The sequence below is a fragment of the Heloderma suspectum genome, chromosome 3, assembly GCF_057233095.1.
Source record: "Heloderma suspectum isolate Gila_16-S chromosome 3, 16-S_ref, whole genome shotgun sequence".
In the NCBI taxonomy this organism is placed as follows: domain Eukaryota; kingdom Metazoa; phylum Chordata; class Lepidosauria; order Squamata; family Helodermatidae; genus Heloderma; species Heloderma suspectum.
Genome location: NC_139460.1, coordinates 323,969,971 through 324,042,059, shown reverse-complemented (window position 1 = coordinate 324,042,059; position 72,089 = coordinate 323,969,971). Strand labels below are relative to the sequence as shown.

Sequence of the window (72,089 nt, the reverse complement as noted above, 5' to 3'; positions counted from 1 at the left end):
GACCATCAGTGGTCAGGGGAAAGGGTATGGGGCCAGGGGTAGAGGCTTTTGGTGGCCCCCATAGTGCTGGATTTGGCCCCCAGGCCCAAGGTTCTGCGCCTTTGCTCTAGGATAACAACTTCCAGAGGGGTGGCTGTGTTGATCTTCAGAGCAAAAACAACTAAGAGTCATTTGGCACTTTAAAGACTAACAAATTTATCCTGACATAAACTTTTGGGGACACTGTTGTTTTTGCTCTATAATGTTGTTTTTGCTCATAATGCATGGGTATTATGACTGTGTTGAAAATGCTACATGCCATGTACTACTTGCACTCAGCAGGCTCTCCTTTTTTGTTATTTTTGAATTCCATAACATATATTATATACATATATATATATATATATATATACACACACACACACACACACACACACACGAAAACAAAAACATACATTTTTCTCTCCTGGCACAAGCTCAGGGCAGGGGGCAGCTTTTCAGCATAATTTCAGTGTGACCGACATGAAAAGCTGCTTGTCTTGGCGCCTATTGGCCGGCGCCTATAACATCACCAACATACTCATTCACAATCTCCAGAGCAGTTTTGCAACTATGTTTAAAAGGATGGTGAGTGACGGGATGTTGCAAAGTTCCTTTGGTAAGCTGAAGGATGAAAGCAAATAAGCACACATGCATCACTTTAATTATTCTTTTTTAAAGGCTGGCAGTCTGCTTAATGCACGATGGGTGAGGCAAATCGAATGACTGGCCCACCTCCTTGGCATGAAAAGCAGCTCAATGACTCAGCATTGGACTTGCCCCTTAGGAAGATCTTCCTACACATCTTAGGAAGATGTGACTCAGCTAGACCTGTTCGTTCAGCCTAGCTGAGACCAATCCCCACATCCCCTGCAGGGACCATCCCATCTGGTCATGCTGCAATGTCATCATGTAACAATATGGCAATTTGGCTACCTGAATCTGCTTATTGTCCTCTTCCCTCTGCATTCATTTTTCCTCACATGTATGATATGGCTTCTTCACACAGAACTTTCATCCTGCAATTGAGATTGCTCACTCACTGAAGTTTGTGGGCCCTTTAGATGATGCTGTTAACCTCCAGGGCATCTCCCACACTAAATGACCTTTATTCCATTTTTAAATAGATTGGAGATAACGAGCTATCAAATTACCCCGCTTGTGTTCCAATTGAGTTCCCTCCATGAAAAAGGAAAAGCTACAAGAAGAGGAGCAAGATCAATGAAACGTATAGAAGACTCAGATAAGGGGGAGAAGGAGGTTGAAACAGGAGGGGGAAACGGGAGAGGGAAAGGAAACGTGTGTAAAGGGAGTCCATGGTGATCCTGCATTTAAAATGGAAGCAGAAAGCCCCGTTTTACAGGTGGGATTTTAGGCTGGTGTAGAGATGCTCTTAGACTGGAAGCCACTACTAAACTGAAAGCTGCTTTGCATGCTTTACCAAAAAGGCAACTGTAGTAAACAAGTAAGCAAACTAGTAGTAGCCATTCTTAAGAAACATTTGTCTTCCCTTGAAGCGCAGGGTGGGGTCCTAAAGACCGGGGAGGGGCCCTAGAAAGCTTGATAAAGCCTTTGTGATAGAAGACTGACATCCTAGTGCCATATACCCTTCTCCACATCACCAGGTGGTTCCCCCCCCATCATTTTCTGGTGTCCCAGCTTTTGTGTATTTTCCACCCCATTCAAAAAAGGTTGAAATACCTCTCCTAAGCCTGGCAGGAAGAGCTTTAAGCTAAAATATGCTGGTATGTTGGCCCCACCCCTTTTGCCTCCAGCCCTGCCCACTACTGGAATGCGGCCCCTGAGAGCTTTTCTGAAATTGGATTCGGCCCTTGGGCTGAAAGAGGTTCTGCAGCCCTGCTTTAGGGGACTGTATCTGATTGCTTTGTGAAACATGGTAACCCTTGGCAGAGCATGATTGTCCACATGGCCTACTTGGGGTCTTCCTGGAGGCATCTGGTTGGCCACTGTGGGAAATAGAATGCTGGACTAGAAGGCTTTTGGTCTGATCCAGCATGGCTCTTCGTATGATCCACTGGTCAGTATTGCAATACCTGCCAAGGAGGGTTTTCTACAGGAGGAGGAAGTACTGGCAAATGCAGAACATGTCCAATCTGAAGCATCCATCCCCTAGAATGGAACCTGCTCCACCAACACCACCAGAAAAGTGGCCTTCACGAGGATGAACTAACAGAAGTCTTGGAGGGAAGGTTACAACAGCTCAGATTATATAGCCTGGACAAAAGGTGAGTAAGGGGAGACATGATAGAGAGGTACAGAATTTTGCATGGTGTGGAGAAAAGGGAGACATTTTTCTCCATCTCTCATAATGCTAGAACCCAACGGGGTCATCACATGAAGCTGATCGGTCAGAGATTCATGGCTCTTCTTATGTTCTTAAGTCATAAGAACATAAGAAGAGCCCTGCTGCATCAGACCAAGGGTCCATCTAGTCCAGCATTCTGTTCACACAGTGGCCAACCAGCTGTCAACCAGAAACCCACAAGCAGGACATGAGTGCAACAGCACCCTCCTGCCCATGTTCCCCAGCAACTAGTGTGCATAGGCTCACTGCCTCTGATACTGGAGGTAGCATGTAGCCATCAGGACTAGTAGCCACAGATAGCCTTCTCCTCCAGGAATGTATCCAATCTCCTTTTAAAGCCATCCAAATAATATGCCATCACTATATCTTGTGGTAGCAAATCCTATAGTTTAATGATGTGCTGTGTGAAAGAGTACTTCCTTTTATCTGTCCTGAATCTCTCACCAATCAGCTTCATCGGATGACCCCATTGTGTTCTAGTATTCTGAGGGAGGGAGAAAAAGGTCTCCCTATCCACTTTCTCCACAACAGGCACAATTTTGTACACCTCTGTCATGTAGCCCCTCACTAGACTCTTCTCTAAGCGAAACAGTCCCAGATATCGTAACCTTTCCTTGTAGGGGAGTTGCTCCAGCCTGTGGCCCTTTTCCGCACAATATCCTTTTTTAGGTGTGGTGACCAGAACTGTACACAGTATTCCAAGTGTGGTCACACCATAGATTTATATAAGGGGAATACGATCTTGGCAGTTTTATTTTCAGTTCCTTTCCTAATTATGCCTAACATGGAATTTGCCTTTTTCACAGCAGCCACACATTGGGTTGACATTTTCAGCGAGAGTTGAAAGTTTGGTGGGGGCAGGGAAGCTTTGTGCATTTGTGGCTCTTGCAATGTGTTCATCTCTGGCAGGTGAATTATGTGGGCGAATGCAAACAAGGGCACAAAGCTGCTAGTTCTCCTGGACCTCTCAGCGGCTTTCAGGACCATCAGCCATGGTATCCTTCTAGACCATCTCTCCAAGATGGGACTTGAAGGAACAGTTATGGGGACTTCCGTTGGCTATTGACGTGGCTCAAGGTTTTATCTTGTCCCCATGCTCTTTAACGTCTACATGAAATCACTGGGAGAAATCATACAAATGATTGGGCTAAAGAATCATCAGTATGGCACATACCTTTACCTCTCCTTTCCACTTGCTAGCCCCAGGGAGGACATGAAAATCCTGAGCAGGTATCTGGAGGCAATTTGGAGAAGGATGAGGATAAACAAGCTGAAGCTTAATCCACAGTCAAAACTTTTCTACAACAGGCTGTTAATTGTTAATCTGTTGCATCTGCTTTTGATTTTGTTGCAGAATTGAGATCAGAACACTACATGCGGAGCGTTTCCTGATTTTTCTGCTGCTTAACCTCTAGGTAGCACTGTGGTATAGTGGAATAGCACAAATACACGAGAAGAAATCACTCTCTTTCACAATTAAATACTGCATTTTCTCTGCTCTAAAAAAACTCTCTAAAAGTGCTGGTTAGACACAGAAGCAAAACTGGATGGTCGCCATTTCATCTAAAGAACCTGTAAACAATTGTGAGTAGGGAATGATGAGCACACAATAAATGCCTCACGTAGAAAAGCCCTAAGACAGAACTACTGTGGCCTGGGATATCTGCTGATCTGGATGGAGAATGGCAGCCTGTTTTGAATGGCGCTACAGTCCCCCTGAAAGGCCGAGTACAGTTTGGGGATTCTCCTAGACTTGGCACTGTTTCTGGAGGTACAGGTGATGTTGGTGGCTAGCAGTGCCTTTGGTTTGCCAGCTACAATTGTATCTGGAGGGGGAAAAACCTTGCATTTGGTGCACATGCTCTGGTTACATCCAGACTAGACTATTGCAATTCAGCGGGGCTGCCCTTAAGGGCCGTTTAGAAACCTCAACCACTTGGATGCTTGTAGGAGTCAGGCATTCAGAACATACTACATGGATACTGTATCAATTATATTGACTGCTGATTCGTTTCTGAATTCAGTTTCAAGTGCTGGTTTTGACCTTTAAAGCCATAAATGGTTTGGGACAACGTGTACCCATACAAACCCGCCAGGGTTGTTTGCCCCCAGATTGATGCTGCCTTGTTCGCAAGGCAGCATCAAGGTCTACCAGACTGGCAGGCACTAGTGAGATGGTCTGGAACTCTCTCCCAAACGAAGAACATATGGTCCCATCTTCATTAGCTTTTAAATTGCCCTTTTATTTCAATCCGCATTTTACTGCTGGTTTTAGTTTTGTCATTGGACTTGGTTGTATGTATCTTAATAAATGTTTTATATTGTTTTAATTATGTTTTTAACCTGCACTGGAGGGGTTTGCCCTGAAAGGCAGCATATAAATTTCTTAAATAACTATGTGTAAACATGTACAGGTTTTTCAACAGATTATTTTGTTTAAGATGAATGAATTAGAACATTCAAATTTACAAGCAAAGTAAAAATAGGTTTGAATTTTAGCTCCATTGATCTTGCTCCAGTGAGCTAGCAGTGGTAACCAGAAAGGACCAGAGTTAGAAAATAAATTTGAAATATTTCTTTAATGATAAATTATTTAAAAATATGCAGGCTCATCAATGAGATATGAGAGCAGTATATAAATGCAAAAGTAGATAAATAATTGATTGCGGGGATAGAGAAACAATATGCAATTAATCTAAGGGGAAATGGAGGATATAAAGATAGCAGCAATTTGCACAAAAAAATAACTAAAAGAAATAACTGAGCAGCAACCAATAAAGCACTTATTACTATGCCCTAAATTGCATCCTCCTAAAACAGGGGTGTACAACCTTTTCTTACACGCATACATCCCAGTGATCCTGACACTCAGCACTCTTTCCTTGCTGCTAGTATCAGAAGTCTGTATGCTCATTTCCTCTTTTTTTGGTGATTCAGAAGTCGACATCCTATCCTTATATCCCCAAATAAGGAGCTGAGTAACACAGAGTTGGAGGGCCAGGGAGATGGCATGGTTAGAGTGTTGAAATCCTAGTTTGAAATCCCCACTTAGCCATGATACTCACTGGGGCCCTGTTTACATGGCACCACTTTCATCCTTCACTCCATCACAACTGCACAGCATTTCAGCTTCGAATTAGCTTCTGCTGGGATACACTCGCGATTTACTGCGGGCTTCCCTAACAGACTCGGCCGTGCCCTTTTTTTTGCCATTATACTTTAATGCATAGCTGTACAGTCCCGTAAGCATGGGGGTGCAACACTTCAGTGGTTGTTTTCTATTTTAGGGGTTCTGTTGTGTCTTTCTGTCCCTCGTTAGGTAAAAAGTGGGTGTTTTGTGCTCATTCATTTCCATGCCATCTGTTTGTCAGTTCCCCAGGCTGAGACTCTCCCAATGGTTCGTACTCACAAGCATGAGCGGTATGTGCCTACCCATCACTCTGAAATGGTGGCCAGAGTGAAGTTGGTCCTCCCCCAAGACCCCCCCATCCCTTGGGCACTGAATTCAAAAGCAATCATTGAGAAGATACGAAGCTGCAAAAATGTGCGAAAGTGTGATGAAATAAATGAAAACGCCTCTCTGTGCCTCTGTAACTGTGCAGCTGTGAAGGGACAGGGGGAGTAAAAGGGCATCACAGAGTGATGCAAGCACTACGCACACCTACAACATGCCCACTGCAAAATGCGAAGTTGGTTTGGGGAAGGGACAGTGGCTCACAACCATGGGGAAACCCGCAACAAACAAAAAACATCGCAGCAAAACATCTCCTTGGAAATCCACATTTTCCAGGAGAAAACCATGGATGGCTGTGAAGTGGCGACTATGTTATCTGTCCTGAGGGACTTTGACTGGCAGCCACCCCGGAGTAAAAGGCTCAAGTAGATGAGGTCCAGGTGACTCTGTGCCAGGTATTCTCCCTCTCAGTCCAATCCACCTCACAGGGTTGTTGTGAGACTAAAAAGGGGGGGGGTGAGGTGAGAACATACGTCGTCCTGAGCTCCTTAGAGCAGCCTTCTGCAACCTGGCCCCCTCCAGATGCATTGACTACAAGTCCCATCATCCCCAGCTAGTGCTTATGTTCTGACTGTGCTTGAATACTTACTTAGCTGCTTTCACTTATGGTTAAACATACACAGGATTTCACTCAGCAGCTTAAAATACAGCTCAGAAGAGGCTGATTGTCAGAGTCAAACGTTTTGAATGTACATTACCAGCATATATTTTATTAAATACCGATAGAGCTGTAGCCACAGCTTCAGTGTTGCCCCCACTTGCTGAGTAGGGGGGCTGGGAGGCCAAGATAAAGGGTGGGTACATGGAGGCTGAGTTATAAGTAAGACCAAAACGTATTTCCAGTTTCCATGACGCAGAAGTGAAAAAGGAGCACGTTAACTTACTATGTTTGCGCTTGGTGCATGAGTGAATTTGTGGATGCCTTAACTCTAACTGAAGGGTTTAAAAAAAAACCTCTTAGAATATAAAAAAGGGTTGTAAACTTTGATCATTTCAAATCACACATTGAACAAAAAAAGAAAAAGAAAAAAGCTCCAGTTAATTTGTGGTGGAACATTCTAATCATTGACCATTTTTAATGCAGGGTGCCTAGAAGCAAGAGCACCCCAGAGGGAATCTTTGGAGGTCTGGGGACACCAGAGATCCCTGCGAGTGAACAAAATCTTCCTAGAAAAATGGCCCTTTGGAGGCTACAGTCTGCCTCCAAAGGGCCAGTGGAGGAGACTCTTTCCTGAACTTCGAAGACCACAAAAGTACCATTTGTGACACGTCTGCTGTGACCATCTGAAGACTCACTCCGGCTTGGCATGATCTTTCAGGAACTCTCCAGAGAAGTACCTGCCTCCCTATTCCTTCCACCTCATGCCTTTTCCCTATGAGCATGCATAAAATGCCCCAGTTTGGGGTACGAGATCCAGAAAAGCAGCAGCACCATTGGCCTCTGGGCTGGCAGGAGTGGAGAGTCCGACAGTGCCTGCTGGCCTTTCCCTCAAAAGTGCTTCTCCATCTGAGTATCAGAGGGCAATCCCAAGGTGACTGGCTCAGAGGAAGGACAAGCTGGAATCGACTGGCCATGCAGCATTTGTGGAAGTGTGCCTCATGCATACACACAGTGAGCTGGGCGCCTGCCCAGCCATGCGGTCTCCCCAACTGCTGGGACCTTGAGGTCTTAACCCGCTTACGATGTGCAGAGAGAAATGACACTGCAAAGCACTGCACAGTGCACTACCGGACACAGTGGTTAGCCATGCATTCCACAGCGGATAAACCACAGTATGTGCCACATAACATTATAGCATTCAGCCACTGCAGATGATGAACCAGTCTGGGGCGGTGACTGTCCTTCCAAGCAACGCAATTAATGCTCAGGGCTTAACTGGAGCCTCTGCTTCCGAGGCTGTTTTTCATGCTATGGCTCCACAGAAAAGGGGAAGAGGGCCTGCCCACAGCTAATTAATGCAGCTGAACATACCAAGCTACCTTGGTATACGGTCAGATCTCAGGTCCTTCCAGTATTCACTCCTCTGACTGGCAGGAGAGTATTAGCTCCTCCGATATCACAGGCAGAGGTTTTCCCCATCACCTTTTGATTCAAGGGTGGGGAACCTCAGGGCCAGAGGCCAAATCTGGCCCTCCTGAAGTTCCTATCCGGCCCTCCAGGGTTCCCCAGCTGCCCACGCCCCCCTTCCCCATACCACTATCATTGGGTGGTTTCCCGGCTCTTATGCAGCTGTTTCCCCATTCTGAAAGGCTGAAATGCCTCTCCTGAGGCTTCGTTACTGGCAGGAAGAGCTTGAAGCTGCAATATGCGGGTAATTTTTGTGGGTTTTCTTGGCCCTATCCCTTTTGCCTTTAGCCCTGCCCACCACCAAAATTCAGCCCCAAGAGCTTCTCCAAATCTTATTCACCACTCGGGCTGAAAGAGGACCTCCACCCCTGTTTTAATCAGAGAGAGCAGGGATCAAACCTAGGGCCTTCTCCAGGCAAAGCATGTGCTCCGCCACTGTACTGTGGCTAGTGCTCAGTGCTGCAACAGTGGCTTAGATGTGGGAAGCGGCACGGTGCTGAGCACCAGCCTCCAGTACGGAGCATGAATTGTGGGATGCTGGGAGCGGGCTGGGCAGCTGAAGGCCGGGAAGCTTGGAGATGGAAGGAATCTGCTCTCGGGGAGATCTATCTCCCATTCATAACCTGACTGTACCAGTTGCACTCAGGCTGGCTGTCAACAACCAGCCAGGTGATTGTTGACAGGGACTCTTTTTCCTATGGGTGAAAGAAGCCCTGCCCCCTACAATTAAAGGGTCCGGAAGGTGCTAGAGACAGCTATCTCAGCACAACAATACATGAAAATACTCTTGACGGAATCAAGTGCACCAAGACGTCAAGATTCCTTCCTGGCTGTGTTTTGTACACGAGGGGAGAAAAAGACACGATGAACTGAATGCTGCATAGCAAACAGCACAGTGCGCCCAGTGCTCTGTACAGAAGCTGGATTTTTTTTTTAAAAAATGGAATGATGCAACCTTTCCCAATCTGGTGCCCTCCGATGGCCCTGCTGGCTGGGGATGATTGGTGTTGTAGTCCAACACATCTGGAGGGCACCGGGTCAGGGAAGGCTGCCTGTATTGGTTGCACTTCAGAAACAAAAGCTGCTTACGTTGTTCTATGGATCGCACCCATCGTGCTAGAGAAATATAGTCTTCCAGTATATACCACTCCCCACACCCCAAATCCCCATTGGCGCTACCTCAGAAGTGCCTCTGTTAGCGCAAGCCTCTGTCGCTCCTGCTCATAATCAGGTTTTGTGGAGACTCCCATAAAAAAAGGGAGGGGGGAAGCACCCAACCCCTTTGCTCCATGGCTCCAATTTAATACAAAGCCAGAGCTGCCTGGGGGCCCCTTTGCCTTGCATGAGGGGGCAGGAACAGTGAGCTCATTACTTACACGCAGCTGCACCCCCCCGCCCCCCAATTGGCGCTGAATGCCTGGGCAGATCCATGGTGGATTTGCTGTGCCTTAAACCAGTTTGACTAGCTGAGCTGGGTGAGCTGCTGGCTGGGCCAACGGGCCTGGAACAGACATGTCAAATGTGCTGCCCGAGACAACGATGCCAAGGCCTTGTTTGCCAGCCAGGCTGCCAAGGCTCTGTCCCCAGCAGAGGAGGAGTCAGGAGAAGGCCCACGAGCCAGGGCGTTGAGAGAGGGAAGAGGGTTACAAGCCAGTGTTCTCAGAAGAAGCCTCCCCCAAGCAAGACGGAAAATGGGTTTGCCCTCCCCCACACGGCTGGCAGAACTCCAAGGGGCCAGGGATGAAATGATGGGAAGGGAAGGAGGAGGGCAGGGCCACACGGACCCGAGGTATGCCTTAAGCTGGGGCCATCCATAAAGAATGTTGCACATCAAAGGGAAGAGGGTCAGTGATGGTGGGTCAGTGATGGCTCCTCGGTTTTTTGTCTCTAACAAAATGCCCTCAGTGGGCCCCCTGACCGTCTGCCAGCCTTCTCCAACCTGGTGCCCTCCAGATGTGCTGGACTGCAATTCCCATTGGTCATGCTGGCTGCAGTGGAGGCTGGTGGCTCTGATGTGAGTGGGGCAGTGAATCTGCTCCAGATTTCAGTCAGAACTCCAAAGGAGTTATCCAAGGTGCAAGTTCTGACTGGTTCTGCCAGAAACCTGGAAAGGATTTACCACTCCCCTGACATCGAAGCCTCCACTGGCTGGCTGGAATTATGGGAGTTGAAGTCCAACACATCTGGAGGTCTCCAAGTTGGGGAAGGCTGGATTAAGCAATTGGTCAGAGAACTGCAGTATAAGGAAAAGATACTTGGGATCTCTATTGGAAAATTCTTAGCAACCCCACTGAACTACCCAGGATTCTCTGGGGGAAGGGGGAACCATGACAGTTAAATACCAGAAATTTACTTCAGGCCGGAAAGAAAAGTTACCTGTCTTGGGTGGAGTGCAAGGGAAGCTCCCATATCAGCCACTTGGCCCATTTGTGCATTGTTAGCCTGAGACATTTTCCTGCCTGAAATGGAAGCCACATGGCGCCCCCAGCCCTTGCTAGCGTGACCACATGTCCTCAATCACACATGCACCTGTACACTTAAGTGTACACATTTACTCAATCAGCATGTGAAATCCTAGATCTAGAGTCAAGGTATGCCATGGGGAGATTATACTTTACACTTATATCAAGGGGAAATTACCAAATGAATACAGACCAAGGCTTAAATCAGAAGAATTTTTTTTTCATTACAGAATATAAGAAATTAATTAAAGTGTGACGTTGATACAGAATGGAAAAGTTGGTCAGATAAATACAATTAAATCAATACAAATACACACTGTGAGCCAGTGTGGTGTAGTGGACAGAGTGTTGGACTGGGAGTTGGGAGATCCAGGTTCTAGTCCCCACTTGGTCATGTAACAAAATTCAAAGTGATCTTGATAGGCTAGAGTGCTTGGCTGAAAACAACAGAATGAAATTTAATAGGGATAAATGCCAAGTTCTGCACCTAGGGGAAAAAAACCCAAAAGCACAGTTACAAGATGAGGGATACATGGCTCAACAATACTACAAGCAAGAAGGATCTTGTGTAGATCACAAGCTGAATATGAGCCAGCAAGGTGATATAGCTGCAAAAAAGGCAAATGCTATTTTGGGCTGCATTAATAGAAATATAACTTCTAAATCATTGGAAGTACTAGTTCCCCTCTACTCAGCGCTGGTTAAGCCTCATCTGGAGTACTGTGTCCAGTTCTGGGCACCACACTTTCAGAAGGATGCAGACAAACTGGAGGGGGTTCAGAGGAGGGCAACGAAGATTATCAGGGAACTGGAAACAAAGCCCTATGAGGAGAGACTGAAAGAACTGGGCATGTTTAGCCTTGAGAAGAGAAGACTGAGGGGAGATATGATAGCATTCTTCAAGTACTTGAGAGGTTGTCACAGAGAAGAAGGCCAGGATCTCTTCTCCATGATCCCAGAATGCAGGACACGGAATAATGAGCTAAAGTTCCAGGAAGCCAGATTCCAGAAAAAGCTTCCTGACTGTTAGAGCAATGCGACAATGGAACCAATTAGCTAGGGAGGTAGTGGGCTGTCCCACACTGGGGGCATTCAAGATGAAGCTGGACAGCCATCTGTCAGGGATGCTCTGACTTGGATTCCTGCATTGAGCAGGGGGCTGGTCTTATAGGCCTGTTCCAACCCTACTATTCTATGATTCTATGATTTTATGGAAGGTCACTGGGTGACTTTAGGCCAGTCACAGACTCTCAACCCAACCTACCTCACAGGGTTGTTGTTGTTGTGAGGATAAAATGGAGAGGAGGATTATGTACGCTGCCTTGAGTTCCTTATGGAGGAAAAAAAAGGAGGGATATAAATGTAATAAAATAAAAAAATAAAAAGCTTGGATCAGCAGCTACAGTACTAGGGGCTTTTCTACACAAGCCAATTATCGTGTGCTTGTTCGGTTGTTTACGGGTTCTTTAGATGACATCATTACCCTCCAGTTTTGCTTCTGTGTCTAAAGAGCACTTTCGAGTGAGCTTTTTTAGAACAGGGAAATGTGGCATTTAATTGTGAAAGTGAAAGCACCCACTTTTTTCACTTGTGTAGTTTGTGCTATTCTGCTATATCATAGTGCCACCTACAGGTCATGTAGCAGAAAAGCATGAAAGGAAACACTTTTTGTGTAGTGCTTAGTTCTCAATTCTGCGATGAAACCGAAACTAGATACAGAGGATTAACAGCTGATTAACAGACTCTTGTAGAAAAGCTCAAGAACTCTAGAACAAGGAAGTCAAGACACACACATACACACACACACACACACACACACACACACAGAATGAGGCAGGGGAATTATTGATGCCAAATAAGGCGAAGAGGAGGGTACCAGGCATCTGGCAGGCTCTGCTGGAGGCTTAGACACAACAGAATTGCGCACCATGAGGGATAGAATGGAAAGATGGGATGAAGGAATTGGGGAAAATGGAAGGAAGGAAGGAAGGAAGGAAGGAAAGAAGGAAAGAAAGAAAGAAAGAAAAGGTTAGAGCAAGAGCATTAACCTATTCTAAAGTGCTTCAGAGGGCTCTTTCCCAAGGGACTTCATCAAATGGACTGGATAGCAGGGCTATTGCGGTTGCTGTTCATGGATTAATGGTGGGGTAAACCACCTGCTTCCACGAAAACAAAGCATTATTTTCATTCCCCTGCAGGCAAAAGCTGCGATGGGGGACCAAAAGCAGGTACGCCTTGTTAGACCACCTTGAACCCTAGACAGTGTAGCAATTAAAACCAGGTGGTGCAGGGGAACCCAACTTGGGTTCTCCTTGGACTCTCCTAACTGGTTTAAAGGGAGAAGTGACTGGCTCCTTGGCTGAAGAATGAACTGGATAGGCTAATCAGGGTAGCCTCAGGCAACTAACCCTCTCGCTTCCTACTGGGCAGCTTTTTTGCAAAGCTTGGGCTTTTGGGGAGGAGTTCTGTCTCCTGAGGAAAAAAGAAGAAAATGGCCTATAGGCTGATCTTGACCTTCACCATGAGTTTCACCTACACACACTGGTTCCAGTCCTTAATGGATGTTGATGACGGGTAACGTGTTTACCGGTGGCGATGGTGACACTTTATGAATGGAGTGTTTTTCCCACCAGGTCTCTGGATTGGCCCATTCAGGATGTACCTCGGAGAGTTTGGTTAGAACAGTGTCTCAGCAATCCGTGGGCTTTTCTACACGAGACTGGTAATCTGCTGCATGTACTTTTGGCTTCATTGCAGAATTGAGATCCAAGCACTACATAAAGAGCATTTCCATTCCTGCTTTTCTGCTGCTTAGCCTCTAGGCGGCACTGTGCTATAGCAGAATAGCACAAATACACAAGAGGAAGCAACATTTTCTTTCTGCCGTCAGAAATAATGCCCCATTTTCCCTGCTCTAAAAAACTCGCGAAAAGGGCTATTTGCAAATAGAACCAAAACCGGAGGGTCATGACGTCGTCTAAAGAACCTGTAAACAACTGTGACTAGGGAACGACGAGCACACGATGAATGCCTTGTGTAGAAAATCTCAGAGAGACATTTGAAGGTTCCAGAGATCCCACGCTTTGTATACGAGCAAGGGTTGCTCCTGGTGATGTAATTACATTAGAAGTCAACAAGTGCACACTGCAACTACTTTACCCCGACTGATTCATCAGCCTTCCAGAACAAAATGGGGATTCCAGAGTCAAGGTCTGGGTGACATATTTAAAAAACAACAGTGAAGCTGAATGCCTCGGTCACATGAGGTCGGATAATTTAAAAATCTATGCTGCCCCATTCAGCCATGATGTGTGGCAGAAAAATTTCCAAGAGGAAAGATTTTCCAGTGCTTTATTTTTTTGTGGAAAATTTCTCCATTTCTTGCATTCATTAGTAACAAGGAATGGATGCCAACTCCAAATACAATATTAGGCTAGCTTGGCAGTTTCAAAGTCGTAGATGAGTTGTCAGCATATCATGCACAGTTCTTCCAGTTGCCAACATTTATTAGGGTGTCAGCCGTTTGCAGTACTTTTTGTTCTTTTCTTAAATGTAAACTATGCAAGGGAAGTACATGTATTATCTTTAAATTTTTACAAGTATCCCAATAAAAATTCTACATAATACAGCATTTAAATCAAATTAAGTGTGATTTCCCCCACCTCAAATATTTCAGGTCAAATACTTGTGGTGTATTAGGTCAAGAAATTAAGATGGGGTACTTTTTAAAGCTTTATGGTTTACTAAATACAAGTAAAATAAATAAGCCCTAGTGCATCAGGAATTTTTTTTGGATGCAAACTGAATTTTTTTCTATGCAAATGACCCTAATTCACATATGAACCTTTTCTGGAAAAATTTCCAGTTCGATATTTTCCAGTTCAGCTTTGTCCCCCAGGGTTTTCTGTAGAACAGCAGGTTAGACCTGGGGGGCGGAGTTGCAGTGGTCTATTGTGATACTATCCCCCTCACCAGGTGCCCTGGCCCACAGTCTACTGGGTTTGAGTGTGTATACTTAAAAATGGGTGCTCGGGACATAATAGGGATTCTGTTGGTGTACCACCCACCCCGCTGCTCAACAGTCTCCCTTCCTGAGCTAGCCGGGGTGATCTCGGCAGCGGTGATGGAGTCCCCTCGGCTTGTTCTGCTGGGAGACGTCAACATCCATGCTGAGGCTGCCCTGTCGGGAGTGGCTCAGGACTTCATGTCCTCCATGACAACCATGGGTCTGTCCCAAGTGGTTTCTGGCCCCACTCATACAGCAGGTCACACTCTAGACCTAGTTTTCTGTGCTGAGCAGGATGACGGTGATCTGGGTGTAGAGGAACTTTCTGTTGTTCCATTGTCATGGACAGATCACTACCTGGTGGGGTTTAGACTCACTGGAACTCAGTGCCTCTGCAGGGGTGGGGGACCGATTAAGCTGATCCGCCCCAGGAGGCTGATGGATCCGGATGGTTTCCTGACGGCTCTTGGGGATTTTCCTGCTGCCTCGGCAGGAGATCCTGTCGAAGCCCTGGCGGATCTCTGCAATAGGGAAATAGCCAGGACGGTGGGCACAATCGCACCTGAGCGTCCCCTCTCACGGAGTGGAGCCAAATCAGCACCCTGGTTCTCTAGGGAACTGGCGGCAATGAAGTGAATGAGACGGAGACTACAGCGACATTGGAGGAAAACCTGAAACGAGTCCGATCGAACATGGGCTAGAGCTTATTTGAAAGTCTACTCCATGGCAGTGAGGGCAACAAAGAAGTCTTTCTTTTCTGCCACCATTGCATCTGCAGGGAGCCGGCCAGCGGAGCTTTTCAAGTGGCCAGGGGCCTTCTACATCCTGGCCCATGTGATAAAAATTCTGACCACTCGACAACCCTCTGTGAACAATTTGCTCAGCACTTTGCTGATAAAATTGCTCGGATCCGTTCTGACTTGGGTGCTGTAGTTGATGCAGATCCTGTGGATGTCACTTTGGCTCCTGCTTGTTCAGTGTTGATGGATTCTTTTCAATTTGTGCAGCCCGAGGATGTGGACAGGATCTTTGGAGCAGTGAGAGCCACCACATGTATGCTGGATCCTTGCCCCTCCTGGCTTATTAAAAAGGCCAGAGGAGGACTGCCTGAGTGGACAACGGGAGTGATTAATGCCTCTTTGGAACAAGGTATTGTTCCATTATGCTTAAAAGAGGCAGTTGTGAAGAAGCCTTCCCTGAATCCCACCATAACTATTGTCCTGTCTCTAACATACCATTTTGGGGTAAGGTATTAGAGCATGTGGTGTCCTCCCAGCTCCAGGGGTTCCTGGATGATTATCTTGATCCATTTCAATCTGGTTTCAGGCCTGGGTATGGGATGGAGACAGCTTTGGTCATCTTGGTGGATGACCTACGCCGGGAACTGGACAGGGGAAGTGTGTCCCTGTTAGTTCTGCTGGACCTCTCAGTGGCATTTGATACCATCAACCATGGTATTCTTCTAGGACGCCTCGCTGGGATGGGACTTGGGGGTACTGTTTTACAGTGGCTCCATTCCTTCCTAGCGGGGCGAACTCAGACGGTGGTGTTGGGGGATGCCTATTCAACTCTGTGGCCATTAGCTTGTGAGGTCCCTCAGGGTTCTGTTCTGTCCACCATGCTATTTAATATCTACATGAAACTGCTGGGAGCGGTTGTCCTGAGTTTTGGAGTTCGGTGCCACCAATATGCTGATGACGCCCAGCTCTACTTCTCCTTTCCACCAGATTCCAAGGAAGCTGTTTCTGTCCTTAACCAGTGTTTGGCATCAGTAACGGACTGGATGAGGGAGAACAAATTGAAACTTAATCCAGACAAGGCAGAGGTGCTCCTGGTCAGTCAAAAGGCAGATCAGGGAACAGAGATTCAGCCTGGTATCACTGTAACACCATGCCTCCAAGTCTCATCCCAGAGAGTCAGTCCAGAAGGACAGAATGAAATCCACTGAAAGGTCCAGGAGAACCAATAGGATCACATTCCTCCTACCCCCATCCATTCCCCAGCATAAGCCATCCACCAGGATGCCCAAGGCAGTTTATGTCTTGGACCTAGGCTGGAAGCCAGACCGAAATGGATCTCAATAATCAGTGTCATCCAAGACTGCCTCGAGTTGACAAAATACCACCCATTCCAAGACCTTTTGAATTTGAAACTGGGCGATAATTCTCCAAGGACAAGGGATACAGAGCTGGCTTCTTCAGCTGTGGTTTCACTATTCCCTCCTTCAGAACCACCAGAACTTCCCCGTCCCTTAATGAGGCATTGACCACTTTTGATATTATTTATTTATTATTTATTAATCAGATTTATATGCCACTTTCCACAAAGTTTCAAAGTGGTGAACATACAGTAGTTTACCATCAATACATCAATAAAATATAAGAATGAAACTACACAATAATAGCAATACTAACCAGCGATAAAACTGCACACTCTGCTGTGTGCTACAGACCATATTATACGCTGTCACTGCATGTTCTTATTCACATGCATATGAGAATTTGGATGTGTAGAGACACTAACAATGAATGTGGGACTAAATGGACATTTACCAGAGGTGCGGTGCACACAAATTTATGCCCTGAGCTTCAACAAAACAGGGAATAGCTACTTCTAAACTGAGGGAAAGTAGCTTATTCATTCAAGTCCAAGATTACAGGCATTATTTTTAAAGACCTTGTTCTTAACACATACATACACATGATACAAAAGAGAAAAATGGCTTGATTAGTGTACCAAACCTCTAGAACATGGACCAGAACGCTAGTTCTAGTAGTCCTAACAGAGAGATCAAAAACAGAAGTAGGGTGCTCACAGATTATGCGGCATTATGTATGGGACTCAGCTTTGGACCCAACAGGCACTTTATCAAGGGGATGAAGGTTTCCCTCTGGGTGTACAAGGCAAACAGATCCCTCTAGGATGGCAAATGAAGCAACAACGTGGTTCTAGGCAAGAAACAAGGAAATGACACTGGAAACACGAGACAGACAGCAAAGTGGAGCAAGGGGTTGTGTTACGAAAGGATCATGAAGAACAATCTTGGAAGATAATTTGAACCCCGTGTTAATCTTAGAGCCTAGTTGAAAACCACGAGCATCCTGGGCAAAAAGAAAGAACTGGTGCCCAAACTCAAGGGTAGTTACAGTTTCAGGACAAAGATTCAGTGGCACTGAGAATGAAGCCAGGAAAGGGCAGGCCAAAGTGTAGAGCTGAAATTATCAGATGAATACAGCAGGGGGTGGGGGAAGGGAGGGTGTCGTTGTTGTTTTTTAATTAGTTTATCTTCTGTAACAATGTACTGTGGACAGAAGTTCGCAACATTGTTCAGGAGGCAGCAACAAAAAACGTCCCAAAGAAAAAGAAAACCAAGAAGGCAAGATGGCTGTCTGCTGAGACACTGGAAGCAGCCCAAGAAAGAAGGAAAGCAAAAGGCAACAGTGATAGGGGGAGATATGCCCAATTAAATGCAAAATTCCAGAGGTTAGCCAGAAGAGATAAGGAATTATTTTTAAACAAGCAATGCGCGGAAGCGGAAGAAGATAATAGAACAGGAAGGACAAGACACCTCTTCCAGAACATTAGAAACATCGGAGGTAAATTCCAGGCAAAAATGGGTATGATCCAAAACAAAGATGGCAAGGACCTAACGGAAGCAGAAGAAATCAAGAAAAGGTGGCAAGAATATACGGAAGATCTGTATAGGAAGGATAACAACATCGGGGATAGATTTGACGGTGTGGTCAGTGAGCTAGAGCCAGACATCCTGAAGAGTGAGGTTGAATGGGCCTTAAGAAGCATTGCTAATAACAAGGCAGCAGGAGACGACGGTATCCCAGCTGAACTGTTTCAGATCTTGCAAGATGATGCTGTCAAGGTGATGCATGCCATATGCCAGCAAATTTGGAAAACACAAGAATGGCCAGCAGATTGGAAAAAAACAACTTATATCCCCATACCAAAAAAGGGAAGCACCAAAGAATGTTCAAACTTTCAACAGTGGCACTGATTTCACATGCCAGTAAGGTAATGCTCAAGATCTTGCAAGGTAGACTCCAGCAATTCATGGAACGAGAATTGCCAGATGTACAAGCTGGGTTTAGAAAAGGCAGAGGAACTAGAGGCCAAATTGCCAATATCCGCTGGATAATGGAGAAAGCCAGGGAGTTTCAGAAAAACATCTATTTCTGTTTTATTGACTATTCTAAAGCCTTTGACTGTGTGGATCATAACAAACCGTGGCAAGTTCTTGGTGGTATGGGGATACCAAGTCATCTTGTCTGCCTCCTGAGGAATCTGTATAACGACCAAGTAGCAACGGTAAGAACAGACCACGGAACAACGGACTGGTTTAAGATTGGGAAAGGAGTACAGCAGGGCTGTATACTCTCACCCCTACCTATTCAACCTGTACGCAGAACACATCATGCAGCGTGCTGGGCTTAATGAAGCCAAGGCTGGAGTTAAAATCGCTGGAAGAAACATTAACAATCTCAGATATGCAGATGATACCACTTTGATGGCTGAAAGCGAGGAGCTGAGGAACCTGATGACAAAGGTGAAAGAAGAAAGTGCAAAAGCTGGGTTGCAGTTAAACCTCAAAAAAACCAAGATTATGGCAACCAGCTTGATTGATAACAGGCAAATAGAGGGAGAAAACATGGAGGCAGTGACAGACTTTGTATTTCTAGGCGCAAAGATTACTGCAGACGCTGACTGCAGCCAGGAAATCAGAAGACGTTTACTTCTTGGGAGGAGAGCAATGACAAATCTCGATAAAATAGTGAAGAGCAGAGACATCACAGTGACAACAAAGGTCCGCATAGTTAAAGCAATGGTATTCCCCATAGTAACCTATGGCTGCGAGAGCTGGACCATAAGGAAAGCTGAGCGAAGGAAGATAGACGCTTTTGAACTGTGGTGCTGGAGGAAAATTCTGAGAGTGCCTTGGACTGCAAGAAGATCAAACCAGTCCATCCTCCAGGAAATAAAGCCAGACTGCTCACTTGAGGGAATGATCTTAAAGGCAAAACTGAAGTACTTTGGCCACATAATGAGAAGACAGGAGACCCTGGAGAAGATGGTGATACTAGGGAAAGTGGAAGGCAAAAGGAAGAGGGGCCTACCAAGGGCAAGATGGATGGATGACATTCTGGAGGTGACGGACTCGACCTTGGGGGAGCTGGGGGTGGCTACAGCCGACAGGAAGCTCTGGCGTGGGCTGGTCCATGAAGTCACAAAGAGTCGGAAGCGACTGACCGAATAAACAACAACAACAACAATGTACTATAAAGTTTTATTTTTAATATCAAAAATGTCAAGTATAATTAAACAAGCGTAATTAATTGCAAACTGGAGCAAAATAAAATATGAACACACACACAAATTTATAAAGGTGTACAAACTCAGGTGCAGGCCAGAGTACAAGGATATAAAAGTAACATATGGCCTGTAAACAAATCATGAAGGGATTAAGAGACACCTACAGTTAAAAGTAACCCAAAGTTTAGTTATTGCTCAGAAAGGAAGTCTCTAGCTATTAAATCCATGCATTACTAACGTGCCTAGATGTCAAACATTTACCAGTAATAGTAACTGGCAGGCAAACCGTGAGTCTAGGCTACGCTAATTCTACCCCTCCAGCCCCTAGAGAAGAAGCTTTGCACCCCCACATGGATACTGCCATGCCCACCTTGGCAAGCCTGCGTAAGCAGGCAATCCATCAGCCTTGTGATGACTGTGAAGCTCTGGCTGGTCTTGCATTGGGCAGTATCTCAAACCAGCCCAGGTGTAGGAGGCAGACATTGCCTGTTGGCATGTGTCCTGCAAGCATATCAGCAACCGTGTCAAGGTTTGTGAACACTGCAATGCCTTGCTTTTCAGTAGCGAATCGTCAACTCTTTGCTGCCACAGTGAAAAGGTTTCACTACCACTGCTCACAGTTCCAGACTTCATCCACAACATTGTTACTGACGACTCCGCTTTTGGCAAGCAATTTCTGAAGTACATTCACATGTACAACAGTTGCCTAGGCTTTGCTTCCTTCTATGCACCAGCTGCAAGGTCCTGGTCCGTTCATGTTCAAGGTGCAAGGCTCAGTTTACCATCTGATGGGCATGTTGCACTCGGACGAGACTCCAAGCTATGGCCAGCTGTACATTCTTGACACTGAACAGGCCACAGCGGCTTGCCTCGAGTGAGCAGAGAACAGCACACTGGACCACACCTTGCTGGAGTCACTCACTAACCTGCTACTTAATGTTAACCCATATGCTGATGAGTACCAGCATGTCAGTGAAATCCTTGAGCATGAGAACGCTGCTGCTGGATGGGGTCCTAGCTTGTTGCAGCCAGGCAACCAAGTTGGGACCTATCTGCTTACATCTGTCTTCTGCATGGACGACTCTGTGTTGGACAACATGAGTCGTGTGCGCTCATTGACAAACCTCAAGATTCAAATCATCGATGGACCAGAACAAGGACATTACAGTGACCGCCCTGGAGTATACACCAAGAACATTGCATTTAAGGAAGTTTTGTAAAGATAAAAGATGTAACAGTTTGAATGTTTCAATAAACACAGTTATCAAGTTAAACCTTTCGTTAGATTTGAGTCTTCTCCATAAATTGTGTTTGCGGGTAACCAACTTGTAAAACAGTACATTAACCAGAAAAACAGCACCGGAATGCTGATGCTTTGTCATGTTGACCTAATTCATGGAAATTAGAGTTATCCAATGGTGGCCTCCCCTTCATGGATCACTGCCTTGTTGTGGCGAAGGGGCTTGCATAACTCAGTGAAGCCATAAGCTATGCCGTGCAGGGCCACCCAAGATGGACAGGTCATGGCAGAGAGTTCTGACAAAATGTGGTCCACTGGAGAAGGAAATGGCAACCCACTCCAGTATTCTTGCCAAGAAAACCCCATGGAACGTATCACAAGGCTAAAAGAGATGACGCTGGAAGATGAGCCCCTCAGGTCAGAAGGTGTCCAATATACTACTGGGGAAGAGCAGAGGGTATTTCCAAGTAGTGCCAGAAAGTGTGAAGCGGCTGGGCCAAAGCCGAAAGGACACTCAGCTGTGGATGTGTCTGGTGGTGAAAAGAAAATCCGATGCTGTAAAGAACAATATTGTTTAGGAACCTGGAATGTCAGATCAATGAATCAAGGTAAGCTGGAGGTGGTCAAACTTGAGATGGCAAGATTGAACACTGACATCTTGGGAATCAGCGAACTAAAATGGACAAGCATGGGCGAATTTAATTCAGGTGACCATCATATCTACTACTTTGGGCAAGAATCCCTTAGAAGAAATTAAGTAGCACTCATAGTCAACAAAAGGGTGGGAAAAGCAGTATTGGGGTACAATCTTAAAAACGATAGAATGATCTCAGTACGAATCCAAGGCAAACCATTCAACATCACAGTAATTCAAGTCTATGTCCCAACCACTGATGCCGAAGAAGCTGAGGTTGATTGGTTCTATGAAGACCTACAACACCTTCTAGAACTAACACCAAAAAAAGATGTCCTCTTCATCATAGGGGATTGGAATGCCAAAGTAGGAAGTCAAGAAATCACCGGGATAACAGGCAAGCATGGCCTTGGTGTACAAAATGAAGCAGGACAAAGCCTAATAGAGTTTTGCCAAGAGAACACACTGATCATAGCAAACACTCTTTTCCAACAGCACAAGAGGCAACTCTACACATGGACATCACCAGATGGTCAATATTGAAATCAGATTGATTATGTCTTTTGCAGCCAAAGATGGAGAAGCTCTGTACAGTCGGTCAAAACAGGACCTGGAGCTGACTGTGGCTCAGATCATGAGCTTCTTCTTGCAAAATTTTGACTTAAATTGAAGAACATAGGGAAAACCACTAAACCATTCAGGAATGACCTACATCATATCCCTTATGAATATACAGTGGAGGTGAGGAATAGATTTAAGGGATTAGACCTGATAGACAGAGTGCCTGAGGAACTATGGACGGAGGTCCGTAACATTGTTCAGGAGGCAGCAACTCAATCCATCCCAAAGAAAAAGAAATGCAAGAAAGCAAAGAGGCTGTCTGAGGAGGCTTTACAAGTAGCTGAGGAAAGAAGGGAAGCGAAAAGCAAGGGAGAAAGGGGAAAATATCTCCAACTGAATGCAGATTTCCAGAGAATAGCAAGGAGAGACAAGAAGGCCTTTTTAAATGAACAGTGCAAAGAAATTGAAGAAAACAACAGAATGGGAAAGACTAGAGATCTCTTCAAGAAAATCGGAGATCTCAAGGGAACGTTTTGTGCAAACACGGGCATGATAAAAGACAAAGAAGGCAGGGACCTAACAGAAGCAGATGAGATTAAGAAGAGGTGGAAAGAATACACAGAAGAACTATACAGGAAAGATCTTAATGTCCCTGATAGCCATGATAGTGCAGTCACTGAACTTGAGCCAGACATCCTAGAGAGTGAAGTCAAGTGGGCCTTAGCAAGTATTACTAACAACAAAGCTAGCGGAGGTGACAGTATTCCAGCTGAGCTATTTAAGATCCTAAAAGATGATGCTGTTAAAGTGCTGCACTCAATATGCCAAGAAATTTGGAACACTCAACAGTGGCCACAAGACTGGAAAAGGTCAGTTTACATTCCAATTCCAAAGAAGGGCAATGCCAAAGAGTGTTAAAACTACCGCACAGTTGTGCTCATTTCACATGCCAGCAAGGTTATGCTCAAAATCCTACAACCTAGGCTTCAGCAGTATGCGAACCGAGAACTACCGGAAGTACAAGCTGGGTTTCGAAGAGGCAGAGGAACTAGAGATCAAATCGCCAACTTTCGCTGGATCATGGAGAAAGCAAGAGAATTCCAGAAAACGTCTATTTCTGCTTCATTGACTACGCTAAAGCCTTTGATTGTGTGGATCACAACAAACTGTGGCAAATTCTTAAAGTGATGGGGGTACCAGACCACCTTACCTATCTCCTAAGAAACCTGTACGAGGGCCAAGAAGCAACAGTAAGAACCAGACATGGAACAACCGATTGGTTCAAAATTGGGAAAGGACTACGACAAGGCTGTATATTGTTGCCCTGCTTATTTAACTTATATGCAGAGTACATCATGAGAAACACCGGGTTGGGTGAATCACAGAGGTCGGAATTAAGATTGCCGGGAGAATGATCAACAACTTCAGATACGCTGACGATAATCCACCCTAATGGCAGAAAGCGAAGAGGATCTAAAGAGCCTCTTATTGAGGGTGAAAGTGGCGAGTGCAAAAGCTGGTTTGAAACTCAACATTAACAAAACGAAGATCATGGCATCTGGCCCCATCACTTCCTGGCATATGGAAGGCCAGAGGAAGAAATGGAAGCAGTGACAGATTTTATTTTCTTGGGCTCAAAGATCACCGCAGACGGTGACTGTAGCCATGAAATTAAAAGATGCTTGTTCCTTGGGAGGAAAGCTATGGCAAACCTAGACAGCATAGTAAGAAGCAGAGATATCACCTTGCCAACAAAGGTCCATCTAATCAAAGCTATGGTTTTCCCAGTAGTAACGTATGGCTGTGAGAGCTGGACTATAAGGAAAGCTGAGTGCCGAAGAATTGATGCTTTCGAACTGTGGTGCTGGAGAAGACTCTTACGAGTCCCCTGGACTGCAAGGAGGTCAAATCAGTCAGTCTTAAAGGAAATCAACCCTGACTGCTCATTGGAAGGACAGATACTGAAGCTGAAGCTCCAATATTTTGGCCACCTAATGCAAAGAGGAAACTCCCTGGAAAAGACCCTGATGCTGGGAAAGACTGAAGGCAAAAGGAGACGGGGATGGCAGAGGATAGCATCACCGATGCAATGAATATGGACTTGAGCACACTCTGGGAGAGAGCGCAGGACAGGAAGGCCTGGCGTGCTATGGTCCATGGGGTCACAAAGAGTCAGACATGACTGAACAACTGAACAACAACAACAACAGTGGCCTAGATAATGTGAAGCATACGCAGCAAGTTAAGGTCAGAGTGAATTGGCAGCAAAGCCAGCAGACTGAACCAGAAATTAGAAAATTTACCAATTGGAAGACAGAAGGGTGCAAGGATTTTCCTGAGGAATGCCAACATCATCCTCACCTTAAAAAGTATCAGTCTGGTTGGGCTGAAATGATCTTGAAGGAGGGGATACTAGTATGTAGACTACCGAATACTGGGGGAAAGCCTGAACTATTTCAAGTGGTGGTCCCAGGAAAGGAGGTTTCTAGGGTTCTGGAAGCTTTGCATGATTCCAACACAGGAGGTCATCTAGGAGTGGAGAAGGTCACTCATAAAGTACGGTCTTGTTATTTCTGGCTGGAATTGAGATCCATAAAAGACTGGTGCAAGTCCTGCAAAGTTTGTGGCTCACAAAAGCAGCTAGCACATAGACCTCGGGCCCCAATGATCTCTACCCCTGCTTGTTGGCCTTTAGGAAGGATAGCTATGGATATTTTAGGCCCATTGCCTATTACTCCTCACGGAAATAAATATGTTCTTGTAGTAGCTGACTATTTCTCAAAATGGGCTAAAGCTTATGCCCTTCTGGATCAGGAGGCTGAAACAGTGGCAAAGGTGCTTGTGGAAAGATTTGTATGTTACCATGGAGTTCCCCAGTCACTACACACAGGTTAAGGGAATAATTTGAATCCCGATTATTTCAACAAGTGTGCGAGCTCTTAGAAATTCACAGAACTAGGACAACACCCTATCATCCACAATCAGATGTATTGGTAAAACATTTTAACTGAACCCTTGTTAACATGTTGCCCTCACTGATATGAGATAATCAAAAAGAGTGGGATGAAATACTGCCTTACGATATGATGGTATATCGCAGTAGTGTTCAGTTATCTACAGGATATACACCCTATATGGTCTTATTTGGAAGGGAGATTTGCCTTCCTATTGATCTTATTTCTGGAATTGATATGACAGAGGAATTCATTAATCCATCAGAATATGTAACCTGGATAGTGGGATATCTAAATTCAGTAAGCCAACCTGTTAAGAAACATCAATCTGCAGCCACACAAAAACAGAAGGAATACTATGATCTTAAACTGACTGGACAATTATAACCAACCAGGAGAGGTAATATGGGTAAGAACTCAAGCCAGAAAAAGAGCCGATATCAGAAATTTCAGAGGAAATATATTGGGCCATATACCATCCATAGAAAGCTTTCTGAAGTGCTACATGAATTGAAGGCTGAGTCTGGGGGACAAACCTTTGTAATACATTATAACCGGCCGAAACCCTATACTTGTACTCATCAAACGGAAAGGATTACAGGACAGGCATCTACAGAGACTTTTCAGTCCCAGGGCAGTCATATTGGAAAACTCAAAGACACCATCTCTAACGGTTTTAGAACAGAACCAGTTAAGAATGCTGTCATCAGGGCAAATGGGGTGGTCACCATGGCCAGATGGAGCTAGTGAAAGTGATGAAGATCAATCAACTCAGACAGCAGATATTCAACCTACAAATCTGCAAGTGCAAAATCATACTCCTTCTTTAAAATCTGCAGGTAAACCACAGTGGGTATATAGGTGTCCCAAATGGTTGCATGAATATTCTGTTGAGGGTGCAAATGAATGTGAAGGCGCATCCCAATAAGGGGAGGGGGGTAATGTAGAAGGAGCTGAAATTATCAGATGCAACAGCAGGGGACGGGGATAGGAGCGAGTTGCCCAGGTACTGGAAGAAGAATGCTGGCAGTTGATGTGGTGGGAGGGGGAAAGAGGAAGAGCAGAAAGGAGGGAGCCATGGCTGACCGAGAGGGAGGCTCAAGACTGTCTTCAGGGGAGGAAGAAGAAAACAGATGAAGAAACTGAGAATAAGCTCCTGAGAACCAAAGACCAAGAGTAAAAGATCTGACAGAGAAAGAAGCAGTTACTGTTAACAGAAGAAGCGTCTGTTACTGAGAGAGCGAAGGATCTGTGCTGTATGACAGGCCTGACTGAAGTGGAAAGTGGGACTTTTAGGGGCTTGTGTTTTCTGAAGGGACACCTCCAGAGGCTGGGGGAAGGAGAGACAAAACTGCAACAGACTCACTGTGGTATAAGCGTTACTAATTGTTGAAATCGTATTTATTTAAATGCTGGAAGCATTTGTTTATTCTGGCACCATTGTTATATGTATTGACTTCCCTTTTTTCGTTATCTGACTTCTGTACTTGCCCTTTCCTTTATTTTATAGTTAATTTTAAGTTAATTTTGCCTTGTTGTTTAGATCTAATTACATATCTAGGAAGTTGGGGTCCGCTACAAAAGGAAATGATAGCTTCACTCTGGGCAATGAAAGGAAGCCTCAAGGAGGGTCCTTGCTATTTAATTAAGGCTAGCTGGCTGTTCCTTGCAGGAGCTGTAGTGTGGAAGATAATTAGCAACTGGTCTGCAAAACAAAAGGTGTCTGTAGGTGTGGCCAGGTGGTATCTAAACCTGCTGACCTGTCTGGTGGGTGGGAATGCTTCGGGATTAGGTCATATTTCCCACCAAGTCTCTGTACCATTTACAGGTACTCTCATGGGTTAGCTGGCTGGGCCGTGACTTGGCAGTCTGGCAGGCATTTTCATGTTTCCGGAGTTCCATGGGAGCAGCTCCCTTGAATCTAGTCAGTGGAGGAAGCACCTACACAATTACTCTTGCCCACCTGCAACCTTCCAGTTCCTGGCAGCTTTCCGTGCGTATGTCTCTGTTGCTTCTTCTTCCGAAACAGAAAGGTGTCAGGGGTACGAAAATGCAAAGCACAACTACACCTGTACAGAGAGCCAGCATATCTGACCACCTCTGTCACAAAGCCCAGCCAGGGCAGATCTCTCCAGCCAAGAGAAGCAAGGCTCTAAAGGGCAGGCGGCAGGTAGCAGTCCTCAAAGCAGCTTGTCAACATCCTCAAGCGGCACAAGCTGAAAAGTAACCAGACAGTGCCATGACGACATTCATCTCCACTTCTGTCAAGAACTACGCTGTCCAAGTCAGACTAGATATGAACACTTTTATCTGCAAAATGTAATGCAAATTAATCACAACAGGCCTGTGAGGGTTCCAATTGCTTACTCATTGGGCTTGTACCAACTAGGCCTCTAGCCACTCAAGAAAGCTTCATCGGCCAACATTGTGCAGAGGCAATGACAGCAGAGAAATACGTTTTTTCCTGACACCATCACTGCCACAGAGTAGGCCCTAAAATAGACTCTAATCTGTGTTTGGTTGTATCCACTTCAGTGCTTCTACCATCTGTGTTCCAGTCATTGACCTTTCTGTTTCATCACTCTCAGCTCCGCAGAATACCAAGGAATGGATATGACTCTCTGTTTTGTCTGAGAATATTTAGGAGCAATCGTATTGATAGCCCGGGTCACCCCATGTTTCCAGTAGCTGACCTGGACTTTGCCAGAACCGCCAGCCAATTCTGCGGGAAATTCCCCCAGGGATATTACAATACCATCTGGATCCATAATCTGCTGAGGGTAGACCTTTAACTTGACCCTCTGCCCTGGATGTTAAAGTTCCCCAAGACTATAAGTGTCAGGGTCCTCAACAGCACCTCTGAAACCTCTTCGATCAGCTCAGCTGGGGAGATTGTTAGGCAGCAGGGAAGACAGTACACCAACAGAACTGATATCCAACATCAGGTATAAAACTGGACAACTGCTGGATGGTACCTGATCAAGGAGCTGGAATCCTTATGGACTACAGTTACTACAGCTAAGATCCTTCCCCACCACTCAAGCTGTGACTGGTGCTACACCCCATGCCCTGGAGGACACAGTTGGGAGAGGTTTAACTGCAGCTCATTGCATTCAGAAACTCCCAAGTTCAACCCCTAGTTAAAGGATGTCAAGTAGAAGAAAGGGAACAACCTCTGCCTGCTGACCTTGGAGACCTGCTGCTAGTCAAAGAAGATAACACTGGGCCAGAGCGACCAGTGATTTGACTCCATATAAGGTAGCTTCCTATGGTAACTGGAGGGGCCATGGATTGCCCCGCAATTGTGGGTGGCTCCTGAACACCATCTCCTCTGTACAAACTGCTCAGCCTACATTTCCCCAATTGGTGCAGCCTGCGCAAGAATGCCATGTGGTTTGGAGTACAATGAGTAAACCCATCTGAAAACCAAAGAATGTCTGCAAGGAAGGAGACTTCCGTGTCGACAAGCAATGGTTGTGTTTCCGCCGGGAAAAGGTGTATTTTGTGGGTCTAAATTGGGTTTGACTACACCTTTGGCTGTGTCTGCGCCTTCCTGCACTCCTGAATATGATGTGGTTTCTTTCCCTCATCTTGCTGGATTTATGAGACTAGATGTGCTTTTCCTAGGGATGGGTTAAGATTTAATCTAGGGAAAACCACTAAACCATTCAGGTATGACCTAAATCATGTCCCTTATGAATATACAGTGGAGGTGAGGAATAGATTTAAGGGATTAGACCTGATGGACAGAGTGCCTGAGGAACTATGGATGGAGGTCCGTAACATTGTTCAGGAGGCAGCAACTAAATCCATCCCAAAGAAAAAGAAATGCAAGAAAGCCAAGTGGCTGTCTGATGAGGCTTTACAAGTAGCTGAGGAAAGAAGGGAAGCGAAAAGCAAGGGAGAAAGGGGAAGATATACCCAACTGAATGCAGAGTTCCAGAGAATAGCAAGGAGAGACAAGAAGGCCTTCTTAAATGAACAATGCAAAAAAATCAAGGAAAACAATAGAACGGGAAAGACTAGAGATCTTTTCAAGAAAATCGGAGATATCAAGGGAACATTTTGTGCAAAGACGGGCATGATAAAGGACAAAGAAGGCAGGGGCCTAACAGAAGCAGATGAGATTAAGAAGAGGTGGAAAGAATACACAGAAGAACTATACAGGGAGGATCTTAATGTCCCTGATAGCCATGATAGTGCGGTCACTGAACTTGAGCCGGACATCCTAGAGAGTGAAGTCAAGTGGGCCTTAGCAAGCATTACTAACAACAAAGCTGGTGGAGATGACATTATTCCAGCTGAGCTATTTAAAATCCTAAAAGATGATGCTGTTAAAGTGCTGCACTCAATATGCCAACAAATTTGGAACACTCAACAGTGGCCACAAGGCTGGAAAAGGTCAGTTTACATTCCAGTTCCAAAGAAGGGCAATGCCAAAGACTGTTCAAACTACTGTAGAATTGCGCTCATTTCACATGCCAGCAAGGTTATGCTCAAAATCCTACAACCTAGGCTTCAGCAGTATGTGAACTGAGAACTACCGGAAGTACAAGCTGGGTTTCAAAGAGGCAGAGGAACTAGAGATCAAATCGCCAACATTCGCTGTATCATGGAGAAAGAAGAGAATTCCAGAAAAAACGACTATTTCTGCTTCACTGACTACACTAAAGCCTTTGATTGTGTGGATCACAACAAACTGTGGCAAATTCTTAAAGAGATGGGAGTACCAGACCACCTTACCATCTCCTGAGAAACCTGTACGAGGGTCAAGAAGCAACAGTAAGAAGCGGACATGGAACAACCAATTGGTTCAAAATTGGGAAAGGACTACGACAAGGCTGTATATTGTCGTCCTGCTTATTTAACTTATATGCAGAGTACATCATGAGAAACGCCGGGTTGGATGAATCACAGGTCGGAATTAAGATTGCCGGGAGAATGATCAACAACCACAGATATGCAGACGATACCACCCTAATGGCAGAAAGTGAAGAGGATCTAAAGAGCCTCTTGTTGAGGGTGAAAGTGGTGAGTGCAAAAGCTGGTTTGAAACTCAACATTAAAAAAACTAAGATCATGCAATAATAAATAAATAAAATAATAAGCAGTGACAGATTTTATTTTCTTGGGCTCCAAGATCACAGCAGACGATGACTGTAGCCATGAAATTAAAAGACGCTCGCTCCTTGGGAGGAAAGCTATGGCAAACCTAGACAGCGTAGTAGGAAGCAAAGACATCACCTTGCCGACAAAGGTTCGTATCATCAAAGCTATGGTTTTCCCAGTAGTAACATATGGCTGTGAGAGCTGGACTATAAGGAAGGCTGAGCGCCGAAGAATTGATGCTTTCGAACTGTGGTGCTGGAGAAGACTCTTACGAGTCCCCTGCACTGCAAGGAGGTCAAATCAGTCAATCCTCAAGGAAATCAACCCTGACTGCTCATTGGAAGGACAGATACTGAAGCTGAAGCTCAAATATTTTGGCTACCTAATGCGAAAAGTCACTGGAAAAGACCCTGATGCTGGGAAAGATTGAACGCAAAAGGAGAAGGGGACAGCAGAGGACGAGATGGCTAGATAGCATCACCGATGCAGTGAATATGAAGTTGAGCACACTCCAGGAGAGAGCGGACTCGGAGGACAGGAAGGCCTGGCGTGCTATGGTCCATGGGGTCACAAAGAGTCGGATATGACTTAACGACTGAACAAAAGCCTCCTCCTAGATCAGCCTTCATATTCATTTTAACTAAGCCCCTCATAAAGGGACACTAGCATACAAACACCAGATAATTGGGACAGGACAATGGTGCCAAAAACATGCGAGAGGAAATTAAAATTGCCAAGGACACCATCCACAGCACCACCCAAAAAGTATGGCACAGCTCCATTTTCAGAGTAAGCTGAAGTTGAGGGGGGATTGTCCCACTTCAAACGGGGATAATTTTCAACATACTAGCCCCACAAGTACACAGATTCCCTGATATTTTCATTGCAGAGAGAGTTATGATGCTTCCAGTTCAGACTTATAATTCCTAGATCTCCTTGGAAGAGGGAATGACTATTAGAACAGTTTAAGGCTGTAATGTAGATAGACACATGCAGGAGACAGCTTGACCCAGGAAAAAAATACAGCCTGCTCCCAAATATGGTGGGGTTTTAGAACCCAAGTCTGAACCAAACCCTACATATTGTCAAAAGGAAATCTAGGATGCTTACTCAAGAGTAAGCTCCCTTGAACACAGTGAGACTTATTTCTGAGTAAACACATATAGGGTGCTGCTAATTTTATTAGGGCTGAAGTCCACTCGATCTCAAATCTTGTCCAATTGTCAGAGAAAGAACAGCTGCTGCTGCTAAGATCTAAGGATGGAATCCTTCTTGACCTGAAGGGATCACAACTGCTGAACCACCAGAACCAAAATATTGGTTATTTGTAACACCTACATCCCCTGCTGTTCTTTCAGGGAGCTCCAAGGGGTGTGAAAGGAGATCTCCCATCCAGGCATTGGTTACGCTCAGACCTGCTCAGCTTCAGAGATGGAAATATAGCAGATGCCTTCTGGACTAGTTGAAATGGAGGAGCCTTTTTGCGCCTGGAAATGTATGAAGACAATGCCAAGCTGCATGTCAAAACCTTATGTGAGGGTGGGGGAAAAAACATTTCAGATTCCCAAGAGTACTGTAGTAGTAATATAGTAGTAATGGGGGACTTCGATTTCCCCGATATTTGTTGGGAGACAAATTCGGCAAAACATGGCCCCACCAGGAAATTCCTGACTTGTGTGGCAGATAACTTCCTCCTACAGAAAGTAGAGGAAGGAACTAGAGGATCAGCTATCCTTGACTTGATCCTAACCAACAGAGATGACTTAGTGGATAAAGTAACAGTTACAGGAACTCTGGGGAAAAGTGACCGTGTTATACTTGAGTTCTTGGTTCTAAAGGAAGCAAAAGCCGAGTTCAGCCAAACGCGTACCCTGGATTTTAGGAAAGCCAATTTTAATAAACTCAGAGCAATGATAAGTAAGGTCCCATGGCAAGCGACTCTAATGAGAAAAAGAGTCCCAGATGGGTGGGAGTTTTTAAAAAAGGAAATTCTCAAGGCATAATTACAAACAATTCCAACAAGAAAAAAGGGTGGAAGACAACAGAAGAAGCCAGTGTGGCTTCACAAAAAGCTTACAGATGACCTGAAAACAAAAAAGCACAAATATAGGAACTGGAAGGAAGGACAAGCAACAAAGGAAAAGTACAGGCAGGTGGCACAGAATTGCAGGGATGGCGTCAGGAAGGCTAAAGCTGAGAACAAGCTGAGGTTAGCGAGGGATGCTAAAAGCAACAAAAAGGCTTTCTTCAGATATGTGCATAGTAAAAGACAGAGGAAAGAAATGGTGGTTCAACTATTGATGACAAAGGATAAGCAGAAGTGCACAATTCCTACTTTGGCTCAGTCTTCTCCCAAAAGAGGGTCTATGAGCCCCCTGGCAAAGGCAAAGTACAGGCTGAAGGAGCAGGATTACAGCTTGAGATTGATAGGCATCTGGTCAAGGAACACCTAATTACTTTGAATGAGTTCAAATCTCCAGGGCCAGACGAACTGCATCCTAGAGTAATAAAGGAACTGTCAGAAGTGCTCTCAGAATCACTGTCTATTCTCTTTGAGAAATCATGGAGGACAGGGGAAGTGCCAGATGACTGGAGGAGGGCTAATGTTGTCCCTATCTTCAAAAAGGGTAAAAAGGAGGAACCTGGGAACTACAGACCAGTCAGTCTGACATCAATCCCTGGGAAAATTCTGATAAAGCAGTCCATCTGTAAGCACCTTGAAAACAATGCCGTGATTACTCAAAGCCTATATGGATTTGTCAAGAACAAATCCTGCCAGACGAATCTGATCTCATTTTTGGACCTCCCTTGTGGACTGTGGGAATGCTGTGGGAATAATATACCTTGACTTCAGCAAAGCTTTCAACAAAGTGCCCCATGATCTCCTGATGAGCAAACTAGCTCAAAGTGGGCTAGATGAAACAACTATCAGGTGGATCCACAGTTGGCTACACAATCGGACTCAAAGAGTGCTTAACAATGGAATCTTCTCAAACTAGGGAAAGGTAACGAGCGGGGTACCGCAGGGCTCAGTCCTGGGCCCAGTGCTCTTCAATATTTTTATTAATGACTTGGAGGAGGAGGTGCAGAGAATGCTGATAAAATTTGCAGGTGACACAAAATTGGGCAGGATAGCTAATACTTTGGAAGACAGAAACAAAATTCAAAGTGATCTTGATAGACTGGAACGCTGGGCAGAAAACAACAGAATGACATGTAGCAGGGATCAATACCAAGTTCTGCACCTAGGAAAAAGAACCCAAATGCACAGTTACAAGATGGGGGATACGTGGCTCAACAACACTACAAGCGAGAAGGATCTTGGAATTGTTGTCAATCACAAGCTGAATATGAGCCAACAATGTGATGTGGCTGCAAAAAAGGCAAATGCTCTTTTGGGCTGCATTAATAGAAGCATAACTTCCAAATCCCAGGAAGTACCAGTTCCCCTCTACTCAGCACTGGTTAGGCCTCATCTGGAGTACTGTGTCCAGTTCTGGGCACCACACTTTCTAAGAAGGATGCAGACAAGCTGGAGAGGGTTCAGAGGAGGGCAACAAAGATGATCAGAGAACTGGAAACACAGCCCTATGAAGAGAGACTGAAAGAACTGGGCATGTTTAGCCTTGAGAAGAGAAGTCTGAGGGGAGATATGATAGCACTCTTCAAGTACTTGAAAGGTTGTCACAGAGAGGAAGGCCAGGATCTCTTCTTGATCATCCCAGAATGCAGGACGCGGAATAATGGGCTCAAGTTACAGGAAGCCAGATTCTGGCTGAACATCAGGAAAATCTTCCTGACTGTTAGAGTAATACGCCAATGGAATCCATGACCTAAGGAGGTAGTGGGCTCTCCTACACTGGAGCCATTCAAGATGAACCTGGACAGCCATCTGTCAGGGATGCTCCGACTTGGAATCCTGCACTAAGCAGCAGGTTGGACTCGATGGTCTTATAGGCCCCTTCCAACCCTACTATTCTATGATTTTGTGATTCTAAGAGCCAAAAATCAAAATGTTCAGAGCCAGGTCTGTATAAAGCTGAGAAAATCTTTACATTCTCAGTCTTGGGTCTTTATGATATACTTAATATTATTAACTTTATAATTTATTTACTTAATTTATTTAAAATATTTCCTGGACACCTTTCAGGGCAGAAGCCCTCCCAAGGTGATGTGCAGCAATACTCGCATAAAACCATAACAGTCAACGTGCTTCACATACATTATCTTAATAACTTACAACAGCCCTGAAAGGTAGGTTAAAGCATGCAAGAAATTAAAGGTAAAGGTAAAGGTGTCCCCAACCAGTCATGTCCGACTCTAGGGTGTGGTGCTCATCTCCATTTCTAAGCCGAAGAGCCAGCGCTATCCGAAGACGCTTCCGTGGCCATGTGGCCGGCATGCCTGAACACCGAGGTGAACGGAATGCTGTTACCTTTCCTGCCAAAGCGGTACCTATTTATCTACTTGCAATTTCTTGCTTTAGAACTTCTAGGTTGGCAGGAGCTGGGACTGAAGATGGGAGCTCACTCTGTCACGCGGCACTCGGGTCTCGAACTGCATCTTAACCACTAAGCCACCTGAAAGGTAGGTTAAAGCCCTGAAAAGTAGGTTAAAGCATGCAAGAAATTATTCCCCCACAATTATTTCCCATGTTGTTTGAGATGTGTGGTGTCTCATGTCTAAACAGGACATCAAACATCCCCCAACCAAATGAACCTGAATCCCAAGAGGCCAGGTTCACATACAGAGTCACCATTGTCTTGCCGTTATCAGGTCCTTCTCTTAAACCCATTGCTAGTCATGTGGAAGTCAAAGGGAGGGCAGGAAAAAAACATTGCCACCTGAAACACACAAAATAATAGGAAACCCATGCTGGAAAAAACCATGAGTCTGCTTCGCAAATCTTAAGAACTCTTAGGCTGCAATCCTATTGGATCCTATTACCTGGGAGTACGCCCCATTGAATTCAATGGGACTTACTTCTGAGTAGACACGTATAGGATTGCATTGCTGACATCCATTTAAAAATGGCCATTCAAGATATCAAAACACACCCAGAAGACAGAGATACCTCACACATTTGCATTGGCTTTTCCCACAGCGCTGAAACCTGATTCCTATTTAAACAGCTCCTACTTTGGCGGGTTTACTGTAGATGTTCCACAAGCATATTGGTTATAGACTAGAAATTATAATTAGTGAATTTGTTTCTCTAGTGATCTTGTAATATTATTATGTATGTTCTTCTTTTTGTTGCCTTTATTTTTTAACTGTATTTCAAAATAAAATACAATTTCATGAGGGGGGAAAGAGAAAAGAACTGTACACGTGTCAGCAGCTGCGGAGATGAGATCCAAACGTACCACACGCACAGTGTCCGCAGACTGATGTAAGAAAAGCCTTGCTGGACCAGTCCACGCCAGCAAGGCCCATCCCACCCAGTCCCCGGTCTCCATGCAAGGTGCTCCCCAGGGAGGCGCCAGGGAGTTTGCCCCCAGCACCTGACTTTCGGACAGGTAGACGGCCACGACTATGAGCCATTCTGAAGGTTTATCCCTCCCACCCCATGCTGCTTTGCCCTCTTGATGATGAATCTTTTTAGATGCAATCCTGCGCTTGTTTGGACCCAGAGTTGTAGGCTTTTTTCTGTCTAAACATGCACAGGATTGCACCCTTAATGCATTTTAAAAAAATATTGTAGGGTTTTGTGTATTTTATTGTCTTGGCCCCCTGCACTGTCGCGCATTATCCTAGTCCCTGCAGTGTGATATTGTATTTTAAGTTGCCTTGGCCCGTTTATTCCTTTGCACATTGTTGATTTTATTGGTATTTTCATCACGATTGTAAAAAGCCTAGATAAGTCCGTTCTATGAGGCGTTTACTAAATTTAATAATAAATAAATTATTATTATTATTATCATCCGCACTTGGCCCAGCAAAGCCGACCGACGCGGCGACCCTCCCGCCCAGCCGGCGAGCCCCAGCCGCTTCTGTGGCGAGCGAGGCGCTCCGTTCCGCGCTTCGCTCCCTGGCCCGGGCTCCGGGATTTCCCTCCAGCCCTTCCTGCGTCAGTCTCCCCGCCCCGCCTCCTCCCGCCCCGCCCCGCCCCTCCCCCGCGCCCTGCGCGGCCGCCATTTCGCGGCGCTCCGGAGCCGCTTCCCGCCAAAAGCTCCACATCATGGACGCCCGACGTCAGTGTGGGCAGAAACAAAGAGCCCCCGTTGGGCCGGCGGGCTGCGGGCGCCGCCGCCCCGCGCTCGGTCAGCCGGGGCCGCCGCGCCTTCCTTGTCCCTGGCGTGCATGCGCCACATTTTTAAATGTATTTATTGCACGCTCGTATTCATGGAAGTCACAACTTGCGGGGGGGGGAGTCGCACGTAAACACCGTCGCGTGCGAGCGTGCGCCCTGCGTGCTTAATCCTCCGCGTGTTCACTCGGAAGTAAATTCCGTGGCTTTAAAAGGGCTCCCAAGTAAGCCTGCGTAGGGCTGCGTCCCTTGGACGCGAGGGGCAAAATCCCACACAAGTCCTGCCCGGAGTAGACCTGTTGAAATGAATGGGACTTCGGTTAGTCATGATTCATCTAAGCCCCATTCATTTCAGTGGATCTACCACTATACGTCGGGTTTTGCCCCGCCCCACCCCGCTCCTCGCAAGACTTTCACGCCACCTCCTCCAGAGGAACGCTCCTTCGGTTTTAGTAACCTGAATAAAAGCAAAAACTCGTATCGCAAGCAAGACGTCTGGTTCCCCCAAATCCTGGTGCTCTCGGCAAGAACACTCCTAAGCTTGTGCTTTTCTACCCACTCCCCTTGAAGGAAGTGGTGTTTTGGGTCCAAGGGCACGGCGCTTCTGAACATGCGCAGAGTGCCTTCTGTGCTTACAATCTAAAAGATGTTTCTCAAGCTTCTTAAGTCTCAGGGCTCCCTTTACAAATATGCAGCTGTGAACTGTAAACATGTTTGCTCATTCAAAGCTCCTCCTGAGTTTATAGGAGAGCAAATCCTACCGAACTCGGGAGGACTCATTTAATAATAGTTTACACTAAAGAATATTCAAAGTGCTTCACATGTCTGACATAATCCTTACAAGTAACAACCCTGAAAAGTAGATCAGTGCTATTTACACAGACTTGCATTATGGGATGCTGAGGGTGAGCGACTTGCCTAAGATCACCTAAATGAGTTCAGAAACAAGGTTCGAACCAGGAACTGTGTGGTTTATAGCTCCGGCTGCAATCCTAAACGTACTTGCTACAGAGTAGATCCCACTGAACTCTGTGGGACTGACTTCTGAGTAAACATGCTTAGAATTGTCCTGTACGTCTCTTAGGTACCATGCACTGCCAGCTCCGAAGTACTTTTGAGTCACTGAGGGGTTCACTAGAGAGTAAGTAATCGTAGAACAGCCATGCTGCCTGATCTTATGCATGTTTACTTAAAAGTAAATCAACCCTGAGTGCTCATTGGAAGGACAGATAATGAAGCTGAAGCTCCAATATTTTGGCCACCTAATGCGAAGAGAAAACTCCCTGGAAAAGACCCTGATGCTGGGAAAGACTGAAGGCAAAAGGAGAAGGGGACGGCAGAGGATGAGATGGCTAGATAGCATCACCGATGCAATGAATATGGACTTCAGCACGCTCCGGGAGAGAGCGGAGGACGGGAAGGCCTGGCGTGCTATGGTCCATGGGGTCACCAAGAGTCGGACACGACTGAATGACTGAACAACAACAACAACAAAGCCCTACTTTGCTCAATGGGGCATACTTGTACATAAGTGGATTTCGGATTGTCCCCCAACATACCATCAACCTTCTGTTCCACAGGTGAGCGTGTGCACGTGTAGTCGGCTGCTGTATCTGAAGATCTCTGGACTGGTGCATTAATTCAACCCTGGTATTAGAAAATTAAGAGACATGTTCAATCCTCTCATTAAATGAAAACATCCAAGTAGCTGTTTTTCCTTAACTGTTCCCTCTCAGATAAAGCTGGAGTAATGGAGCAGCAGAGAAGCCATGCCACCACAGATCCAGTTGTCTGCCACAGGTGCATTAAACCCACCCAGGTCTTGGCTGATGGAGAAGGAGACAGCGCCTGCCTCCAATTCCTCCCTGAAACCTTGTCCCTCCTGCCCCGCTCTAGTGTTTGAGGACCTGGGATCCAAAGAATAACTGTTTCAAGAGATTCGATATAAAATAGGGAAATATATTGTGTGAGTTACTCGGTTCTCGGAAATGCTCGGTGCAATCTGTTTAAAGCTGCCCACAAAAGGAGCATCATAGGGAACTTCCACCATATGCAACTTCTCCTGTCACACCTCTCTCTCTCTGACACACACACATACACACACACAGTGTGCGTGTGTGTGCCCACTAGTAGAAGCTACGTCCAGCAGACTTATCCCTTTGATGAGAGAGCATGCATGAGCACTGAAAGCAAAAAATAACAACGCTCACACTTTTCTCCCCCTGGCTTTACAGCCTATTCTGGCCGTTGGCCAGGAGTATAAAATTCTGGCTGGGCCTGTAAAATTCAGGCTGCTTGGCAACCCTACCACCTACTGGCTGCTTGTGTTATTATTATTACCAGCTGAGACGTACCAGTACCAAAAAGGCTGTACTGCTCTGGACAGGACAGCATGTTACTGCTATGCTGTAATTGCTCAGGACTATAATTGTGGGGTGCACAGTTGAAGAGTGTAATTAGAGAGGTGTATCCCAGGGTCCTTTGCAATGTTGCAAAGGATGCTGGGAGAGGATGGCGACTCCTAGATCAAGTGCAGCCACACATGATCCAAAGCTGCACCTCAGCATCTCGTGTGGAAGTTAGCCCTGTGCAAACATCCAGGTGACAAAACTGTGTATAAAAGGGGGTGAGTCACACCTGCTGATCAACCGCTACTCCCAAACTTCTCACAATCCAAAGGGATCGTTTGTGTCCTACAGATATCATTCTAGGAGCTGGTCTTGGTGAAACTGGTAACATTATGGTGAAAATGCTTGTAGAAACAATGAAACAGGTAATGGCGTTGTGTTCCAAAAACCTTGCTCGTGAACTTCAGAAGAAAGTTCAGTGCACAGTGTTGACTAACAAACTTGAAATACGGATTGGAGATGTATTGAAAACTGATCTACCATTCTTTTATCGCTTTGTGGTTATCACAGGCTCTCATCTCTATTGCAAGCTCTTTGCTAATACGCAAATACAAAAATGGGTCTGCAACAAAATGTTGCAGTGTGGAATGCTTCTCTTCAAGGTCCCAGCCACTCCGTTTCATTCCCCCTTTCCTCTAGTTTTCCTTTTCTCTTTCTCGCTCCTGAAACAGTTACTCAGTATTCTGTCCCCACTGAGCATGCTCAGTCCTCATGGACTAGTTTGGGATTTATTTCTCCTTTGGGGGGCTTTTTCTCCTGCGGGCTGGGGAGGGGAGGAGGAGGATCAGGTGGAAACCTGTATGCCCAGTCCTATCTGCATTAATAGCTTGGATCTCTCCATTGATTTCTATGGGCAGGTCTCACTTCTGTTCCAGGATACATTTTTTGCAGATTTTTTTTAATTATTTTTTTTGTATTCGGCAAACCTCGGGGTTACCCTGAGTCTGCTGATATCTCTCTTTTGTGCGTGGGGGATTATGCAGTTTTGCCTACACAAGCACAAGACAACTTAAGTCAGTATACATAATTTCTAGAGGGTTAGCTGTGTTAGTCTGGTGCAGTAAAAACAAGAAAGCCTTCTGGCAGCTTAAAGCGCGATCCTATGCATGTTTAGATAGAAAAAAGACCTACAACTCCCAGCGTGCCCCAGCCAGCCATACCGGCTGGGACATACTGGGAGCTGTATGCGTTTTTTCTGTCTAAACATGCAAAGGATCGCACTATTAACAACTTAACACAATTATTAGCTTGTGCTAATCTTCTGGTGAAAGTTGGAAAGACGGCAGAGGAACAAAATGGTTGTACAGCTATTAAATAAGGATGGCAAAATGATAACAGATGACAAAGAAAAGGCAGAGATGCTCAATTCCTACTTTGGCTCAGTCTTCTCCCAAAAGAGGGTCTACGACCCCCCTGGCAAAGATGAATTACAGGCTGAAGGGGCAGGATTGCAGCTTGAGATCGATAGGCATAAGGGATGGCGTCAGGAAGGCTAAAGCTGAGAACAAGCTGAGGTTAGCGAGGGATGCTAAAAGCAACAAAAAGGCTTTCTTCAGATATGTGCATAGTAAAAGACAGAGGAAAGAAATGGTGGTTCAACTATTGATGACAAAGGGTAAGCAGAGGTGCTCAATTCCTACTTTGGCTCAGTTTTCTCCCAAAAGAGGGTCTATGACCCCCCTGGCAAAGGCGAAGTACAGGCTGAAGGGGCAGGATTGCAGCTTGAGATCGACAGGCATATGGTCAAGGAACACCTCATTACTTTGAATGAGTTCAAATCTCCAGGGCCAGATGAACTGCATCCTAGAGTCATAAAGGAACTGGCAGAAGAACTCTCAGAACCGCTGTCTATTCTCTTTGAGAAATCATGGAGGACAGGGGAAGTGCCAGATGACTGGAGGAGGGCTAATGTTGTCCCTATCTTCAAAAAGGGTAAAAAGGAGGAACCTGGGAACTACAGACCAGTCAGTCTGACATCAATCCCTGGGAAAATTCTGGAGCAGATGATAAAGCAACCCATCTGGAAGCACCTTGACAACCATGCCGTGATTACTCGAAGCCAACATGGATTAGTCAAAAACAAGTCCTGCCAGATGAATCTGATCTCATTTTTTGATGAAGTCACCTCCCTTGTGGACCGTGGGAATGCTGTAGACATCATATACCTCAACTTCAGCAAAGCTTTTGACAAAGTGCCCCATGATATCCTGATGAGCAAACTAGCTCAAAGTGGGCTAGGTGAAACAACGAGCCAGTGGATCCACAGTTAGCTACAGAATCGGACTCAAAGAGTGCTTATCAGTGGGACCTTCTCAAACTGGGGAGAGGTAATGAGTGGGGTACCGCAGGGCTCAGTCCTGGGCCCAGTGCTCTTCAACATTTTTATTAATGACTTGGAGGAGGAGGTGCAGGGAATGCTGATAAAATTTGCATATGACACAAAATTGGGCAGGATAGCTAATACTTTGGAAGACAAAAACAAAATTCAAAGTGATCTTGATAGACTGGAGCGCTGGGCAGAAAACAACAGAATGGCACTTAATAGGGATAAAGGCCAAGTTCTGCACCCAGGAAAAAGAAACCAAATGCACAGTTACAAGATGGGGGATACGTGGCTCAACAACACTACTAGCGAGAAGGATCTTGGAATTGTTGTCGATCGCAAGCTGAATATGAGCCAGCAATGTGATGTTGCTGCAAAAAAGGCAAATGCTATTTTGGGTTGCATTCATAGAAGCATAGCTTCCAAATCCCAGGAACTACTAGTTCCCCTCTACTCAGCACTGGTTAGGCCTCTTCTGGAGTACTGTGTCCAGTTCTGGGCACCACATTTTAAGAAGGATGCAAACAAACTGGAGAGGGTTCAGAGGAGGGCAACAAAGATGAACAGGGGACTGGAAACAAAGCCCTATGAAGAGAGACTGAAGGAACTGGGCATGTTTAGCCTTGAGAAGACTGAGGGGAAATATGATAGCGCTCTTCAAGTACTTGAAAGGTTGTCACAGAGAGGAAGGCCAGGATCTCTTCTCGATCATCCCAGAGTGCAGGACACGGAATAATGGGCTCAAGTTACAGGAAGCCAGATTCCGGCTGAACATCAGGAAAAACTTCCTGACTGTTAGAGCAATACGACAATGGAACCCATTACCGAGGGAGGTGGTGGGCTCTCCCACCCTGGAGGCGTTCAAGACGAGGCTGGACAGCCATCTGTCAGGGATGCTCTGACTTGGGTTCCTGCACTGAGCAGGGGGTTGGACTCGATGGCCTTGTAGGCCCCTTCCAACCCTACTATTCTATGACTCTATGACATTTTAAGATGTTGGCCAAAGTTGAATGCAGTGCTGTGAGCCCAAGAACTCTCTGCTACCACTTAGAGGGATGGTCTACTAGGAATAGCCTTTCTCAGAAAACAACAACAACAATTTCTAAATCAAGTATTGTGAAGGAGGTGCTGGAACAGATTGACTGAATTTGCTCTTCATGAACATCTTGAAAATTCTAGAAGATTTCAGAACTGCAGATAAGGTACATGATACTCTAAGGTAGCACTGGTTACTTAGGGAAATGTGCATGCTTAGCTCCATGGATACTGATGATTTCATCAGATTTCATGTAATTCAAGTGACATCCACGCTTCATAACGGAAAGAATAAGATGGAAGATAATGTGAACAAGACTGTTGTTTTAGCACAGAGTGACTTGTGCTGGAATGAACTTTGAACGACATCAATAAAGATGGTATTATAATTAGGATAACACATTGAGTGTAAACTACTCTGGTTTACCACAGCTTCAACTGGTTGAAATTGACAGAAATGTGTGAAGAATGAAAAAAGGAATGGCCTTCTATTCTTAAATCGCTACATGCTGAGATTTCTCCTCTTAATCATAAAACTTTGCTAATTCCCATTTTGTGAATGGCTTCTGAACCATGCAAGCCAGCCACCAATATGGTGCCCTGCCCTCTGCTCCAGATGTTGAAAACCAGCTCTCATCTTCCTTCACCATTGGCTGTTTTGGCTAGGACTGGTGGTTGTTGCAGTCCAACAGCATCTGGAGGGCCACAGGTTCCCTACCCCTGCTTTAGGAAGATATCTGTTCTGTGAGGCAGAGTATGACCACTCTGACCATTTTTAAGGCTCACCTGAAATGCACCATTCCCCCCCCCAACCCCAGTCTCAGTGGAGAAGCTGCCACCTATGGCTTAGCTATTTGCACTATATGCCACGCCCAGTAATATCCAACATACATTCTCACTGTAGTTATTTGGACTGTAATGCCACACACAGCACTGTTGCTTATCAGATAATTCATACATTGAGAAGGGAAGTAGGTTCTCACACTTAACAAGCCAGTTTTCTTGAGGCTTTTCGTTGTTATTTTGCCAGACCTTTGGTCATGCCGTACATTTCATACATAACCAAGGAATACCATTACAATGCATATTGTGCACTGTAATAAAATTGGCCAAGTCTCAAAGCCGTTTCCCAGAAAGGAGTGGACTTCCCAAGCTGAAAGGTTCATTTAAATAGCACCATCAGTGTACATGGTTAAACCCTTCTCCCAGGACTGCAGTTCTCACCCAGATCTCCCCCTGCCTGCCACTTGCCAAAATTTAAAGAAATGGGAGATCTAATCACAGGTCTTCATTGTCATGTCTAGGGCTGAATCTACACATAGCAGTTATACCGTTATCATAACTATTGGTACACGTGACACCAGTGGGCACCAATGTTATGACTGTTGTTGTTGTTAAGTCGTGTCCGACTCTTCGTGACCCCATGGACCATAGCACGCCAGGCCTTCCTGTCCTCCGCTCTCTCCCGGAGTGTGCTCAAGTTCATATTCATTGCATTGGTGATGCTATCTAGCCATCTCATCCTCTGCCATCCCCTTCTCCTTTTGCCTTCAATCTTTCCGAGCATCAGGGTCTTTTCCAGTGAGTAATAGTTATGATAACGGTATGATAACGGTATAACTGCTATGTGTAGATTCAGCCTAGGTTGGCACTCAGACTGTGATCCAGACTAGACATAATTGTGAACTGCCCAGAGACCTTCAGCTATTGGGCAGTATAGAAATGTAATAAATAAATAAATAATGGCAGCAGCCCCATATATACAATCAGCCCTGCCAATGAACCCCTATAAAGGGAGGGGGGAATGACTTCCACATGGCCACAAATTCACTTGGATGCACTCAAATTATTCACTCCGGTTCAGTGGAGAAATAGAAGTCCACCGGAGAAGGGTTGGGTCACACCTGTCTCCTGGACAGATCCAGAGAAGGGATTCTAGGGTTGTGGGGCAGTTACTGGGAATCTCTCTGTCTCTGTGTCTTTGAGCATGGCACACAGCTGGTGTTCGAAGAGGCCATATAGGTGGCACTGCTAAGAGAACATTCATCTTTAGGGGATGTAATGGGTCATGAGGGGGGTAAAGAGACGTTGCTAAAGGATTCGTAAGCCTCTTGAACTTGGAAGGCAATAGCCAGCCGGTGAAGCTGCAGAGCACTGATGTAACATGCTCCCAGTGGCCTACCTGCATTAGGAGGTGGGCAGCTACATTCTCCAAAAGCTGGAGGTTCCCCAACAGTCATCAGGGGGAGCTCTACACAGAGTGCATTACAGTAGTCTAAGCACACTGTTTATACCCCTCTCCACTTGTCATCTCCACACTGGATAGACCAGGGGACCTTGTGCATGTACAGTCCTGCCTTGCAGCATGCAGCTGTATTTTTGTGTGTTCCAGCTTTAGGAGTCACTGTGCCTGCTATTCGGCATGCTTGGGGCCCCTGGTGAGACCACACAACCTCCAACTGTGGATAGTTGTGCCATGAATCTTAGATAGCCCTCACCTCCACCTCTGTTGACGCTGCACTATTAGCTGTAGGTCTCCAGGCACTTCTGAGCCAAGGGGAACCAGCTCTCTTTGTTCCGTTCCTAGTTCCTCTTCCGTCGGAGCGTCTACTTTTCCTTTCAGCTGTATTCCTGTCACAGGAGAGGTGAGGCAAAGGAACGGCGAATCTACATTTGCACACCACATCCGGCCTCTTGGAGATTTCACACATCTCTTTAGCACACACTCTTCCCCAATTCCCCTTGTTGCCCCCTCCAAATCTTTACCTGTTCTGTTCGTCTGATGAATTAGGCCAGAAAAAGAGGGGGGGGGGAATGGGAGATATCAGTGGGGCAGTGGTGACACAGCTGCCTAAGAGGCCCCGTCCAATTTATCTCCCCGTACTCCATCACTCCAAGTGTTGTTTTTTTCCTCTTCAGTCCACCTGACTTCTAGTTTTGGAGCCAGGATGCAAGAAAAATGCCTGCAGCAATGGAGCCTGGGAGGTTCAGGGGCAGGAAGTGGGAGAATTTGACTCCCTCAGCTGTGATGCAACTCTTGTCATAACCCCCACCCCCAAATCAGACTTCCTGACCCTTATTTCAGGCTCTAGCAACTGCTTTGTCTGTAAACAGGGCAGTCATGTAACAACAAATATGGCTGCCCCTATTTTGGCCCAGAGAGGAGACATTATATCTGCATCAGACACCACAGAAAATGGCCACCCTGCCAGGTTACAGCTTACATTCTAAATCCTATGCATATTTAGACAGAAAAACGCCCCACAACGCCCAGCATGTCCCGGCCAGCCATGTCTAAACATGCATAGGATTGCGCTCTAAGTTCCAAGTGGACACACACAGGCACACATGGTTGCAGGGGGAGGCGTTGAATTGTAGAAAGTGAGGTAAGAGGTAACTGAAATGCAGAAAGTAGAAATAATGATAACTACCTTATTTACAGTGGCCATTCAGAAATCAGTTGTTGTGTGACAAGAAGGACATCCTTGTATTTCTGAGCTGATGAACATACCTGGTGTGATTTAAAACACACACACACACCTTTGTCACTATTCAAGTCACAGAAGATAAGAATTAAACGTCTTGATGACTTGCAGCTCACCTGTACAGGTATGTTTAAGTAAATGTGGGAAATGGGAAGGAGAAAGCAAAGCAGTACTGACTACAAGGAAGGGAAGGCATGGGGGAGAAGGAAATGCCCATGGACGAAGGCGGAGAGAACTTCAGAGGCACTCGCTTGCTTTGCAGGCTTGTCACAGATCAGATCGAGCTGTGGTGCTGGAGAAGACTCTTATGAGGCCGCTGGACTGCAAGGAGGTCAGATCAATCCATCCTAAAGGAAATCAACCCTGACTGCTCATTGGAAGGACAGATACTGAAGCTGAAGCTCCAATATTTTGGCCACCTAATGTGAAGAGAAAACTCCCTGGAGAAGACCCTGATGCTGGGAAAGGTTGAAGGCAAAAGGAGAAGGGGACGGCAGAGGATGAGGTGGCTAGATAGCATCACGGATGCAATGAATATTAACTTGAGCACGCTCCGGGAGAGAGCGCAGGACAGGAAGGCCTGGCGTGCTATGGTCCATGAGGTCACAAAGAGTCGGACACGAATGAACGACTGAACAACAACAACACAGATCAGATGCCCCGTACGTTTGCTGGATTTATTCTGAAGGCAGAATTTGCATTTTCCTGGCACCAAAGCGAAGCCCTCTCTCAGCAGTGGCAAATCTGAACAGTCCGCAGGTGGTGCTGTAGTGGCGTCTGGGCTCACGGAGTCAAAGGGCCAGGACTTTTTGATTAGCTGGGACAATGAAGTCATCTGCCACCCCCCCCCCCGCAGAATTCCCTGTTTCCTCTGAGCTTAGCTGCAGTCCTCACAGTGTGGGGTTGTAGGGATGGATTTCCCCAGCAATAATATATTTTTCTGAGCTGTCCCTCTTGTAATGCAAAGTATTTGGGGGTGGCTTGGGAATGGGCAATTAAAACCCAGTCACTTTCCAAAACACCTGCTCCTGGCAGAGGTGAAAAGTGCTAGAAATAGTTTGTTGATATGGATCAACACAGCTGCCTGAAGTCTTGGACTCTCCTTGGGGGTGTAGGTCTGTCATGATGGGGGCCTGCACTTCAAAATTTTCCACTACACCACTGTCCATAGGTTTTTCTAATTGACAGTCTTTAGGTCTGTCCTCAATAGAACCTTCCCATGCCCATTGTAATTTTTTATCTTTTGTTTATTATTACATTTCTATCCTGCATTTTTATCTCTTGCAAGGAACCCGAGGCGGCTTACGTGGCCCTCCTCCTCTCCATAATATCCTCACAACAACCCTGTGAGGTAGGTTAGGCTGAGAGGCAATGTCTCACCCAAAGTCACCCAGTGAGCTTCATGGCTGAATGGGGACTAGAACCCAGATCTCCCGAGTCCCAGCCCAACGTTCTAACCTCTACACCACACTGGCTCTAACCACTGTTGTTGTTGTTCAGTCGGTCAGTCGTGTCCGACTCTTCGTGACCCCATGGACCATAGCACGCAAGGCCTTCCTGTCCTGCGCTCTCTCCCGGAGCGTGCTCAAGTTCATATTCATTGCATCCGTGATGCTATCTAGCCATCTCATCCTCTGCCGTCCCCTTCTCCTTTTGCCTTCAGTCTTTCCCAGCATCAGGGTCTTTTCCAGGGAGTTTTCTCTTCGCATTAGGTGGCCAAAATATTGGAGCTTCAGCTTCATTATCTGTCCTTCCAATGAGCACTCAGGGTTGATTTCCTTTAGGATGGACTGATTTGACCTCCTTGCAGTCCAGGGCACTCGTAAGAGTCTTCTCCAGCACCACAGTTCGAAAGCATCAATTCTTCGGCGCTCAGCCTTCCTTATAGGCCAGCTCTCACAGCCATACATTACTACTGGGAAAACCATAGCTTTGATTAGACAGACCTTTGTCGGCAAGGTGATGTCTCTGCTTCTTACTATGCTGTCTAGGTTGGCCATAGCTTTCCTCCCCAGGAGCAAGCGTCTTTTAATTTCATGGCTACAGTCACCGTCTGCGGTGATCTTGGAGCCCAAGAAAGTAAAATCTGTCACTGCTTCCATTTCTTCCCCTTCTATATGCCAGGAAGTGATGGGGCCAGATGCCATGATCTTCGTTTTTTTAATGTTGAGTTTCAAGCCAGCTTTTGCACTCTCCTCTTTCACCCTCAACAAGAGGCTCTTGAGATCCTCTTCGCTTTCTGCCATTAGGCTGGTATCGTCTGCATATCGGAGGTTGTTGATAATTCTCCCAGCAATCTTAATTCCGACCTGTGATTCATCCAACCCGGCATTTCTCATGATGTACTCTGCATATAAGTTAAATAAGCAGGGTGACAATATGCAGCCTTGTCGTACTCCTTTCCCAATTTTGAACCAATCGGTTGTTCCATGTCTGGTTCTTACTGTTGCTTCTTGACCCTCGTACAGGTTTCTCAGGAGACAGGTAAGGTGGTCTGGTACTCCCATCACTTTAAGAATTTGCCACAGTTTGTTGTGATCCACACAATCAAAGGCTTTAGCGTAGTCAATGAAGCAGAAATAGACGTTTTTCTGGAATTCTCTTGCTTTCTCCATGATGCAGCGAATGTTGGCGATTTGATCTCTAGTTCCTCTGCCTCTTCGAAACCCAGCTTGTACTTCCGGTAGTTCTCGGTTCGCATACTGCTGAAGCCTAGCTTGTAGGATTTTGAGCATCACCTTGCTGGCATGTGAAATGAGCGCAATTGTGCAGTAGTTTGAACACTCTTTGGCGTTGCCCTTCTTTGGAATTGGAATGTAAACTGACCTTTTCCAGTCTTGTGGCCACTGTTGAGTGTTCCAGATTTGCTGGCATATTGAATGCAGCACTTTAACAGCATCATCTTTTAGGATTTTAAAAAGCTCGGCTGGAATACTGTCATCTCCGCTAGCTTTGTTGTTACTAATGCTTCCTAAGGCCCACTTGACTTCACTCTCTAGGATGTCCGGCTCAAGTTCAGTGACCGCACTATCATGGCTATCAGGGACATTCAGATCTTTCCTGTATAGTTCTTCTGTGTATTCTTGCCACCTCTTCTTAATCTCATCTGCTTCTGTTAGGTCCCTGCCTTCTTTGTCCTTTATCATGCCCGTCTTTGCACAAAACGTTCCCTTGAGATCTCCGATTTTCTTGAAGAGATCTCTAGTCTTTCCCATTCTGTTGTTTTCCTCGATTTCTTTGCATTGTTCATTTAAGAAGGCCTTCTTGTCTCTCCTTGCTATTCTCTGGAACTCTGCATTCAGTTGGGTACATCTTCCCCTTTCTCCCTTGCTTTTCGCTTCCCTTCTTTCGTGAGCTACTTGTAAAGCCTCATCAGACAGCCACTTGGCTTTCTTGCATTTCTTTTTCTTTGGGATGGATTGAGTTGCTGCCTCCTGAACAATGTTACGGACCTTCGTCCATAGTTCCTCAGGCACTCTGTCTGTCAGGTCTAATCCCTGAAATCTATTCCTCACCTCCACTGTATATTCATCAGGGATATGATTTAGGTCATACCTGAACGGTTTAGTGGTTTTCCCGACGTTTTTCAATTTAAGCCGAAATTTTGCAAGAAGCAGCTCATGATCTGAGCCACAGTCAGCTCCAGGTCTTGTTTTTACTGACTGTATGGAGCTTCTCCATCTTTGGCTGCAAAGGACATAATCAATCTGATTTCGATATTGACCATCTGGTGATGTCCATGTGTAGAGTCGCCTCTTGTGCTGTTGGAAAAGAGTGTTTGCTATGATCAGCATGTTCTCTTGGCAAAACTGTATTAGCTTTTGTCCTGCTTCATTTTGTACACCAAGGCCATGCCTGCCTGTTATCCCGGTGATTTCTTGACTTCCTACTTTAGCATTCCAATCCCCTATGATGAAGAGGACATCTTTTTTTGGTGTTAGTTCTAGAAGGTGTTGTAGGTCCTCATAGAACCGATCAACCTCAGCTTCTTCGACCTCAGTGGTTGGGGCATAGACTTGAATTACTGTGATGTTGAATGGTTTGCCTTGGATTCGTACTGAGATCATTCTATCATTTTTAAGATTGTACCCCAGTACTGCTTTTCCCACCCTTTTGTTGACTATGAGTGCTACTCCATTTCTTCTAAGGGATTCTTGCCCACAATAGTAGATATGATGGTCACGTGAATTAAATTCGCCCATGCCTGTCCATTTTAGTTCGCTGATTCCCAGGATGTCGATGTTCAATCTTGCCATCTCATGTTTGACCACCTCCAGCTTACCTTGATTCATTGATCTGACATTCCAGGTTCCCAAACAATATTGTTCTTTACAGCATCGGATTTTCTTTTCACCACCAGACACATCCACAGCTGAGTGTCCTTTCGGCTTTGGCCCAGCTGCTTCACTCTTTCTGGCGCTACTTGGAAATACCCTCTGCTCTTCCCCAGTAGCATATTGGACACCTTCCGACCTGAGGGGCTCATCTTCCGGCGTCATCTCGTTTAGCCTTGTGATACATTCCATGGGGTTTTCTGGGCAAGAATACTGGAGTGGGTTGCCATTTCCTTCTCCAGTGGACCACATTTTGTCAGAACTCTCTGCCATGACCTGTCCGTCTTGGGTGGCCCTTCACGGCATAGCTTATGGCTTCATTGAGTTACGCAAGCCCCTTCGCCACAACAAGGCAGTGATCCAGTATATTTTTAGCTGCTTTTCAGGATTATGCTCTCACAAAGTGGCATACAAACAAGAACGCCCTCAGACACACGTCTTAACATCCAGAGTAGCAATGTCAGCAATGACAGGACACATTTAAAGCGAACTAATTGTGGAAACGTACTGATAACAGCTACTAAATACTGTTATTACAGATTATAAGTGCATGCAGTTTTAATTTTTTTAAGCTATATTTGTTTTATCTTTTAAAACATTCTCCATGTCTGTTGATCTTACACGCAAAGCCTAATAACCCACTACTGCAATGTTAGCAGTCTACTAAGGGGGAGGTTTTATTAGGATTTTCAAATGGTGGCAGCAGAATTTAAGGAATAAGGAACTAAAGTAAATTTATAAGGCAGTCGAAGGAAGGATTGGTAGCTAGATCATCTACAGTTGGTGACAGTTTCAGTGCGATTTTGAGCACCCATTCAAAAGGCCTTTTCCCCCATAATAGATTTTCTGCGGTAAGGAAAAAATGGAAAAACTGTGGGAAAACACGGGAAAGTGTTACGGGTGGAACACTACGACGACTGGACCCCTGGAAAATTCTGTGACAACAGTACCATAAAACTGCAGTGGTACCATAAAAGCCTCACCTGGTCCTAGGGGCAGGGTTAGATTATTAGTGGGATTAAGGGTGACCCATTCTTTCACATCTCAATTTAACTCCCCTTATGCCAGCCTTCCCCAATGTCGTACCCTCCAGATGTTTTAGAGTATAGCTCCCATCACCCCTGACCACCAGCCTTGCTGGGTGGAGCTGATGGGAATTGTAGTATAAAAAAGGCATCATGTGGGGGAAGGCTGTTTTAAACCTTTCTTTGATTTCTAGCTGTTGCCTTCTCCAGCCCTCTATCACATGCACCTTCTGTTGGCCTTGGTTTTGTGAAAATATGGTTAGGGGTGCAAAACCTCAAATCTGGCCCTTCGAGGTTCCTCAGGTGGCTGTGCACTCCCCCCCCACCGCCCCCAACCACCGATTTGTGCAGTTTCTAAAAAGTTTAGATGCCTCTCTTAAGGCTTAGTTATTGGTAGAAAGAACTTGAAGCTAAAGTACGCTAGTGCTTTTGTTATTTTTGGTCCTGCCCTTTTTTGGCCCCGCCCACCCTTGGAATGCAGCCCCCAAGCGCTTCTCCGAAACTGAATTCAACTCTCAGGCTAAAAGAGATTCTGCACCCCTGAAATATAGGATGTGAAGGCCAGACACACACACGCCCAGATTGTGTACATACTTTCCACCATTATGCTTAACAGTTGTTGTTGTTCAGTCGTTAAGTCGTGTCCGACTCTTCATGACCCCATGGACCATAGCACGCCAGGCCTTCCTGTCCTCCGCTCTCTCCCGGAGTGTGCTCAAGTTCATATTCATTGCATCAGTGATGCTATCCAGCCATCTCATCTTCTGCCATCCCCTTCTCCTTTTGCCTTCAGTCTTTCCCAGCGTCAGGGTCTTTTCCAGGGAGTTTTCCCTTCGCATTAGGTGGCCAAAATATTTGAGCTTCAGCTTCAGTATCTGTCCTTCCAATGAGCACTCAGGGTTGATTTCCTTTAGGATGGACTGATTGGACCTCCTTGCAGTCCAGGCGACTCGTAAGAGTCTTCTCCAGCACCACAGTTCGAAAGCATCGATTCTTCGGTGCTCAGCCTTCCTTATAGTCCAGCTCTCACAGCCATACATTACTACTGGGAAAACCATAGCATTGATTATATGGATCTTTGTCAGCAAGGTGATGTCTCTGCTTCCTACTATGCTGTCTAGGTTTGCCATAGCTTTCCTCCCAAATGGCAAGCGTCTTTTAATTTCATGGCTACAGTCACCGTCTGCCGTAATCTTGGAGCCCAAGAAAATAAAATCTGTCACTGCTTCCATTTCTTCCCCTTCTATATGCCAGGAAGTGATGGGGCCAGATGCCATGATCTTCGTTTTTTTAATGTTGAGTTTCAAACCAGCTTTTGCACTCTCCACTTTCACCCTCAACAAGAGGCTCTTTAGATCTTCTTCGCTTTCTGCCATTAGGGTGGTATCGTCTGCGTATCTGTGGTTGTTGATAATTCTCCCGGCAATCTTAATTCTGACCTGTGATTCATCCAACCCGGCGTTTCTCATGATGTGCTCTGCATATAAGTTAAATAAGCAGGGCGACAATATGCAGCCTTGTCGTACTCCTTTCCCAATTTTGAACCAATTGGTTGTTCCATGTCTGGTTCTTACTGTTGCTTCTTGACCTTCATACAGGTTTCTCAGGAGACAGGTAAGGTGGTCTGGTACTCCCATCACTTTAAGAATTTGCCACAGTTTGTTGTGATCCACACAATCAAAGGCTTTAGCGTAGTCAATGAAGTAGAAATAGACACTTTTCTGGAATTCTCTTGCTTTCTCCATGATCCAGCGAATGTTGGCGATTTGATCTCTAGTTCCTCTGCCTCTTCGAAACCCAGCTTGTACTTCCGGTAGTTCTCGGTTCGCATACTGCTGAAGCCTAGCTTGTAGGATTTTGAGCATAACCTTGCTGGCATGTGAAATGAGTGCAATTGTACGGTAGTTTGAACACTCTTTGGCATTGCCCTTCTTTGGAATTGGAATGTAAACTGACCTTTTCCAGTCTTGTGGCCACTGTTGAGTGTTCCAAATTTGTTGGCATATTGAGTTAGTAATGCTTGCTAAGGCCCACTTGACTTCACTCTCTAGGATGTCCGGCACTATCATCCGACATTCAGTGTCCGCACTATCATGGCTATCAGGGACATTAGGATCTTTCCTGTATAGTTCTTCTGTGTATTCTTTCCACCTCTTCTTAATCTCATCTGCTTCTGCTAGGTCCCTGCCTTCTTTGTCCTTTATCATGACCATCTTTGCACAAAACGTTCCCTTGATATCTCCAATTTTCTTGAAAAGATCTCTAGTCTTTCCCATTCTATTGTTTTCCTCGATTTCTTTGCATTGTTCATTTAAGAAGGCCTTCTTGTCTCTCCTTGCTATTCCCTGGAAATCTGCATTCAGTTGGGTATATCTTCCCCTTTCTCCCTTGCTTTTCGCCCTTCTTTCCTCAGCTACTTGTAAAGCCTCATCAGACAGCCACTTTGCTTTCTTGCATTTCTTTTTCTTTGGGGTGGATTGAGTTGCTGCCTCCTGAACAATGTTACGGACCTCCGTCCATAGTTCCTCAGGCACTCTGTCTATCAGGTCTAATCCCTTAAATCTATTCCTCACCTCCACTGTATATTCATAAGGGATATGATTTAGGTCATACCTGAATGTTTTCATGGTTTTCCCTACGTTTTTCAATTTCAGCCAAAATTTTGCGATAAGAAGCTCATGATCTGAGCCACAGTCAACTCTAGGTCTTGTTTTTACTGACTGTACAAAGCTTCTCCATCTTTGGCTGCAAAGTACATAATCAATCTGATTTCGATATTGACCATCTGGTGATGTCCATGTGTAGAGTCACTTCTTGTGCTGTTGGAAAAGAGTGTTTGCTATGATCAGCATGTTCTCTTGGCAAAACTCTGTTAGCCTTTGTCCTGCTTCATTTTGTACACCAAGGCCGTGCTTGCCTGTTATCCCGGTGATTTCTTGACTTCCTACTTTAGCATTCCAATCCCCTATGATGAAGAGGACATCTTTTTTTGGTGTTAGTTCTAGAAGGTGTTGTAGGTCTTCATAGAACCGATCAACCTCAGCTTCTTCGGCATCAGTGGTTGGGGCATAGACTTGAATTACTGTGATGTTGAATGGTTTGCCTTGGATTCGTACTGAGATCATTCTGTCATTTTTGAGATTGTACCGTAGTACTGCTTTTCCCACCCTTTTATTGACTATGAGTGCTACTCCATTTCTTCTAAGGGATTCTTGCCCATAGTAGTAGATATAACGGTCACCTGAATTAAATTCGCCCATGCTTGGCCAATTTTAGTTTGCTGATTCCCAAGATGTCAATGTTCAATCTTGCCGTCTCATGCTTGACCACACTTATCTGGTATCAAAAGGCAATGCAAGAGAAACTTAGAGAAACAGCCTGGTGTACTCTGAGCTCGTGGGACTCTGGGCTTGCATTTATTTGGCCTGTGCTTGCTGCTGCATCCATATCATTCCTTCTCTTCCTGTGCATTTATAAATAATTACTCCAGTGACATACAAGCATACTTTAAGTCCCATTACACTCAGTGGTGGTCACTTCCCAGTAAATATGTCTGGAGAAATTCTAAACACACTGATACTCTAAACATACTTACTGGGAAGGACTTTAGTAAATGACTAGGACTTTCTGCTGAGTCCCAGTAGGCATGCTTAGAATTTCAGCCTTATATCCTGTTCCTCTAGACATATTTACTTGGAAGAGAGTGCTTAGAATCTAAGAGGAGATGCATGGAGGATCTGGGTACCTTCACTGCTTTCGCCTAAAAGAACAGCAACAGCAACATCCCACTGTAAACTTCCTACTATTCAGACAAAAGAGAGCTTGGCACAAGAAACCTAGGCCCCCTCCCTCTTTGGCTTTAACCACTAGTCTTTGCTTCTCTTTGCAAGCAGGAAACAGGGCCCCAGAGTCCCATCTCTAACACTCTCCCCCCATTTCCTGAAGCAGACGTTTGCTGGGATGGAAGGTTATAATTACACGCCACTGTTCAGCCATTAAAGCCGCTGGCCCCTTCCGGCTATACATCAAAACGCTAATAATAACAATTCTACTGAGTGTATCTGTATCTGGAGCTCTTTAATAGCAAGGCGGGCCTGTTTGTTATGGCTGCAGGACAGGCAGAGCATTCGGGCTCAGACATTTCCAGCAGACATACACCACTCAGCCATGGCACCTGAAGGTGCATCCCCTGTGCCCGTTTTCAAGGGGCATGAAAACATGTCAAACAGCCTTCCCAACCAGGTGCCTTCCAGATGTGTTGAGCTATACATCTCCCCATCCCCAGACAGCATGGCCAGCAGAGGGCATCTGGTTAGGGAAGGCTGATCTAAAAGATGTAAAATCTGGTGTGTGTGTGTGTGTGTGTGTGTAAGCTTTTCCAACATTGTATTTTACTAGCAATAACTAGTGTCCAAGACCCTGTGCAATCCAAATATTTTAAACAAAAATGATCAAAGGGATGGAGCATCTCTCCTCTGAGGGAAGGTTGCAACAGCTGGGATTGTTTAGCTTGGAAAAGAGAAGGGTAAGGGGAGACATGATAGAGGTGTACGACGTGATGCGTGGTGTGGAGAAAGTGGAGAGGGAGGCATTTTTCTCCCCCTTAATGCTAGAACCCAATGGGGTCATCCCATGAAGCTGATTAGTGGGAGATTCAGGACAGATAAGAGGAAGTCCAACTTCACACAGCTCATAGTTAAACTATGGAACTCACTACCACAAGATGTAGTGATGGCCGCCAATTTGGATGGCTTTAAAAGGGGGTTAGACAAATTCCTGGAGAAGAAGGCTATCCATGGCTACTAGGCTTGAGGGCTATGTGCTACTTCCAGTACCTGAGGAGGTGTGTCTGTGTACACCAGTTGCTAGGGAACATGGGCGGGAGGATGCTGATACACTGGTGTCCTGCTTGTGGTTTCCTGGCCAACAGCTGTTTGGCCACTGTGTGAACAGAATGCTGGACTAGATGGACCCTGGATCTGATCCATATGGCCCTTCTTATGTTCTCATTGTAGCAGCAGCTGCATCTTTTCTCACTCCTGCTATTAAACAAGTGCATGAAGCAACATACTGGTGTTTGAAGGTCAAAAGGAGAATGGTGAAGTTTGTGCCAAGGTTCCATTGTGACCTTTCAGTGCTCCAGGGGGACAATTGCATTGTGATGCACTTCACATCTTTCCCTGTGCAGTAGGTTAGGCTGAGAGAGAAGTGACTGGCCAAAGGGCATTCAATGAGCATCATGGCTGGATGGAGGAGTTGAACCTGCCCCCCTTGAAAAAGTGTGTGTGTGTGTGTGGGGGGGTCAAGACAGGATTCAAACTTGAAACATACAATTGGATCCTGGATTTGTCTACCAAATTTATTTCTAGCATCTCTGTTCAGCAGAGAGATTGGATTACACACAAAGAAACAGCAGGTTGAATAAGCTGGTTAAAGTAAAGACTTAAGAACATAGAGACCGCCTTCTCCCACACAAGCCTGCCCTGGTCTTAAGATCTTTAGGAGAGTCCCTTCTTTTGAGATCCCACCTTCAGAGGTGTGTTTGGTGGCAATGCGAAAGAGAGGCCTTCTCGGTAGCCACTCCCTGGAACTCCCTGCAGAGGGAGGCTAGGTCCACTCCCTTTCTGCTGTCCTTCCACTGGCAGGCAAAGAACCTTTTTATTCAAGCAGGCCTTTGGTGTGTAGGCACGCCTGCTGGGTTGGATGGTGTTTTTATTCGGTTGTTGTGTTTTTAATTGTGTTTTAATGCGTTGTTTTTATTATTGTTTGAATCAAGTTAATTTACGATTGTAAGCCACCTTGAGTGCCATTTTTCTGAGTAGAAAGGCACATTAAATAAATTATAGATAGATAGGTAGATAGATAGATCCATGTTGAAGTAGACCAAATACTTATCTAGTTCAGAATTCTGTTCCCATAGTGGCCAACCAGATGCCTCTGGGAAGCCCACTAGGAGGAGATGAGCACAATTATAGCAGTCTCCAGCTCATGTTCCCCAGCAACTGGCATACCTGTTACCTTCCTTGAATTTGTCTAATCCCCTTTTAAAGCTGTCCAAATTGTTGCCATAACTACGAGCATTTCTACACGAGGCTTTTATTGCACACTTATGATTGGTCACTCGTGGAAGTTAGCAGGTCCTTTAATGACATCACCAACCTCCAGGGCATCTCCCACTCTTTCTGACCTTTATCCCGTTTTTGTAAAGATTGGAGATAATGCGACAAAGAACATTAATCTGCTTTATCGGCTGTGTTTAATTGCGCAGTTCCGCTGTACCACAGTGCCATCTAGTGACTGTATAATGAAACATATAGAACTTGTAGACAAAGGAAGTCCCCAAGTCAAAGCACGTGTCTGCCCGTGTAAAGGAGCCGAGCTTAATTCTGCAAAGAATCCGGAAGCAAAACCCCCAGTAAAGGAACGGGATTTTAGGCTCATGTAGAAAAGCTCTACATCTTGTGGTAGCGAATTCCGTAGTACAACTATGCACTGTGTGAAGAACTTCCTTTTGCCGTCCTGAATCTCTCACTGTTCAGCTTCATTAGTTGATCCTGGGGTTCTAGTATTATGAGAGAGAGACATTTCCAGTTTCTCCACACGATGCATAATTTGGTACACTTATATCACATCTCCCCTTAATTGTCTTTTTTCTGAGCTAAACAGCCCCAACCTTTCCTCATAGGGGAGTTGCTCCATCCCCTTGATCATTTTGGTTGACCTTTTCTGCATCTTTTCCAGCTTTTCAGTTAATGGCAGTTTGGATTCCTTTTCTAATTATGCCCAACACAGAATTTGCCTTTTTCACAGCAACCACAGACCAGGTTGTTTTCATCAAGCTATCTGCCACAACCACACGGCCCCTTTCCTGGTCAGTCACCACCAACTTGGATTCCATCAGTGTATATGTGAAGTTGGGCTTTTTTTGCCCCAAAGTGCATCTTTTCATCTCTCAAAGTGCATCAAAGTGCACAATGTAGTGTGGGCAAATGCCCATTTACGATGCCCATTCTCCCAGTTTGGAAAGATTATTTTGGACCTCTTGGCCTTTTTTATCTTTTAAACCTCCTAAATAATTTGGAGTCATCAGCAAATGTGGCCACTTCATTGCTCACCCCTAACTCCAGATCGTTTATGAACAAGTTAAAAAAAACTCAGCCCTAGTACAGACACAGTGGTCTTCATTTTGCTTAGTCAATACTGATCCTTAAATTTTTTAAAAAAAATATGGGTGTTTCTGCACAAGGCATATATCTTGTGCTCGTCATTCCCTACTCACAGTTGTTTACAGGTTCTTTATATGACATTGTGACCCTCCAGTTTCACTTCTGTGTCTAACCAGCACTTTTGGCGAGTTTTTATATAGCAGGGAAAATGCAGCATTTAATTGTGAAAGTGAAAGAAAGCGTGATTTCCTCCTGCGTATTTGTGCTATTCCACTACACCTCAGTGCCACCTAGAGGTTTTGTAGTGGAAAAGCAGAAAAGGAAACACTCCTGGTGCAGTGCTTGGATCTCAGTTCTACAATGATACCCAAAGTAGATGCAGAAGATTAACAGCCAAATAACAGCATTGTGAAGAAAAGCTCTATATCCTACCTCAAGTTGGTGTATATGGTAAAGTCCCCTCCCTCTTTTATCAGTGCTGTGAGGTAGGTTAGGATGAGAGTGTGTGACCAGTGTGCTTCCTGTGAAGTAGGGATTTGAACCTGGGTCTCTCCAGCCCTAGTATGACATTCTAACTTCCCAACCTGGGCTGCTTCCAGATTAAGGTTTATTGTGGAATCACTATGACACGTTCACTCACATTTTACAGGAGGTCTACATGACACTGTCATCCATTTGTAGCCCTCCTGTATTTTCCCAATGCTGCTTCCATGTCATTTCTTACTGGAGAAAGTGTGACTTCTTTGAGAAGAACAGCGCAATCCCCACAGGTATAGATGTCCCAAGCGCTCGCTACTCTTCCGTCTTTTTTGAGGCATGTGGTTTCGATGTGGGCAGTGACCTGTTGAGCAGGTGAACCTAGCTCAGCACACATTCAGCATCAACTTTACAGTGAGTGCCTTTTTGATCACTTCCTCATTTTTAAAAATTGGGTTTTAAAGTAGTGCCTACAACTTAAATGAAAAAGTATAATAGTGCTAAAATGCAACAGATATATTTTTTTAAACTATGGTTAAAAAAACCTTTCCAGTCACTGCTACTTTAATAGTACAACTAAAAAAACACCAAACAGTACCCTAGCACATCAGGGAGAGATGTTCCCTGCTGTGCAAGCTTTCTGCTTGAAGGGAGTCCCCCCCACCCCGCTGAAGACAGTAATCCCACCTGCAGCCTGAGGCCCAGTCTGCAGTTTCAGGATTTTAGCGCCTCATTAGACAATAGGGGAGCTCTCCATCCTCTCCCCCCTTAGCGCGAAATGTAGAAGGCAGAGCATGTGACTTCCACAGATAGGCCTACACCCCAAACCTGGGTGCAAATGGCCACTCCCTGTGTTGAAGCAATGTGTGCAGGAGCCAGTGAGGGCTGTACAGACACCCTTATAGATTCAAGAAACAATTGCACTGGTGTTAAGGGTGGCCATCATTTCCTGGACAAACGTTTTGTGCCATCGACAGACAACAAACAGAAATTAACTAGTGAATCTTTTTCTGCTACAGCGATGGAAGGGTGGGGAAAGTTTTGCTGCTGCTTTCCGTTTCTCACACTGCTATCATGAAAAAGGTGGCGCATTTAGCTGGCTAAGAAGAGAGCTCTCGTGTGCCCAAAAAGATGCCCCAGAAATGCCCTGCCTCCTCCCTGCCTGATTCCACGGCAAAGATATGTTTGCCAACTGTCCAGGGCAAAATATGAAACAGCAGCGACAAAAGGCCTGGCCTACCCTTGTGCCTGGATCCCAAAAATCAACAGGTGAGGGCTTTTATGGCACAGGGATCAATGTTATCGCTCACTAACGTCAGCCCATCAAGCTGCTGATCAAAGCATAGCAACAGAAGCCAGCTGAATCGAAATGGAGACACCGACTTCTCTGCTGGGCAGGGGTGCCTTTACCAGAACCAGGGTGCTGAGTCAGAGGCAGTAGTAGAGGGGCCCTCCAGATGTGTTGAATGGCAGTCCTGGCTGGTTGGGGGATGCTGGGAGATTTGGTCCAACACATCTGGAGGGGTAGGCAGGCTGCAGTTTCCAATTGCCAGCTCAGGATTTGGACTTGGAAGACTCAGGTTCAAATCCCCATGGCGGGTGTTGCCAGCTTTTTTCTCTTTCCCCCCCTGTCAGGGCTCCTGTGCCTTTACACAGCAGACAGAAATCAAACCATAAAGCCAAGTCATTGTATTAGAACAAACAACTGTAGTAACAGTTACACAACAGAGATTCAAAATTCATGTATACAAACTAGAAAAAAGTCGCCAGCAGAACTCTGCAGCAGGGTAACGTAAATAAACTAAAGTAATAACTCAAACGTCAGTGTAACAGGTGCAATAAATAGGTACCACTTTTTACAGTGCTGAGTGTATTAAGTTTATCAACTTTTCAAACAAGCATGGCTGATGTGCCTTTACCAAGTGAAAGTTTCTCTTCAGGGTGTGAAAAGCTTCACCAGTGGATTCCTCTGTTAAAGGCACAGCAAGCTGTTCTGGTAAAATAACAAGCCTCCTGGATATGAATGCTAGGGAAAGCTTCGCCTGTTGAATGTCTGCCTGCAAAGCAGTTGATAACAGGAGAGAAACCTTGCAGGGAAAAGGCAGAAATTGTAATCTTCACCAGGGATGGGTGACCTTGGCCAAGTCAAGGCAAACTTATTTTGAAGCTTCCCTGAGGCTGTGGGAAAGGGTCTAGGAATGGTACCTATTACACAAAACTGACAAAGAATCATGTGTGGCTCTTGAAGCCTAATACATTTAGGATGTTATCCTGTACACAGTTACCAGGGAGTAAGTTCCATTCAGCTCTATGGGGCTTACTTTTGAGTAGACATGCATACAGTTGTACAGTTATTATGGGATAAGCTTCCCTGGTCCTGAGTCCACTTTGAAAACATATGTTACAGTGCAGACTTGAATTTGAGGGACCTCCTGGTAGCCACCAGGGGGCAGGCTTTGATCACAAGTGCTTTCCAAATTCACCCCCCCCCCCAGAACAGAAAGGTGACCTAAAGAAAACTGCTTTTGAAACTGCAGCAATTACATTCCATTTATTGGATCTTAACCCGCAAGCAAAGGCGCCATCAAAGAGGAGTGGTGAAGCCAAGTGCAGAAAAGCTGTTCAATTAAACAAAAGAAACAGAGAGCAAGGGGGAAAGTTTCGGTAGAAGAGCTATGCTTAGGCTTTTGAATGGGAAACTGAACCATGTTTTAAGATTGCCCATTTTTCCTGCCCCTGTGCCATCAAGAGCAGCCTGAGACCAGCAGGCACACAGAAAGGTGGCAGGTGATGAAGCTTTTCCTGATAACCTCATCTCCATGCTTAGAAGGAAAAGCTTCACCTGCGATATTTCTATGTGTGGGGCTGTTCCTATAGGTACAGGAGCAGAGCCGATGCAAAAAAGACGGCAACCCAGTTTGCATAATTACATTTCAGCAGCCCCTCCCTGCTTTCAGGTCCTGGGATATTAATCTCACCTGAGATTAAAGCCTGGCAGGCTAGGCAAAGATTCACCTGGTTAATTTTTATGCGGATCCAGCTGCTTTTAAAGGCACACAGAATAGACCGAGGCTCTTTGAAAGGGGTAAGCTAAACACACATGTCCTGAGCCCACATGGAACGCACCCAGTTCCTCTAAAGTGGTGGGGAGCAGTGTGCAATTTAAAGCACAGTGTAGGAGGAGGGTGTTGCTCTCCCCTGATAATTCTAGTCTCAGACCTTCCCTGGGAGAAAACCGGCTGGGGGAGATGTGGGTGGTGGGGAAGCAAGCATAAGGAAGGAAGTGTTCAGCCCTTTTCCCCCATTCCCATAATATCTTTTAAATCCTCCTCCTGCCCGCAATAGGAATTCTAAAACACTGCCTAAGCCCCTAAGCGCAGACTTAACATGTGTGTATCGTACAGGAAAAGCTCATCAGGGAGTTGGGATTGGTTGCAGCTTTGTGTTCAGATTACACTCGGCGACAAACCCGGGTTTGCCCTTGTGTAATGTGTGAAATGGCCATCAGTTGCCGGTGAAGGAAACATGTCCGGATGCTGTGCTGGTTGATTCCAGCTGCTGGCACTGGAGGGCGTCAGTGGACTGAGAACAGCTGCTAGGTGGGAAACTACATTTGGAGCAGTGTAGTGTAATAGCTGAGAGTATGAGATAATGGTGATGAGATGATGCCCGATTCAGCTCTCTCCTCCACCATTAACTCAGCTGGCAGCCCTAAGGCATGCCAGTTTCTCAGCCTCCGGCCCTCCCATACCATCCACACTGTGATTATAATACTACTGGCCTACCTTACAGTGCTGTTGTTTTAAGATTACAAAATAATATATGTGCAGCACCCTGATGACTTTGGGAAAGCTCTCTATAAGTACTAAGGAGCAAGGTGATGACGACTGCTTCAGAGTGGCAAGAAAGCTCGATCATATGTATGTTTACTCCGGCCAGGACAGCTAGCCTGGTGAGGACGAGGGAGAGGGCCTTTTCTGTAGTGGTCCCCATTCTGTGGAATTCCCTCCCTAATGACCTCCGCCTTGCCCCCTCTTTGATGAGTTCTGCCAGGCTTTAAAAACCTGGCTGTTCAGGTGGGAATTTGGGGTGGGTTAGGTTTTTTAGAGCAGTGTTGTTTTGTTATGTTGTTTTGTTCAGTTGATATGTAAATTTGTTGTATTTCATGTTCTTAGTATTTTACACTGCCTAGAGTGGCAAGGTAGCTGGCCAGATGGGCGGCTAATAAATCTCATCAATCAATCAATAACAGAGCGTAGTTCTTCAAAGTGTTCATAGCATTATGGCCTTTGCAGCACAACCAGTTATTGCACCATTTCTGGGCCACATCGTGCATTATATTTTTTAACAACAAAGAGTCTTGTGGCACCTCACATTTATTACGGCATAAGCTTTCATGGACCCTGCCTTCTCGATCATTTTTTTTTTTATACGCCGACAGAAAGTGTACAAACACAGGTCTGCAAAACGATGTACCATCCTGGGGCACACGTGCCCAGGAGTCAGGATTGGTCACAACTCCCTGCTGAGGGGCCTTCCACCATCTCAGGCCTTCCACCACATCATGGGTGAGCACCCCTCAAACATCTCTTCCTGGCGGTACGTTATCAACTGGGGGCCCCTCTGCAATTTCAAGAACACCTAGAAGCGCTCTGTTTCCTGGATCCAGTGCCAGCTGGATCCAGTTGTTAAGGATCCTTGGGCAAGACAGCTAGCCTGGTGAGGACGAGGGAGAGGGCCTTTTCTGTGGTGGTCCCCACTCTCTGGAACCCTCCATGCCCCCCCCATGAGTCTGCCTTCTCACCGCCATGGTCACAGCTGCTTTTGCTCCTCCTCCTCTTCCTCATCGTTGCTGACACTCGCTTGCTCGACAGGCAGGGAGCCAGGCGGCCTGGGCATTTGCTGCTCCTCCTTCTCACCACCACTGTTGTCTGGGGCAGAGCAAGAGGCGGGTGAACAAGCAGGTTGCAAGGAGAAGAGGAGGAGAAGCTCCAGGGGTCTCTTCTCAGTGGGGCCTCAGCAGGTGCCCACCAGGCCTATCCGTGATGCCGGTCCTGCCTGGGTCCCTGCCAGTCTAGATTTCAGTCTGGGTATGGATCTCAGACTGTGCAGTGTTCGTGGAGAGATCGGGAGAGGAAACGTTCACCTCCTTAGAACTTTTTTTGGTGACCTTGGATGCTGCTGTTTGTGAGCCGTTTGTGATGCGAGTGCCGGACATCATTAATGGCTGTCAGGGGGCGGGGGGAGGTTCTCCTCATTCCAGGAGAGAACCACAGGATTCAGATTAGGGGTTTGGGTGTTTAAAATGATGCATGGTGTGGAGAAAGCAGATAGGGAGGCATTTTCCTCCCTCTCTCAGTACTAGAACCCAACGGGGTCATCCCATGAAGCTGAATGGTGGGAGATTCAGGACAGATCAAAGGAAGGACTCCTTCACACAGCGCAGAGTCGAACTATAGAATTCACTACCACAAGGCGTAGTGATGGTCACCAGTGTGGATGGCTTTAAAAGGGGGTTGGACAAATTCCTGGAGGAGGAGAAGGCTATCAATGGCTACTAGTCCTGAGGGCTCTATGGCTATATACAGTATGCCTCTGTATACCAGTTGCTACGGATGTACGGGCTGTGTAAAATCCACTCCATCTGTGATTGTCAGGCGCCTTTTGTTCCAGCCTCCGTTCACAGGCGGATTCAAATTTTGTTTTGTTATGCGGAAAAATACGTAAATAATTACTTAAGAGGGTTCGCAACAATGTACATAACTTACCTTAGCATGTAACATTTAGCATATTGTCCCCCATTCCATTTAATGTTTCCTAAGCAGAAATGTGCATATTTTCCTACAAATGAATATTTGTAAATTTCGAGAAAGTAGGGGAAAAAAATCTGAAAGTCCACAGACTCCATGGGGTCTAGGGGGTCACTCTGCAGAAGATTCCACAGGTTAGATTCTTAGAAATCAGCTTTGATTGTGTGGATCACAACAAACTGTGGCAAATTCTTAAAGAGATGGGAGTACCAGACCACCTTACCTGTCTCCTGAGAAACCTGTACGAGGATCAAGAAGCAACAATAAGAACCGGACATGGAACAACTGATTGGTTCAAAATTGGGAAAGGAGTATGACAAGGCTGCATATTGTCGCCCTGCTTATTTAACTTATATGCAGAGTACATCATGAGAAACGCCGGGTTGGATGAATCACAGGTCGGAATTAAGATTGCCGGGAGAATGATCAACAACCACAGATACGCAGACGATACCAGCCTAATGGCAGAAAGCGAAGAGGATCTAAAGAGCCTCTTGTTGAGGGTAGGGATGGCGGAGAATTTCTCCACGAATCTCCGGGAGGCCGAATGCCAACACATTCGTCCCCCCGAAATTGGTGGTGAAATTCTCCGCCGGCCCCCCCCCCCCCCCGGGATGGGACTTACCTCGTGCAAATGTCCCTCTCGGCGGCGGGTCCCGGCGGCGGTTCGGCGGGGGGATGGCAGCGGCTGGTCTTCTGACCAGCTGCTGCCGCTGCCATGGCAAAATAAAAAAGGATAGTAAATTGTCACGTAGCCTATCACAGGTGACTTTGGGGGGGAAAAAAAAGCGTGTATGCAAATGGCGGCGCCCATGGGGCGCCGCCATTTGCGTTCCTTAGTTTGGCACGTCTAGTCTACGTAAAGATTTACGTAGACTACAGCGAAAATAAGGGCAACGCAAATAGTGTTGGCAACTACAAGGGCAACATACCAAACTAAGGAACGCAAATGCATTTGCATACGCACTTTTTTTTTTTTCAAAGTCACCCGTGATAGGCTACGTGACGATTTACATAGCCTATCATGGCTGACTTTGGAAATCTAGCCGTGATAGGCTACGTAAATCATTACGTAGTCTATCACGGGTGTGTTTGGTTTTTTTTTTACTTATTTTTTTCGCGGCGGGGTAGATGGGGTGCTCCTCCCCAGCCTGAATTTCGGCGGCGAGGGATGGGGCACCTCCCCCCCGGCCTGAATTTCGGCCGGGCGAGGCGGGGTGCCTCCCCCCCCTCGCCTGAACTTCAGGGGGAGAACCGAAGTGCCTCCCCCCCACCGCGAAGCAAGCTGCAGGACCAGGTAAGTCCCTTTCGTCCATCCCTAGTTGAGGGTGAAAGTGGAGAGTGCAAAAGCTGGTTTGAAACTCAGCATTAAAAAAACTAAGATCATGGCATCTGGCCCCATCACTTCCTGGCATATAGAAGGGGAAGAAATGGAAGCAGTGACAGATTTTATTTTCTTGGGCTCCAAGATTACGGCAGACGGTGACTGTAGCCAGGAAATTAAAAGACGCTTGCTCCTTGGGAGGAAAGCTATGGCAAACCTAGACAGCATAGTAAGAAGCAGAGACATCACCTTGCCGACAAAGGTCCGTCTAATCAAAGCTATGCTTTTCCCAGTAGCAACGTATGGCTGTGAGAGCTGGACTATATGGAAGGCTGAGCGCCGAAGAATTGATGCTTTCGAACTGTGGTGCTGGAGAAGACTCTTACGAGTCGCCTGGACTGCAAGGAGGTCAAATCAGTCCATCCTAAAGGAAATCAACCCTGAGTGCTCACTGGAAGGACAGATACTGAAGCTGAAGCTCAAATATTTTGGCCACCTAATGCGAAGAGAAAACTCCCTGGAAAAGACCCTGATGCTGGGAAAGACTGAAGGCAAAAGGAGAAGGGGATGGCAGAGGATGAGATGGCTCGATAGCATCACCGATGCAATGAATATGAACTTGAGCACGCTCCGGGAAAGAGTGGAGGACAGGAAGACCTGGTGTGCTATGGTCCATGGGGTCATGAAGAGTCGGACACGACTGAACGACTGAACAATAACAACAACAACAACTCATTTCTTCAGCATTCCTACCAGTTGCTGGGGAACATGGGCGGGAGGATGCTACTTTTGGCTTCCCACAGGTATCTGGTTGGCCACCTTGGGAAGAGAATGCTGGACTAGGTGGACCTTTGGTCTGATCCAGCACGGCTCTTCTTAGGTTCTTGCAGGATTCCATAAGGTTCCATTCTGCTCCTGTTCCAGCTGTTCCCTCAGACAGCGTTTGACTCCAGGTTTCTCCCATGTGCTTGTATCCGTTCCCTCAAAAATTCCAAGCAAATATAACGGAGTGAAGACAGACGTAACATTTTGAGAGCAGGCGGTCTGATCTGGTTGTGCCCTCGCCATGTTCACTGCAAACAAACATCTCCTCCCAGGCCCCATTTCTGGGTGGGGAGCAGGGGTGGGATGGCTCTGCCTGTTTGAAGCAGATATCTGCTGGTCACGGTGTTGACTGACTGGCACCGTGAGACGTCAACAAGAACTAACACACATGCACACACCGCACCAATCCTCAGAGCAGTTTAGCACTTTAAAAAAAGTTTTCCTTTTTTGTAAGCAGTAAGGTGGACAACTGGACAGATAAACATTTGTGCAGCAGCTTTAAAAACGAGAAAGGCAGACGAGCTCAAGCGGAGAGGCGAGACTGGTGGCGAATCCCCCAATCGATTTACTGGCATCCACATTTGTCATTCCAGCAGCAAAGCCAGGAAGAGGCTGGTTTCCTCCTGCAGCCAAGGAAGTGCTGTGAGGTGAGCTCTCTTTTGATAGGGGGCCTGCCTTTACCCTCCTCGCTGCTGGCCCCTCTGAGAGCTACCTTGCCCCATATGCGGCAGCGGGGCGATATGGAGAGAGGCAGTTCCATGTCATGGTCCTTCTGATGGCAACACTCTGCTTTTCCTCTGATCCATGGAGCCTGGTGGCTCCGATATCAGGGGGCGGTGAATCTGCTCCGGCTTTCAGTCAGAACCAGTCAGAACTCTAAAGGAGCTGTCCAAGGTGCGCATTTCCTTTAGAGTTCTGACTGGTTCTGACTGAAAGCTGGAGCGGACTCACCACCCCACTGACATCGGAGCCACCAGCCTCCACTGCCTCTGATCCAGACCCCGAGGTCTAAAAGGGGCTATTTCACACATTACACAGCTCCAGTTCACACTGCACCTGCCCCACACTTTATCCCATAGGGGAGGGGACACGGGGCAAGTAAACCTGCTCAGCCCACTTTTGCTTGTCCTACACGTTCCCTGCGAGAGGAAGCAAAAGGGTGAGCAAAGCCCACTGGTCCGGTGCTTGGAGGAGCTCTTGAAAGCCCCAGACCAGTGGCACTGCAGCTCCTTGTGGGAAAATCAGAGGTATCAAACAGATTCCCCTGCATGCAGCGCACCCTCCACTGGAAGGGGGAGCAGCATGCAGGGGAATCCCTTTGTTATCTCCAATCAGGTTTGGAGATAACAAGGGGATTCCTCTCCCTATCTCCTCCCATATCCCCCAGTAACCTCCAGACCAGGAGGCAAGGCTTGGGGAGGGGAGGGGCCCACATGGGCTGGAGGCTGCCTACACGATTTACAACCTTTCTCCTAGACCAGTCTTCTCCAACCTGGCACCCTTACCAGGTTATGAAATTCACTGGTGACCTTGGGCTGGTCACTCTCCCTGTTAGCCTAACCCACCTCGCAGGTTTGTTTTTGTGGATTAGGAGCGCTTCTACACAAGGCTGTTAATTGGCTGTTAATCCACTGCATCTACTTTCAGTTTCATCGCAGAATTGAGATCTGAGTGCTACACAAGGAGTGTTTCCTTTCCTGCTTTTCTGCTACATAACCTCTAGGTGGCACTGTGCTATAGTAGAATAGCACAAATACACAAGAGGAAATCACACTTTCTTTTACTTTCACAATTAATTGCTGCATTTTCCCTGCCCTAAAAAAACTCACTGAAAGTGCTGATTAGACACAGAAGCAAAACTGGAGGGTCACGACATTGTCTAAAGACCCCGTAAACAACTGTGAGTAGGGAATGACGAGCACACAATAACGCCTCATTGGGAAAAGCCCTAGGTGTGTGTGCGTGTTTGTGTGGTGGTGAACAATGTACAAGCCACACTTAAGGGAGTTTGGAGTGATTCCACTCCGACCTGGCAGGACAGTTTGGAAGGTGGTGCTGCAGGACCACTGCTCGACATGGTCCTGTCCTGTCCCTCCTACTGTTTAACATATATGTGAAAGCACTGGCTGAGTGTGACCAGGGATATGGAGTAAGGTCTCATCACTATGTTGGTGACACCTGGCTATATTTCTCCTTTTCAGCTAATCTGAATGTGGATGCAGATACCCAGAAGAAGTACCTGGTGCAGTAATAGGCTGGATGAAGACTAATGCACTGAAGTCCAGCCCAGACAATCTAAGACTGGGGAAGTGTTGCTAGGTAGTCAGTTGACCACATGGATGGTACCTGGTCTGCTTTGAAAGTGATTGCACTTCCCCTGAAGGATATGGTCCATAGCTCCAGGCTATATATGTGGACCTGCCTATGAGAAGCATTCAGAAACTGCAACTGGTTCAGAACTTGGTGGCCAGATTCTTAACTGGTACTTGCTTTATTGATTGTATCTTGCTGGTATTAAAACAGCTTCATTGGCTTCCAGTTTGTTTCTGGGTGCAATTCAACACGTTGGTTTTGACCCTGAATGATCTGGAACCTGGATACCTTTTTCCCATATGAGCGTGCCCAAGGCCTGATTTCCAAACCTCTCACAAAATGATCAGTTCAGCCTTCTGGCAAGAGCAATCTGTTCCTCCCCATGAGGGAGGGAAAAGGGGGCGGCAGAAAGAGAGATAAAGAGAGAATGGGGTGGCAGAGAGGGGGGTGGCGGAAAGAGAGAGAAAAATTGGGGGTGGTAGAGAAAGAGAGGGGTTGTGTGGCCCTTCTCACTCTTGGCTCTGGCCCCACGCACTGCTGGGTTTGGTTCCATCCAGCATATCCCCCCCCCCGATTACCCCAAGCAATTTGGTCCTTGACAGAAAAAAGGTTCCCTGCCCCTGCTGTCTATCAAGATAATCAGCTGAGGCCTTCATTCAGGTACTGCCACCTTTACAGTCAGGAGCATGGCAACATGGGAGAGTACCTTCTCAGTGGTGGCACCCTGGTTGTGGAATTGCTTTCGCCACGCAGGTTCTCCTGGTACCTTCTTTAATCTATTTTAGGCAGTGGGTGAAAACCGCTTCGTTGACCAGTGCTGATCATTGGTTTTAATTGATGGAGGGTTAGTTTTCTCTGGTACTTCTCAATTGCTATAGGAATTTATTTATTGCATTTATATCCCGCCTTTTTTCCTCCAAGGAACTCAAGGCAGCATACATAATCCGCCTCGTCTCTGTTTTATCCTCACAACAACAACCCTGTGAGGTGGGTTGGGCTGAGAGTCTGTGACTGGCCCAAAGTCACCCAGTGAGCTTCCATGGCTGAGTGGGGACTAGAACCCACATCTCCCAGTTCCCAGTGCAACACCCTAGCCACTACGCCACACCAGTTCTCATGTTAATGAGAGGAATGTTAATGATTTTGTTTGATTTTTAGTTTTATACATGTTTTTAAACTTTATGTAAGTCACCTTGGATGTAATAAGCTGCTCTACTTCTAAAAATTCCTGAGCAGTGAACAATAATAAAAATATAAAAATACAAAAAGTTTTTTTAAAATGTGGAATATCAAATTATACCAACAAAACTACAGCTGCTATTTCAGTTCAGTTAAATAAAAATGTCATTGGCAGATGCCAAAAACAGAGGAAAGTTGATGCTTGGCTGACATCAACCAGCAGGGAGTTCCACAGAGAGGAAACCAGTACACCCAAACCCCTTCTCTGACTGGACTTCAAAGGGGCCGAAGGCGCATGCGGAACCGCCAGGAGCACCTCAGCTGTTGAGCTCAATAACCAGGCAGGATGATAAGGGGGAAGGGCCTGCTCTCAAATGCAGAACTTGGCTCAGACCTTGGAGGAGGAATAAATCAGCTTCAATCATACAGTGTGGTGCAGTGGCTAGAGCGTTGGACTGGGAGCCCAAAGATCCAGGTTCTCGTCCCCACTCAGCCATGGAAGCTCACTGGGTGACTTTGGGCCAGCCACTGACTCTCAGCCCGGCATACCTCACAGGTTTGTTGTTGTGAGGATAAAAGGGAGAGGATTATGTACACTGCCTTGGGTTGTTCAAGGAGGAAAAACGGCGGGGTATAAATGTAATAAATAAATATTTCAAAGTTCTTTCATTATAATACAGGAACACTCCCCACTTCAATTAATGTGCATCACCATCGTTCACAAGTTATTTAAAGTCCCACTTTAAATATTGCTGGACACCCTCCAGCTGGCCTGCAACTAGATTCAGACACAATCCTACAAGTGTCCTGCTGGCGTGTTTTACTGCCATTTCCTTTGCCAACACTGCTGCTCTCCAGCATAACTGGTGGCACCCCTGGGGGGAAAGTATATCAGTTTTACCTATACCTTCCCAGTTGTATTCTTTTAAATTGAAATATTGCTGTGAACTTCACAGCTGGGGATGCCCACATACATGCCCCTTTGGAGGAAAAAGCAAAACGCTTTCCCTTCTTATAGAAGCACAATTAGGGCAGCAAAGGGGGACAGAATTTTCTTAGCCTTGGTGAATCTGACCAGGGTTGCTCCCAATCCTGTCAGCTTCACTGGAGGGCAGAGGCGAGATGCAGTGGTGACACTGGCATGGCTATCCCCTCCCAGAAGGTTTCACCAGGTAGCTGAGAAGGTGTCAGGGAAGGTAAAGGAGTTCCGCACATCTGGGTGAAACTGTCGAGTTTTCCCCGCATGCTTCCATACAGAGGCAGGAGGTAGAAATGTGAAAAAGCTATACCCGAACTTGTGTAACTATAGGGGGAAACATGGGTGGAGGACTAAAAATGCGCTGCAGATAGAACTCATCAGTTCAAAATGGCGACACGAGAATTCAGGTGGGCTGGGATAGAATTGTAAATATGCATCTCCTGCAGGGCTGTCAGTTTATTAGAAACCTGATCCAAGTTCATTTCAAGCTGTGCTTCTGTCTTTCATGCCAACAGCAGGACTCCAAGGAACTTTAAGCAGCATTTGTAAAATCTGCCAGAATCTTGATATAAATTGGCTAAGTCTACATGACAGTCTTAAACCCTCCTTAAATCTCTCTCTCATCCTACTCCAGCTTTCCCCAACCTGGTACCCTCAAAATGTATTAGACTGCAACTTCCATCATCCCCAGCCAGCATGGTGATCATGCTGGCTGGGTTGTGGAGGGCTGCCCTACTGTATTAATTCTCATGTTTCCCAGGATGCTGGATCTATAATCATCAAAACAATGGCCTAGTTCGCATGGAATGACAACCCAGAGTACGGGTTGAGTTGTGAGCTGTCATTGAATCGTGGGTGGTTGTTGAATCGTGGGTTGTTGTTATGTGTGAAACCTGCACTATGGTTTAACTCTGGGTTAACCACAACCAACCCAGGAAGAGA

The 72,089-nt window shown here is 46.0% G+C and overlaps 1 protein-coding gene across 4 annotated transcripts; it reads right to left on the bottom strand.

Moving 5' to 3' along the window:
* Positions 1-33,345: 33,345 nt before the first annotated feature.
* LOC146351744 (uncharacterized) lies at positions 33,346-67,139 on the bottom strand. Of its 4 annotated transcripts, XM_084847727.1 has the most exons (4): positions 66,605-67,139; positions 44,729-44,861; positions 38,024-38,111; positions 33,346-34,794 (listed from the first exon to the last, which is right to left on the bottom strand). In XM_084847727.1, exons 1-4 carry the CDS (start codon positions 66,813-66,815, stop codon positions 34,786-34,788), a joined length of 441 nt encoding a protein of 146 aa, XP_084703853.1. In that variant the 5' UTR covers positions 66,816-67,139; the 3' UTR covers positions 33,346-34,785. The 4 variants fall into 4 exon arrangements, 1 of the variants encoding a protein (XP_084703853.1); XR_014789647.1 differs by having other exon boundaries at positions 33,346-38,111; positions 44,729-45,741; XR_014789648.1 differs by lacking the exon at positions 66,605-67,139 and adding an exon at positions 45,662-46,063 and having other exon boundaries at positions 33,346-38,111.
* Between the last annotated feature and the right edge of the window lie 4,950 nt (positions 67,140-72,089).

What these genes read in the sequence shown, in the direction of transcription:
- LOC146351744 (XM_084847727.1), bottom strand. Translation starts at nt 66,815, where the DNA reads ATGGGAGAAACCTGGAGTCAAACGCTGTCTGAGGGAACAGCTGGAACA. An exon ending in CCCATGTTCCCCAGCAACTG is followed by an intron (nt 44,862 to 66,604) that starts GTAGGAATGCTG and finishes CTCCTGTGACAG; the next exon opens with GAATACAGCTGAAAGGAAAA. An exon ending in CAGCGTCAACAGAGGTGGAG is followed by an intron (nt 38,112 to 44,728) that starts GTGAGGGCTATC and finishes TTCTAATACCAG; the next exon opens with GGTTGAATTAATGCACCAGT.